The sequence below is a fragment of the Coregonus clupeaformis genome, chromosome 29 (assembly GCF_020615455.1).
Source record: "Coregonus clupeaformis isolate EN_2021a chromosome 29, ASM2061545v1, whole genome shotgun sequence".
NCBI classification, from domain to species: domain Eukaryota; kingdom Metazoa; phylum Chordata; class Actinopteri; order Salmoniformes; family Salmonidae; genus Coregonus; species Coregonus clupeaformis.
Window position 1 is genome coordinate 31541116 of NC_059220.1, and position 72089 is coordinate 31613204.

General features: G+C 44.8%; 1 protein-coding gene and 1 long non-coding RNA gene across 2 annotated transcripts; both read left to right on the forward strand.

Moving 5' to 3' along the window:
* Positions 1–14916: 14916 nt before the first annotated feature.
* LOC121544397 (cytospin-A-like) lies at positions 14917–41222 on the forward strand. Its single transcript, XM_041854340.2, has 10 exons — positions 14917–15037; positions 16009–16566; positions 16755–16828; positions 38564–39138; positions 39574–39670; positions 39909–39975; positions 40099–40271; positions 40443–40559; positions 40654–40713; positions 40830–41222. Exons 1-10 carry the CDS (start codon positions 14998–15000, stop codon positions 40917–40919), a joined length of 1851 nt encoding a protein of 616 aa, XP_041710274.2. The 5' UTR covers positions 14917–14997; the 3' UTR covers positions 40920–41222.
* A 1567-nt stretch (positions 41223–42789) lies between these two features.
* LOC121544399 lies at positions 42790–44346 on the forward strand. Its single transcript, XR_005996095.2, has 4 exons — positions 42790–42943; positions 43269–43426; positions 43817–43996; positions 44117–44346. It is a non-coding gene; the product is annotated as an uncharacterized LOC121544399 (long non-coding RNA).
* The last annotated feature ends 27743 nt before the right edge of the window (positions 44347–72089 follow it).

A 72089-nucleotide genomic window follows, 5' to 3' on the forward strand; every position in this document is an offset into this window, starting at 1 on the left:
TACTAACGCTTATAATAAATACTACAGTTCTACAAAGGGAATACTTGCATATGGTGTGTTTGGGTGGTACAGTGAGGTGTTCGGAGTCCCTTTGGTACAAGGGCAGATTGTTCTTATGGGACCTTTCACATCTCTTCTTGAAAGTCATCAACTACTTTGTATCCAAGCGGTATTGTCTGAGAGAAAGACGAAAACGCTATTAGACATTCATGGGCAATCGTTGTGTGCTGTCTGTATTCCTACTGTAGCAGCATGTTGTAGAATATGAGACATCCCACAGACACACGTTAGCTAGCTAGCTACAGTACCTTCAGAAAGTATTTTTCTTGTGTTACAGCCTGAATTTTAAAATGATTTAAAAAAAAAAATTGCACCCATCTACACACAATACCCCATGATGACAAAGTGAAAACATGTTTTTAGAAATGTTTGTAAATTTATTGAAAGTGAAATACAGAAATATCTAATTTACAGAAGTATTCACACCCAAGTTAATACTTTGTAGAAGCACCTTTGGCAGCGATTACAGCATTGAGTCTCTAAGAGCTTTCTCCACCTGGATTGTGCAACATTTGCCCATTATACTTTTCAAAATTATTCAAGCTCTGTCAAATTGGTTGTTGATCATTGCTAGACAACCATTTTCAGGTCTTGCCATAGATTTAAGTCAAAACCGTACCTTGGCCTCTTAGAAACATTCATTGTCTTCTTGGTAAGCAACTCCGGTGTAGATTTGGCATGTGTTTTAGGTTATTGACGTGCTGAAAGGTGAATCCATCTCCCAGTGTCTGGTGGAAAGCAGACTGAACCAGGTTTTCCTCTAGGATTTTGCCTGTGCTTAGCTCCATTCCGTTTATTTTTTATCCTGAAAAACTCCCCAGTCCTTAAAGATTACAAGCATACACATAACATGATGCAGCCACCACTATGCTTGAAAATATGGAGAGTGGTCCTCACTAATGTGTTGTATTGGATTCGCCCCAAACATACAGAGGGGAAAAAAAGTATTTAGTCAGCCACCAATTGTGCAAGTTCTCCCACTTAAAAAGATGAGAGAGGCCTGTAATTTTCATCATAGGTACACGTCAACTATGACAGACAAAATTAGAAAAAAAAATCCAGAAAATCACATTGTAGGATTTTTAATGAATTTATTTGCAAATTATGGTGGAAAATAAGTATTTGGTCAATAACAAAAGTTTCTCAATACTTTGTTATATACCCTTTGTTGGCAATGACACAGGTCAAACGTTTTCTGTAAGTCTTCACAAGGTTTTCATACACTGTTGCTGGTATTTTGGCCCATTCCTCCATGCAGATCTCCTCTAGAGCAGTGATGTTTTGGGGCTGTCGCTGGGCAACACAGACTTTCAACTCCCTCCAAAGATTTTCTATGGGGTTGAGATCTGGAGACTGCCTAGGCCACTCCAGGACCTTGAAATGCTTCTTACGAAGCCACTCTTTCGTTGCCCGGGCGGTGTGTTTGGGATCATTGTCATGCTGAAAGACCCAGCCACGTTTCATCTTCAATGCCCTTGCTGATTGAAGGAGGTTTTCACTCAAAATCTCACGATACATGGCCCCATTCATTCTTTCCTTTACACGGATCAGTCGTCCTGGTCCCGTTGCAGAAAAACAGCCCCAAAGCATGATGTTTCCACCCCCATGTTTCACAGTAGGTAAGGTGTTCTTTGGATGCAACTCAGCATTATTTGTCCTCCAAACACGACGAGTTGAGTTTTTACCAAAAAGTTATATTTTGGTTTCATCTGACCATATGACATTCTCCCAATCCTCTTCTGGATCATCCAAATGCACTCTAGCAAACTTCAGACGGGCCTGGACATGTACTAGCTTAAGCAGGGGGACACGTCTGGCACTGCAGGATTTGAGTCCCTGGCGGCGTAGTGTGTTACTGATGGTAGGCTTTGTTACTTTGGTCCCAGCTCTCTGCAGGTCATTCACTAGGTCCCCCTGTGTGGTTCTGGGATTTTTGCTCACCGTTCTTGTGATCATTTTGACCCCACGGGGTGAGATCTTGCGTGGAGCCCCAGATCGAGGGAGATTATCAGTGGTCTTGTATGTCTTCCATTTCCTAATAATTGCTCCCACAGTTGATTTCTTCAAACCAAGCTGCTTATCTATTGCAGATTCAGTCTTCCCAGCCTGGTGCAGGTCTACAATTTTGTTTCTGGTGTCCTTTGACAGCTCTTTGGTCTTGGCCATAGTGGAGTTTGGAGTGTGACTGTTTGAGGTTGTGGACAGGTGTCTTTTATACTGATAACAAGTTCAAACAGGTGCCATTAATACAGGTAACGAGTGGAGGACAGAGGAGCCTCTTAAAGAAGTTGTTACAGGTCTGTGAGTGCCAGAAATGTTGCTTGTTTGTAGGTGACCAAATACTTATTTTCCACCATAATTTGCAAATAAATTCATTAAAAATCCTACAATGTGATTTTCTGGATTTCTTTCCTCACTTTTTCACTTTGTATTCAGGACAAAAAGTTAATTGCTTTGCCACATTTTCTTCAGTATTACTTTAGTGCCTTGTTGCAAACAGGATGCATGTTTTGGAATATTTGTATTATGTACAGGCTTCCTTCTTTTCACTCCGTCAATTAGGTTAGTATTGTGGAGTAACTTTTCTCCTATCATACCCATTAAACTCTTTAACTGTTTAGAAGTTACCATTGGTCTCATGGTGAAATCCCTGAGTGGTTTCCTTTTTCTCCGGCAACTGAATTAGGAAGGATGCCTGTATCTTTGTAGTGACTGCGTGTATTGATACGTCATCCAAAGTGTAATTAACAACTTCACCATGCTCAAAGGGATATTCAATGTCTACTTTTTAAAATTTGTACCCATCTACCAATAGGAGCCCTTCTTTGCGAGGCATTGGAAAACCTCCCAGGTCTTTATGTTTGGAATTTACTGGTCGACTGAGGGACCTTACAGATAATTGTATACAGTGCCTTGCAAAAGTATTCATCCTCCTTTGGGTTTTTCCTACTTTTTTGGATTACAATCTGTAATTTAAATTGATTTTTATTTGGATTTCATGTAATGGACATACACAAAATAGTCCAAATTGGTGAAGTGAAATGAAATAAATAACTTGTTTCAAAATATTCTAAAAAATAAATAATGGAAAAGAGGTGTGTGCATATGTACAGTGAGGGAAAAAAGTATTTGATCCCCTGCTGATTTTCTACATTTTCCCACTGACAAATAAATTATCAGTCTATAATTTTAATGGTATGTTTATTTTAACAGTGAGAGACAGAATAACAACAACAAAATCCAGAAAAAACGCACATCAAAAATGTTATAAATTCATTTGCATTTTAATGAGGGAAATAAGTATTTGACCCCCTCTCAATCAGAAAGATTTCTGGCTCCCAGGTGCCTTTTATACAGCTAACGTGCTGAGATTAGGAGCACACTCTTAAAGGGAGTGCTCCTAATCTCAGTTTGTTACTTGTATAAAAGACACCTGTCCACAGAAGCAATCAATCAATCAGATTCCAAACTCTCCACCATGGCCAAGACCAAAGAGCTCTCCAAAGATGTCAGGGACAAGATTGTAGACCTACACAAGGCTGGAATGGGCTACAAGACCATCGCCAAGCAGCTTGGTGAGAAGGTGACAACAGTTGGTGCGATTATTCGCAAATGGAAGAAACAGAAAATAACTGTCAATCTCCCTCGGCCTGGGGCTCCATGCAAGATCTCACCTCGTGGAGTTGCAATGATCATGAGAACGGTGAGGAATCAGCCCAGAACTAGACGGGAGGATCTTGTCAATGATCTCAAGGCAGCTGGAACCAGTCACCAAGAAAACAATTGGTAACACACTACGCCGTGAAGGACTGAAATCCTGCAGCGCCCGCAAGGTCCCCTTGCTCAAGAAAGCACATATACAGGGCTGTCTGAAGTTTGCCAATGAACACCTGAATGATTCAGAGGAGAACTGGGTGAAAGTGTTGTGGTCAGATGAGACCAAAATCGAGCTATTTGGCATCAACTCAACTCAACGTGTTTGGAGGAAGAGGAATGCTGCTTGTGACCCCAAGAATACCATCCCCACCGTCAAACATGGAGGTGGAAACATTATGCTCTGGGGGTGTTTTTCTGCTAAGGGAACAGGACAAGTTCACTGCATCAAAGGGACGATGGACGGGGCCATGTACCGTCAAATCTTGGGTGAGAACCTCCTTCCCTCAGCCAGGGCATTGAAAATGGGTCGTGGATGGGTATTCCAGCATGACAATGACCCAAAACACACAGCCAAGGCAACAAAGGAGTGGCTCAAGAAGAAGCACATTAAGGTCCTGGAGTGGCCTAGCCAGTCTCCAGACCTTAATCCCATAGAAAATCTGTGGAGGGAGCTGAAGGTTTGAGTTGCCAAACGTCAGCCTCGAAACCTTAATGACTTGGAGAAGATCTGCAAAGAGGAGTGGGACAAAATCCCTCCTGAGATGTGTGCAAACCTGGTGGCCAACTACAAGAAACGTCTGACCTCTGTGATTGCCAACAAGGGTTTTGCCACCAAGTACTAAGTCATGTTTTGCAGAGGGGTCAAATACATATTTCCCTCATTAAAATGCAAATAAATTTATAAAATTTTTGATATGCGTTTGTCTGGATTTGTTTGTTGTTATTCTGTCTCTCACTGTTCAAATAAACCTACCATAAAAATTATAGACTGATCATGTCTTTGTCAGTGGGCAAACGTACAAAATCAGCAGGGGATCAAATAATTTTTTCCCTCACTGTATTCACCCCCTTTGCTATGAAGCCCCTAAATAAGATCTGGTGCAACCAATTACCTTCAGAAGTCACATAATTAGTTAGATAAAGTCCACCTGTGTGCAATCTAAGTGTCACATGATCTCAGTATATATACACCTGTTCTGAAAGGCCCCAGTGTCTGCAACACCACTACGCAAGGGGCACCACCAAGCAAGCAGCACCATGAAGACCAAGGAGCTCTCCAAACAGGTCAGGGACAAAGTTGTGGAGACGTACAGATCAGGGTTGGGTTATAAAAAAAATATGCACAACTTTGAACATCCCACGGAGCACCATTAAATCCATTATTAAAATATTTAAAGAATATGGCACCACAACAAGCCTGCCAAGAGAGGGCCGCCCACCAAAACTCACGGACCAGGCAAGGAGGGCATTAATCAGAGAGGCAACAAAGAGATCAAAGATAACCCTGAAGGAGCTGCAAAGCTCCACAGCGGAGATTGGAGTATCTGTCCATAGGACCACTTTAAGCCATACACTCCACAGAGCTGGGCTTTACGGAAGAGTGGTCAGAAAAAAGCCATTGCTTAAAGAAAAAAATAAGCAAACATGTTTGGTGTTCGCCAAAAGGCATGTGGGAGACTCCCCAAACATATGGAAGAAAGTACTCTGGTCAGATGAAACTAAAATGTAGCTTTTTGGCCATCAATGAAATTATATATCTGACGCAAACCCAACACCTCTCATCACCCCGAGAACACCATGTTTTTCCATCGGCAGGGACTGGGAAACTGGTCATAATTGAAGGTCCTGTGTAGCTCAGTTGGTAGAGCATGGCGTTTGCAACGCCAGGGTTGTGGGTTCGATTCCCACAGGGGGCCAGTATGAAAAATGTATGCACTCACTAACTGTAAGTCGCTCGGGATAAAAGCGTCTGCTAAATGACAAAAATGTAAATGTAAAATGATGGATGGCGCTAAATACAGGGACATTCTTGAGGGAAACCTGTTTCAGTCTTCCAGAGATTTGAGACTGGGATGGAGATTCACCTTCCAGCAGGACAATGATCCTAAGTATACTGCTAAAGCAACACTCGAGTGGTTTAAGGGGAAACATTAAAATGTCTTGGAATGGCCTAGTCAAAGCCCAGACCTCAATCCAATTGAGAATCTGTGGTATGACTTAAAGATTGCTGTACACCAGTGGAACCCATCCAACTTGAAGGAGCTGGAGCAGTTTTACCTTGTGGCTAGATGTGCCAAGATTATAGAGTCATACCCCAAAATACTTGCAGCTGTAATTGCTACAAAAGGGGGGGTAAATAGTTATGCATGCTCAAGTTCTGTTTCACAAAAAAATATATTTTACATCTTCAAAGTGGTAGGCATGTTGTGTAAATGAAATGATACAAACCCCCAAAAAATCCATTTTAATTCCAGGTTGTAAGGCAACTGTCACGGTTTCGGCTGAGGCTGCCTCTCTCCCTTGTTCGGGCAGGCTTCGGCGTTCGTTGTCTCCGGAGTACTAGCTGCCACCGTTGTATGTTTCATGTTCGTTTGCTTTTGTCTGAGTGTTGTCACACCTGTTTTCAGTTAGTGTCATTAGTGTCCTATTTAGTTCCCGTTGTGTGTGTCAGGTGTTGTGTATTATTGTTTTGTGTCAGACGTGTTTTCGCTCGGTTGAGCTTCTCTCCACTGCGCTGGAGTTTTCGCACATGTTTGTGCGCTGTTTTGTTTCCATTTCGCCTTCGTGCGTATTTCGCCTTCGGGCAAGTGTTGTCCGTTTGCCGTGTTTCGGCTCAATACAAGTTTATTGGATTATCCGTCTGCGTCCTGCATTTGATTCCGCCACTGCACCTACAGCACGCCTTGACAGAATAATACACCACCTATGGAATCAGCAGGAGCCGCAGCAGCCCAGGCGACTCTGGAGGACAGGGTCCGGGAGCAAGGGGGACCAGATCCTGCAGATGGGGACCGCACTGCAGGAGGTGATCACCACCATCCGAGGCTGGGGGACGCCTCCACCGCCACCCTCCGTGCCAGCACCATCGGCCAGTCAGCCTAGTCCCGCACCAGAACCCCGAGGAGTCCGACTCTCGCTCCCGAGGGCTTACGAGGGGACCGCGGCCGGGTGCCAGGGGTTCCTTCTCCAGGTGGAGCTGTACCTGGCCACCGTGCATCCGGCGCCCTCGGGACATTAGAGCGTGTCCGCCCTGATCTCCTGCCTGTCCGGGAAGGCGTTGGAATGGGCCAACGCGGAGTGGAGGAGGATCGACGCGGACACCATCACGTACAACGAGTTCTCCCGCCGCTTCAAGGCGGTGTTTGACTCATCCCCGGAGGGGAAAGCGGCGGGGGAGCGTCTGGTCTTTCTCCGGCAGGGGAGGAGGAGTGCTCAGGAGTTCGCCCTCGAATTCCGTACTCTAGCGGCAGATGCAGGGTGGAATGATCGGGCCCTCGTCGATCACTACAGGTGTAGTCTACGAGAGGACGTCCGTCGGGAGCTGGCCTGTAGGGACACCAGTCTCACGTTCGACCAGTTGGTCGACATGTCCATCAGGCTGGATAACCTGCTAGCTACCCGCGGGCGTTCCGAGGGGGTCCGTCCATTTCACCCTCCAGCGCTTCCAAGCCGTGCCCCATGGAGCTCGGGGCGCTGGCGCTAGAGAGAGGAGGGGTCGGCTTACTAGGGGGTCCATCCCTTGCACCAACTGTGGTCGGGGAGGACACACCGCGGCTAGGTGCTGGGGATGGCCTCTAGGGGAGAGGACGACAGGTCCCGCACTGGGGGATTCCCTCCAGGTGAGTAGGCGCCCACTCACCCAGAGCTCTCTGTTGCACATTTTTGTATGCCTGTGCGTTTTCCACAGGTAGCACCTCATTCCCAGCATAAGGCGCTGGTAGATTCAGGCGCGGCTGGGAATTTTATTGATAAAAAGTTTTGTTTAGCGTTAGGGATTCCCCTTCTTCCTGTTGATGTTCCTTTCCCCGTTCATGCCTTAGATAGCCGTCCGTTGGGTACGGGCTTGATCAGGGAGGTCACGGCGCCACTTAGGATGTGTGCGCAGGGGGGTCATCAGGAGATGATTCAGCTATTCCTGATTGACTCTCCTGCGTATCCGGTGGTGCTGGGCATGCCCTGGTTGAGTACCCATAACCCATCCATTTCGTGGCAGGAGAGGGCTCTGATGGAGTGGTCTGCTCAGTGTGTGGGTAGATGTTTGGGGCGTTTCCGTAGGGGCTACCTCGGTGGAGAGTCCAAACCAGGTGCCCGCATTGCACGTTCCCCCTGAGTATGGGGATTTGGCTATTGCGTTTAGTAAGGCGAGGGCGACGCAGTTGCCGCCCCATAGGCAGGGAGATTGTGCGATAGACCTCCAGGCAGGAGCTGCGCTCCCACGGAGCCATGTGTATCCTCTGTCTCAAGAGGAGAAGAAAGCTATGGAGACTTACATAGACGAATCTCTGAGACAAGGATACATACGGCCTTCCACTTCCCCTGCGTCCTCGAGTTTCTTTTTGTGAAGAAAAAGGATGGTGGTTTGCGCCCGTGCATCGATTACCGTGGTCTCAATCAGATTACGGTGAAGTACAGTTATCCACTCCCGCTGATTGCGACCATGACTGAGTCGTTGCATGGGGCGCGTTTCTTCACTAAATTAGATCTCAGGAGCGCGTACAACTTGGTGCGCATCAGGGAGAGGGCGATGAATGGGAGACAGCCTTTAGTACCACCTCGGGCCATTACGAGTATCTGGTCATGCCATACGGGTTGATGAACGCTCCGTCAGTTTTCCAATCATTCGTGGATGAGATCTTCAGGGACATGCAGGGGCAGGGGGTGGTTGTGTACATTGATGACATTCTCGTGTACTCGCCTACCCGTGTCGAGCATGTGGCCCTGGTGCGTAGAGTGTTGCGGAGGCTGGTGGAGCACGACCTGTATGTGAAGGCAGAGAAGTGTCTGTTTTTCCAGGAGTCGGTCTCCTTTTTGGGGGTATCAGTTGTCTGCGTCAGGGGTGAAGATGGAGGTAGACCGGGTGTCGGCCGTGCGTAATTGGCAAACACCAACCACTGTGAAGGAGGTGCAGCAGTTTTTGGGGTTTGCGAATTACTACCGGAGGTTTATCCGGGGTTTTGGACAGGTGGCAGCTCCCATCACGTCTCTTTTGAAGGGGGGTCGGTGCGTCTGCAGTGGTCGGCCGAGGCGGACAGGGCGTTTGGGAGGCTGAAGGACCTGTTTACCTCGGCCCCGGTGCTGGCGCATCCGGATCCCTCTTTGCCGTTCCAGGTAGAGGTGGACGCGTCAGAGGCCGGTCTAGGAGCCGTGCTTTCACAACGGTCTGGCGCGCCACCTAAACTCCGCCCCTGTGCTTTTTATTCTAAGAAGCTCAGTCCGGCGGAGCGGAACTATGACGTAGGGGACAGGGAGCTGTTAGCCGTGGTACAGGCTCTAAAGGTGTGGAGGCACTGGCTTGAGGGGGCTCAACACCCTTTCCTCATTTTGACGGACCACCGTAACCTGGAGTACATCCGGGCGGCGAGGAGGCTGAACCCTCGCCAGGCAAGATGGAATATGTTCTTGACCAGGTTTACTTTTAAGATCACGTACATCCCTGGGTCACAGAATGGTAAGGCAGATGCGCTGTCTCGGCGGTATGACACGGAGGAGAGGTCCGTGGAGCCCACTCCCATACTGCCGGAGTCGTGTCTGGTGGCACCGGTAGTGTGGGAGGTCGATGCTGAACTCGAGCGGGCGTTACGCACCCGACCCTAGTCCACCACAGTGCCCGGAGGGTCGGAAGTACGTTCCGCTCGAGGTTCGGGATCGATTGATCTATTGGGCTCACACGTCACCCTCCTCTGGACATCCGGGTATCGGCCGGACAGTGCACTGTCTTAGTACCAAGTACTGGTGGCCCACGTTGGCAAGGGATGTGAGGGTTTATGTTTCCTCCTGCTCGGTGTGCGCCCAGTGTAAGGCGCCTAGACATCTGCCTAGGGGTAAGTTACTACCCCTGCCCGTGCCACAACGACCATGGTCCCACCTCTCGGTGGATTTCCTTACTGACCTTCCTCCGTCACAGGGGAATACCACTATACTGGTCGTTGTGGACCGGTTTTCTAAGGCCTGTCGTTTGCTCCCCATGCCGGGCCTTCCTACCGCCCCTGCAAACTGCCGAAGCCCTATTCACCCATGTGTTCCGGCACTACGGGGTACCCGAGATATTGTGTCTGATCGGGGTCCCCAATTTACCTCCAGAGTCTGGAGGGCCTTTATGGAGCGGTTGGGGGTCTCGGTGAGCCTCACCTCGGGTTACCACCCGGAGAGTAATGGGCAGGTGGAACGTGTAAACCAGGATGTGGGCAGGTTTCTTAGAACATACTGCCAGGACCGGCCGGAGGAGTGGGCAAGGTACGTTCCCTGGGCCGAAATGGCCCAGAATTCCCTACGCCATTCCTCCACTAACCTAACCCCTTTCCAATGTGTGTTAGGTTACCAGCCGGTTCTGGCACCCTGGCAGCAGAGCCAGATCGAGGCTCCCTGCGGTGGATGAGTGGGCGAGGCGCTCGGAGGAGACATGGAACGCTGCACACGTCCACCTGCAGCGGGCCCTCCGACGTCATAAGGCGAGCGCTGATCTCCACCGCAGTGAGGGACCGGTGTACGCACCTGGTGATCGAGTCTGGCTCTCTACCAGGAACCTGCCCCTCCGCCTGCCCTGTCGGAAACTGGGTCGGCGGTTTGTAGGGCCATTTAAAGTCCTGGGAAGGTTGAACGAGGTGTGTTATAAATTACAGCTACCTGTTGAATATAAAAGTATTAACCCCTCGTTCCATGTGTCCCTTCTCAGGCCGGTGGTAGCTGGCCCACTCCAAGACAGTGAGATCAGGGAGACTCCTCCGCCCCCATTGGACATCGAGGGGGCACCGGCGTACTCCGTGAGGTCCATCTTGGATTCGAGACGTCGGATGGGGGTCTCCAGTATCTAGTGGAGTGGGAGGTACGGTCCGGAGGAGCGGTGCTGGGTGCCGAGGGGAGACATTTTGGACCCGTCTCTCCTGACGGAATTCCATCGTGAGCACCCGACGCGCCCGGCTCCGCGTCCTCCGGGTCGTCCCCGAGGCCGGAGTCAGCGCACGTCTGGAGCCGCGCGTCAAGGGGGGGGTACTGTCACGGTTTCGGCCGAGGCTGCCTCTCTCCCTTGTTCGGGCAGGCTTCGGCGTTCGTTGTCTCCGGAGTACTAGCTGCCACCGTTGTATGTTTCATGTTCGTTTGCTTTTGTCTGAGTGTTGTCACACCTGTTTTCAGTTAGTGTCATTAGTGTCCTATTTAGTTCCCGTTGTGTGTGTCAGGTGTTGTGTATTATTGTTTTGTGTCAGACGTGTTTTCGCTCGGTTGAGCTTCTCTCCACTGCGCTGGAGTTTTCGCACATGTTTGTGCGCTGTTTTGTTTCCATTTCGCCTTCGTGCGTATTTCGCCTTCGGGCAAGTGTTGTCCGTTTGCCGTGTTTCGGCTCAATACAAGTTTATTGGATTATCCGTCTGCGTCCTGCATTTGATTCCGCCACTGCACCTACAGCACGCCTTGACAGCAACAAAATAGGAAAAATGCCAAGTGGGGTGAATACTTTCACAAGCCACTGTATGTGAGGTACAGAGATGAGGTAGTCATTCAAAAATCTTAAACACTATTATTGCACACAGTGAGTCCATGCAACTTATTATGTGACTTGTTAAGCAAATGTTTACTCCTGAACTTATTTAGGCTTGCCATAAGAAAGGGGTTGAATACTAATTGACTCAAGACATTTCAGCTTTTAATTTCTATTTAATTTGTAAACATTTCAGGGGGGAAAAATCCACTTTGACATGATGGGGTATTGTGTGTAGGCCAGTGACAAAAAATCTCAATTTAAATCAAATTTAAATTCAGGCTGTAACACAACAAAATGTGGAAAACGTCAAGGGGTGTGAATACTTTCTGAAGACTAATATGAGTCATAAAGCCAAAGTCATTCCTTTACTCTCCGCTATATTCATCAAAACATTTATCCAGTTAAGCTAACTAGCTATAACATTACATTACAGTACATTTTAGGTATAGCAAACACAGCTAGCTAAACTTGGCTAGCTTGGCTTGTGGTGGTACTAGCAAGTCCCGTTATGGCCAAATTGATCACCAAATTGTACTGTATTGAACAACTCTGCCTCGTATAAAAAGAGAGGTAATATTGCTAGTTAGCTACCGACAGCAAAACAACTTACTAGTTTGTCATTTGCCCACCTGAGTCCTGGACCAGCTTGTCTAGGCTGCTGCCGCTGCTTGCTGGTCTCGCAATTATTTTTCTCACTGTCTCAACTCCTTTTCAGTGTATTCCGGCTCAAATAAATAGGGCTGTATGTTCCCATGTAAAAAAACATTAAAAAAATTATAATGTCGTCCAGCTCTTCTTGGAAAGAGGAATGATCAAAAGCAGCCATTGTAGCTAATTATTTAGCAGTCTTGGCAAGACAGTGCACGTTAACATAGCTCCAGTGAACCTGTAAACTAGTACCACCCCCGTTTTTAAAAGGTGACTTTTATCAATATATTCACCTGAATTTACCTGCAAAAAATGAAATGCTGATTACCACGGTGATCTGGACGAGACTGCCGAATCAAGGCAAAGGTAAGAATCTCTGGATGAACTATCTAATGTTAGCTAAATGTAGTAATGAATAAATTGGCAACATTTCCTTAAATTGACAATTCTGTGAACTGTCTTGTTCAAGTTTTAAATTGACACAATACCTGTTTAGCAAAGGTTTCAGATGACATGATATTTATTTATTATTACATGCAGGAGCTTGCAGGGATTTGTAGTCTTGCATGATATCTACTTTGATGCTAATTAGTATTTTCGAATATGAGAGTAAATAGAGCCGATATATATTGATAAAAGTCACCTTGTACGAGAGAGATTTATATGGTTATCAAAACGTCACACCAAGGTAAGCATACATTAAACACAGCCCTTATTTTAAGTGTTTCTAAAATCCCCTATGGGAAAAATGAATGGTGTAAAAACGATTGGAACCATTTCCCTGTTTGACCGCTAGGTTTTATGGGTATTATGACTCATACTGTGGTACTCTATGGCTCTATTGAACAAGGACAACCATATCTACTCTCTGCTAGCATGATAGTGCAATCAGCAAAACACAAAGACCACAATAATTGCTACAAAACATGATCATTCAGTTTTAGATCAGACAGCAGGCTCAATCAACCAATGACGTCATTGGTTGAACACAGCTTTAGTGCATAATTATGTCTGAAATACACTCTCATCAATCAGAATTATGCAGGGACTGGTAAAACATCCCAAATAGTGTCTAGCAGTGAAGTTTCCCTTTAAAAATCAACCTAGAACCATTAAAAAATTTGTACATCTTTAATGTTAAGCCCAAAAGGTAGGCTACCATTATGTCAGAACGTGTAATGCGTTTTCAAATACCATTTTACCTGGACAAATTATTTGATGGCCTGCAAAAAATAGGAACTACATTTTTTATGCACAAAAAATCAGCGTGGACCAGATTAACAGCTTGCTGTCCCCACTATTTATTGTCTGCAGTGAGGATTCACTTTCTTTAGATCATTATTTTGTAACTTATCTGAAGAAAAACGTTGTTTTGAGCTCAAAAAGCAGTAGTAGCAGTATGCAAATCAGGGAGCCAAATGAACGGCTCATTCACCGATGCTATTAGTTTCCCTACGTTCACCAAAAAGATCCGTTCGCTAACGACCCGTCACTATAGCATGCCATAGAACAGCGCAATTATGCTCCTAGTGGCCAAGGCCAGAACTGAGAGCATATCAGAGCATAATGGATGAACGTTAGATAAAGTTGATAACGATGAAGATGCATTAAGTTCTGTTATAAAATACTTGTCACATGACATATTGGGGGTTCTCATGAGAGAAACAAGAGTTTATAGGCCTACTTCACCTTGAACAAGCGGAGTTGGTGCGTTTGGCTACTTCATCCTCGTTCGTGGTGCGCAACCTCCGCCAACCCCACCGCATTGACAAAGAGGACAGATCGGCTACAGCGGGAAGGTAGGTAAGGAGGAGATCAAACGGATTATATTTGCACGAGGAGGAAAAGAAAGGGATTAAAAATAAAACTACTACTTTAAAGTTTAAAGGGTGTGTAGGCCTACAGTTACTTTTTTCACTGAGTAAAAAGCTTGATAAATGCGTCACTGTTTGGAAAGAAATGTGTCAGCCAACTTTAAAATTTCTTTGTAACGGGTTTTGTGTTTGTAAAACAATTAAATGTTTGCTCTTCTCCTTCCTTATAAATATATACGTTAATGACTTTTAGGATGTTTGATGGGGCGACTCAATTGCGCCTGTAAATTAATTTTAGGGGAAAGGTGCGGTTCTGTAGCTCTAGGGCTACATGCATTCAACTTCGTTTGGCTATCAATCATCCAATTTAGATATTGAATAGGGCCTTCGTGTTCATTTAACATGGGAGAACAATGCAAACGCCCAAAGCCACTGAGGCTTGAGTTATCTCCGTCATTAGTCAGCTACAAATGTGGATAATTAAAGTGGAGTACTGCCAGCGCCTCAGTCATGTATTGGCAGGCTTTGGACCGATCTCACTGACAGATTAGACGATACATTTAAGATCCAGCCACTGGTTTATTATAACTACTAAAATGGAGTTGTGGGGTTCTATTGTCATCTGTTCTATCCCTCACTAAAATGTGCTTTGGTTTGTTGTAGGCTTTGTTTTGCTCCAAAGGTGGTACACAATTCAAATCAACATTCAAATGAACATGGTGCAGAACTAAGATGTCTATTGTTTAGTCTGGATGTACACTCACGTCCTTGCTCTTACTGGGCTTATGCAGGAGGGTCAAATTCAAGTGATTGGTTTCCATGTGAGACAAGTAGTCTTTTCCCATTTCACTTCTCTAATAACTTTTAATATAGATTGGTGTCACACCAATCTATATCAAGAGTGATTAGATAATTGCTGTGTGTATGATTAGAGAAGTGGGATGTTATTCAGTGGTGCATCATTTCCCATGTGGAACATTACATAATTCTGCAGTGCCATATTGGAGATGATTAATCATACTGATTTGTTGTGCTGGTCTCCTCTGTATCCTCAGCTCTGTCCTGACAGAGAGCCAATAAAGGCCAGGGCCACTGGTGTGTTGCCCACTTTCCCACTGCATCATGGGTAACTTCTCCAGCAAGGATGGCCATGGACCCACAGGTACCCTCTGCCTCCCCAAAATACCACACACACACACACACACACACACTCACTCCTTACTTAACCTGTCAACCCTCCTGTTGTGCTGAACAGCTGTCTCTGAAGTGTCTTGACTTTTCCTCCAGAGAACAAAGACAGCATACCCGGAGGGATGCTCACATACATATTTCAGCTTTTAGTCAATGGTGAAAAGACCGAAGGGGGATGGACAGAGAAAGGCATTAATAGACAGAAGGAATGAGACGAGGGAGTGAGGAGATACTAGAGATTGGAGAACACAAATGGAGAGATGGATACAGAGTGTGTGTGGGCCAGGGGGTAGGAATCTTGGCTTGGTTCCTGTGTGTGTGTTGCTTGGTGGTCATTCTCCTCGCGTCCCCTTGCGATTTGTCAGGCTTTGCTACCCATGCTGTGATGAATCTGCAGAATTCCCCAGCTCAGCACAAGGGCAACGGATTAATCATGGCAAGCCTAATGCTGGCAGACTGACGCACACACACATTATGGCTTGGAATGGGTGAATAAAAGGCAGCGGTGGAAGTGGGGAGTTACGGCCAGTCACTGAATTTGCTGTGGGTTGAGATTTACCTGATTATGATGCATCACTTTCCATAACTTGTATTGTTGAACTCTATCAGGAATGATATCCATTAAGCTTAGAGAATATCTGTTTAAACCAAGGACAAAGGAGGACTTAGGGTCAGTGGTGGTATAGATCAGCAGTGCAGAGGAATGTGTGTCTCCTGACAAGCAATGGCCCATTCATCCTGAGAATGAGAGCCTGAGTATTGTGGGGGGTTGATGGTCTGGATTAGTCATCCTGGCAGCTTTGCATGCCGTCACACTATACATGCCCAACCAGTGACCACTGCACTCACTCTCACACTCTTTTTGTCTGTCTGCCTGTCTCTCTGATGGTCTGGCTGTGTCTCTCACTCACACTTTTGCGTTGTTGCTCATATTCTCTCCAGGGCCCAACTTGGATGTGTTCCACACCCCCCCTACTTCGCCAGTGACCTCCACCCTGACTGCTCTCACGCAGCTCACACCCTCTACACCAGGCCAGCCGGTCCCAGCCACAGCTCCGGCCCCAGCTCCAGCCCCAGCCCAAAGTGGGAAGAGACTACTACCCTCCCTGCCTGTAAGCCCAGGCTACTCTGTGATTGGTCCTGGGTTTATCTCCCTGCAGGGCAAGACAGGAAGTGATGCAGCAGCACCTGAAGGGCGCGTTGTGATGGGGCTTAATGGAGGCTCCAACTGCTCTACTCCCAGGACTCCTGTATCCCAGGGGAATAGCTCAATGATTAGCCCCACCAAGAGTCCTCCATCTCTGGATAGCCCCTTGTTTTCGGCCAGCCCGGTCAGCCCCTCTGAGCATAGCTGGAAGGAAAAGGACAGTGGGCTGAGCCAGTCCATGCTGGAGGTCCATAGGACTGCAGACAACCAGGGAGAGATGGAGAGACTGGTGGAGGAGTGTAGGACAGCACTGGGTCTCAGTCCCAGTCAGTATGCTGCACTGAGCAGCGTGGGTAAGAGCAGCACATACTGTACATACCGTACATGGACATTAAAACACCCTCTTTCTAGCAATGCCTAAAATAATCCCACAATATCATATTTCTGATCTCATACCTCTGAACAAACACATATTTTTCTCTTCTCTTCTCCCCTCTCTCACTTTCTTTTTCTCTCCTTTTCTCTCTCCCCCGTCTGTCAGATGTGTTGAAGCTTCTGCTGGTGGAACGTCAGGAGTTGACCGTAGAGGTCCAAAGTCTGAGGGAGACCATGCAGGTGAGAAACATTAACAAGACATCCCAATAAACTGACCTCAGGACAAGAGCTGTCCTGTTTCCAAATCCAGAAACAGATTCTACGTACTGTAACCCTTCAGCTTTAGCCTAGTCCCAGATCAAATTGTGCTTTAGCCAACTCTTTTAACTATTGTTGTCATGCCATGCAGTACATTTGGCATGATAACAAAGGAACACTGCAGAGAAGAGTTGACTAAAGCACAAACAATGTGGCGTGAGGGTCATCATTGCTACAAACTCAGACAATAGAACATGACAGATTCCCTTCCTTTAATCTAAGTATTAAGCCCAGGTGTGTTTTTAGGATGGAAAACTTTGTTTTAGGTGTTGCTACTATTCTTTATTTAGCATTTGTCTAAGTATACTAAACAAAAATATAAACGCAACATGCAACAATTTCATTGATGTTACTGAGTTACAGTTCATGTGAGAATCTGTCAATTGAAATAAATTGATTAGGCCCTAATCTATGGATTTCACATGGCTGGGAATATACAGTGAGGGGAAAAAAGTATTTGATCCCCTACTGATTTTGTACGTTTGCCCACTGACAAAGAAATGATCAGTCTATAATTTTAATGGTAGGTTTATTTGAACAGTGAGAGACAGAATAACAACAACAAAATCCAGAAAAACACATGTCAAATGTTATAAATTGATTTGCATTTTAATGAGGGAAATAAGTATTTGACCCCCTCTGTCAGAAAGATTTCTGGCTCCCAGGTGTCTTTTATACAGGTAACGAGCTGAGATTAGGAGCACAATCTTAAAGGGAGTGCTCCTAATCTCAGTTTGTTACCTGTATAAAATAAACGTGTCCACAGAAGCAATCAGTCAATCAGATTTCAAACTCTCCACCATGGCCAAGACCAAAGAGCTCTCCAAGGATGTCAGGGACAAGATTGTAGACCTACACAAGGCTGGAATGGGCTACAAGACCATCGCCAAGCAGCTTGGTGAGAAGGTGAAAACAGTTGGTGCGATTATTCGCAAATGGAAGAAACACAAAAAACTGTCAATCTCCCTCGGCCTGGGGCTCCATGCAAGATCTCACCTCGTGGAGTTGCAATGATCATGAGAACGGTGAGGAATCAGCCCAGAACTACACAGGAGGATCTTGTCAATGATCTCAAGGCAGCTGGGACCATAGTCACCATGAAAACAATTGGTAACACACTACGCCGTGAAGGACTGAAATCCTGCAGCGCCCACAATGTCCCCCTGCTCAAGAAAGCACATATACAGGCCCGTCTGAAGTTTGCCAATGAACATCTGAATGATTCAGAGGAGAACTGGGTGAAAGTGTTGTGGTCAGATGAGACCAAAATCGAGCTCTTTGGCATCAACTCAACTCGCCGTGTTTGGAGGAGGAGGAATGCTGCCTATGACTCCAAGAACACCATCCCCACTGTCAAACATGGAGGTGGAAACATTATGCTTTGGGTGTTTTTCTGCTAAGGGGACAGGACAACTTCACTGCATCAAAGGGACGATGGACGGGGCCATGTACCGTCACATCTTGGGTGAGAACCTCCTTCCCTCAGCCAGGGCATTGAAAATGGGTCGTGGATGGGTATTCCAGCATGACAATGACCCAAAACACACGGCCAAGGCAACAAAGGAGTGGCTCAAGAAGAAGCACATTAAGGAACGTCTGACCTCTGTGATTGCCAACAAGGGTTTTGCCACCAAGTACTAAGTCATGTTTTGCAGAGGGGTCAAATACTTATTTCCCTCATTAAAATTCAAATCAATTTATAACATTTTTGACATGCGTTTTTGACAGTTTCTTCCATTTGTGAATAATCGCACCAACTGTTGTCACCTTCTCACCAAGCTGCTTGGCGATGGTCTTGTAGCCCATTCCAGCCTTGTATAGGTCTACAATCTTGTCCCTGATATCCTTGGAGAGCTCTTTGGTCTTGGCCATGGTGGAGAGTTTGGAATGTGATTGATTGATTGCTTCTGTGGACAGGTGTCTTTTATACAAGTAACAAACTGAGATTAGGAGCACTCCCTTTAAGAGTGTGCTCCTAATCTCAGCTCGTTACCTGTATAAAAGACACCTGAGAGCCAGTAATCTTTCTGATTGAGAGGGGGTCAAATACTTATTTCCCTCATTAAAATGCAAATCAATTAATAACATTTTTGACGTGCGTTTTTCTGGATTCTTTTGTTGTTATTCTGTCTCTCACTGTTCAAATAAACCTACCATTAAAATGATAGACTAATAATTTATTTGTCAGTGGGCAAACGTACAAAATCAGCAGGGGATCAAATACTTTTTTCCCTCACTGTATATTTTTAAATAGCTATATAATATATTGAGGTGAGAGCATTGGAAATGCTTTTGGCGGTTGACCTGCTTCTGTTTTGTGGGTGCAAGCTAGTCGTCTTGACTTCTTTCTTATGTCATTCTCGTTGGCACCAAAAGTTTTAAAAGGGTTGATAGGGGACAGAATGCGGTCGGACCATCATATAATTGGCATATACATTACTCTTACTGAATTTCCACATGGGCGAGGATATTGGAAATTTAATCAAAGCCTATTGGATGATAACTTGTTTTTAACTAGGACAGAGGAATGTATAACTGATTTTTTTCCGACATAACATAGGTACAGCAAATCCCCTTATTGTATGGGACACTTTTAAATGTGCCTTTAGAGGCCATGCAATTCAGTACTCATCTCGAAAACAAAAGCAATTTAGGTCGAGTCAATACTAACAAAGGAAATAGAAGGTCTAACAGAACAGATAGCAATAAAAACTGTAACAGAGGCTCAGAATAAATTAGAGGAAAAACAAAAAGAAATGGAGAAACTTATTCAAGAAAGATCAAGTGTAATATATTATAAAAATAAAGCAAACTGGATGGAATATGGGGAAAAATGCACCAAATTATTTTTTAATCTTCAATATAGAAATGCTACCAAAAATAATTGACAAACTGGTTACAAATGACGGAGCTATGATTCACGAAATTATATTTTGAAGGAGGAAGCAAAGTACTTTAAGCATGTTTTCATTTCAGTCGCCTCCATCTCCTCTAACTGAAGCTAATTGTAGGGATTTTTTTTCTATTGATAATGTAAAATTAACAGCCATACAGAAAGACTCATGTGAAGGTGAAATTACGGAAGAGGAACTTCTGGATGCAATTAAAGACTTTAAGTCCAGGAAAACTCCAGGGTTGGATGGCATACCAGTCGAGGTATACCAAACCTTTTTTGATATACTCAGAGGACCGTTAATGGCATGTTTTTAACCACTCCCATGTACATGGTAGATTATCAGACACTCAAGAAAAAGGTCTGATTTTCATTATTACTGAAACAGGATACAAGTGGGAAATATAAAGATCCAGTCCATTAAAGAAATTGGAGGCCCCTTACACTTCAATGTTGGATGCAAAAATTCTAGCAAAATGTATAGCGCATAGAATTAAAAAGGTATTGTCGGACATTATTAATTCTAATAAGACATGTTTTTTACATGGATGATACATTGGAGATAATATAAGGCAAGTACTGGAAACAATAGAACACTATGAAAAATCTGGGAAACCAGGGCTGCTATTCATAGCAGACTTTGAAAAGGCATTTGATAAAGTATGACTGGAGTTTATATATAAATGCCTGGAGCATTTCAATTTTGGAGAATCTCTTAAAAAATGGATTTAAATAATGTATAGTAACCCTAGGTGTAAAATAGTAAATGTCTATTTCTCCTAAAGTTTTAAACTGTCAAGAGGAGTGAAACAAGGTTGTCCACTATCGGCATATCTATTTATTATGGCTATCGAAATGTTAGCTATTAAAATCAGATCCAACAGTAATATCAAGGGATTAGAAATCCAGGGCTTAAAAACAAAGGTGTCATTGTACGCTGATGATTCATGTTTTCTTTTAAATCCACAATTTGAATCCCTCCACAGCCTCATAGAGGATCTAGATACATTTTCTAACCGCTCTGGATTACAACCAAAATATGTTAAATGTAGTAAAAAGTTATTTATGTAATGAATATGAATTCGGAGGACATAAATTATTAAATATTAAAGCATTAGACCTATCACTAAAAGCTTCAGTCATACAAAAGTTATACTTAAATCCGAACTGGTTCTCTAGCAAATTAGTAAGATTGTCTCACCCCATGTTCAAGAATTGCCCTTTTCCCTTTATTCAGATTACAACCTCTGTTTCAGTTATTTGAAAAGGAAATCATCTCCCAAATATCACTATTTCTTAAACAAGCCATAGAGAAGTTGGATGCAATTTCAATTTAATCCTCCTTAAACGACAGAACAAATCATTATTTTTTGAAAAAAATGTTTTTAAAAGGTATAATCTTTGTAAATGATATCATCGGTAGGACTGGTGGAGTTATGTCGCACATGCAGCTAACAAAAACATATGGTAATGTCTGCTCTACCCAAAATTTCAACCAAATAATTGCAGCATTACCGCAAAAATGGAAGAGGAAAGTGGAAGGGGGTAAAAGTAAGGAACTTGTCTGTCGGCCCTGCATTAAAGATCATAATTGGTTATAGAAAATTGTGATAAATAAAAAAGTATACCAGTTTCAATTAAGGACCAAAGGATTGACAGCTGTCCCATATATAGATTGCAAAATAGTTGGGAAGAGATTTTTGACGTACCGATTCAATGGCATAGTGTTTATGAACTCATACGCAAAACGACGCCATATTCAAAACTTAGTATTTTTCTATTAAAATTATTATACAAAGTTCTTGCTACCAATATAATGTTATTTATATGGGGGATGCAATCTTCCCAGCTCTGCAGATTTTGCTGTGAAGAGACAGAATCATTAGATCATTTGTTTTGGTACTGTCCATTTGTAGCTTGTTTTTGGACACAGGTCCAGGAATGGCTGAAGGATTGCAATATTTACCTGGAGCTATCCCTGCAGATAGCACTACTGGGTGATCTGAAAAGTCATAGTCAATCGATCAATAATATAATAATACTTTTAGCAAACATGTTTATTTTCAATTTACAATTTGTAGAAACAATGAGAATAGAAAGGTTCAGAACTTTTGTGAAACATCACAGTACAGCTGAAAAATATATGGCAAATAGAAATCCTATATGGATGGTGTTAAGAGATAGATGGGAGGTGTTGAATAGAGCTGAAGGATGGGACTATTAACAACTAACAACGACTAATAACAAAAAGATAACTAATGGAAAGCATACTGTGTCCATAATAAGTATATAGGTTATAGGTTGAGAGCTTTTGTGAAAGAGCACAGGTAGAAGGATATGGCATATAGAAGCAAACCGGATGGACATCATGAAAATGATCGGAGAGGTTGCGGGGTAGAGGAAGTTCAGGAGTAAAAACAAACAAAATATAATTATTGTAAAATTGACTGTGTCCATAAAATGTATATAGTATGTATAAGCTGGAAGTAGAGGCCTAAACGTTGTTGTTCACTAGTTTACTCCAATTAAGGAAGGGGTGGTGGGGTTGGAAAGTAATAAAGGGAAATATATTTTTAAAAAGATATGCATGTATATGTGTGTGTGTGTGTGTGTGTGTGTGCAAGAAAAAAAAAACATGGGGGATTGGGAGTGATGCAGACAATTACATTGATGGAAATTACAATCTATCTGCAATATTAAAGCTGATCTACCCCTAAAAAAAAAAAAAAAAACTCGGTGGTGGACATTCCTGCAGTCAGCATGCCAATTGCACACTCCCTCAACTTGAGACATCTGTGGCATTGTGGTGTTTGACAAAACTGCACATTTTAGAGTGGTCTTTAATTGTCCCCAGCACAAGGTTAATCAGCTTCTTGATATGCCACACCTGCTTACTAAAAGGAATGTAAAAAATGTGCGTATTGACATTTTCTGTGATCTTTTATTTCAGCTCATGAAGGGACCAACACTTTACATGTTGCGTTTATATTTTTGTTCAGTTTACTTGGAGAGGTGTATTGGGGAGAGTTTTTGGTGGATAGATTTAGAAACGTAAACAGGAAATTACATAATCCTAGAGGCAGAGGTAGGAGCTGGGGTTCACGGCGTGTAACCTCTTAGCTCAGGAGATAACAACAAAAGACATCCTGTCATCTCCACCCAGAAATGGAACAGAGCAAGGGCCTCTGGGAGACGCAGTCCAGTTAATGGGCCTCTTCCTGTCCTAGACCCCTCCTGAGATCCTGAGAGGTCAAGGAGGAAACGATCTGAGATAATCTTGATCTCCCATTTACGCACACACACACACTGATATATACACACACACTGTACATACAGTGCCTTCGGAAAGTATTCAGACCCCTCCACATTTTGTTACGTTACAGCCTTATTCTAAAATGGATTAAATAAATAAAAATCCTCAGCGATCTACACACAATACCCAAATAATGACAAAGGGAAAACAGGTTTTTAGAAATGTTTGCAAATTGATTAAAAATGTATTCAGACCCTTTGCAATGAGACTCGAAATTGAGCTCAGGTAAATCCTGTTTCCATTGATCATCCTTGATGTTTCTACAACTTGATTGGAGTCCACCTGTGGTAAATTAAATTGATTGGACATGATTTGGAAAGGCACACACCTGTCTATATAAGGTCCCACAGTTGACAGTGCATGTCAGAGCAAAAACCAAGCCATGAGGTCGAAGGAATTGTCTGTAAAGCTCAGAGACAGGATTGTGTCGGTGCACAGATCTGGGGAAGGGTACCAAAACATTTCTGCAGCATTGAAGGTCCCCAAGAAAACAGTGGCCTCCATCATTCTTAAATGGAAGAAGTTTGGAACCAGCAAGACTTCCTAGAGCTGGCCACCCGGCCAAACTGAGCAATCGAGGGAAAAGGGTCTTGGTCAGGGAGGTGACCAACAATCCGATGGTCTGACAGAGCTCTAGAGTTCCTCTGTGGAGATGGGAGAACCTTCCAGAAGGACAACCATCTCTGCAGCACTCCACCAATCAGGCCTTTATGGTAGAGTGGCCAGATGGAAGCCACTCCTCAGTAAAAGGCACATAACAGCCGGCTTGGAGTTTGCCAAAAGGTACCTAAAGACTCTCAGACCATTGAAACAAGATTATCTTGTCTGATGAAACCAAGATTGAACTCTTTAGCCTGAATGCCAAGCATCACGTCTGGAGGAAACCTGTCACCATCCCTACGGTGAAGCATGGTGGTGGCAGAATCATGTTGCGGGGATGTTTTTCAGCGGCAGGGACTGGGAGACAACGCAGGAGTGGCTTCGGGACAAGTCCCTGAATGTCCTTGAGTGGCCCAGCCAAACCTGATCGAACATCTCTGGAGAGACCTGAAAATAGCTGTGCGGTGATGAAAAAGTCAAGGGGTCTGAATACTTTCCAAAGGCACTGTACACAGTGCCTTCAGAAAGTATTCATACCAGTTGTCTTATTCCACATTTAGTTGTGTTACAGCCTGAATTCAAAATTGATTAAACATGTTTTTAGACATTTTAGCAGATTTATTGAAAATGAAATACAGAAATATCTCATTCACGTAAGTATTCACACCCCTGAGTCAATACATTTTAGGCTCACCTTTGGCAGTGATTCCAGCTGTGAGTCTTTCTGGGAAAGTGCTTTGCACACCTGGATTGTACAATATTTGCACATTTTTGAAACATTCTTCAAGCTCTGTCAAGTCTGTAGATCATGGCTAGACAGCAATGTTCAAGTCTTGCCATAGATTTTTCAAGCCAATTTAAGTCAAAACTCTAACTAGGCCTCTCAGGAACATTCAATGTCATCATGGTAAGCAACTCCAGTGTATATTTGGCTCTTGTGTTTTAGGTCAGTGGTTCCCAAACTATTTTGGTTAATGTACCAACAAGTACATTTTGCTCTGCCCGGAGTACCCCTGAAGTACCCCCTTGTGCATTTTACCAGTAAGCCTATAGTCTCATGAGTCTTCTCAAGTACCCCCTGTTGATAAACGAAGTACCCCCAGGTTGGGAAACAAGTACACCCTTGCTGGGAAACACTGTTATTGTCCTGCTGAAAGGTGAATTTGTCTCCCAGTGTCTGTTGAAAAGCAGACTGAAGCAGGTATTCCTCTAGGATTTTGCCTGTGCTTAGCTCTATTCTGTTTATTTTTACCCCAAAAAGACTCCCTAGTCCTTCCCGATGACAAGCATACCCATAACATGATGCAGCCACAACCGTACTTGGAAATATGAAGAGTGATACACAGTGCTGTGTTGGTTTTTCCCCCAACATAACGTGTTGTATTCAGGACTTAAAGTTAATTTCTTTGCCACATATTTTTTGCAGTTTTACTTTAGTGCTTAATTCAAACAGGATGCATGTTTTGGAATATTTTTGTGTACAGACTTCCTTAATTTTACTCTGTCATTTAGGTGCGTATTGTGGTGTAACTACAATGCTGTTGATCCATCCTCAGTTTTCTCCTATCACAGCCATTAAACTCTAACTGTTTTAAAGTCACCATTGGCCTCATGGTAAAATTCCTAAGCGGTTTCCTTCCTTTCCGGCAACTGAGTTCGGAAGGACGCCTGTATCTTTGTAGTGATTGGGTGTATTGATACACCAACCAAATTGTAATTAATAACTTCACCATGCTCAAAGGGATATGCTATAGGTGCTTTTCTTTGCGAGGCATTGGAAAACCTCCCTGGTCTTTGTGGTTTGAAATTCACTGGTCAACTGAAGGACCTTACAGACAATTGCTCTCTCTCTCTCCCTCCCGTGTCGCTCTCTCTCTCCCTCCCGTGCCGCTCTCTCCCTCCCGTGCCGCGCTCTCTCTCTCCCTCCTGTGCCGCTCTCTCTCTCTCCCTCCCGCGCCGCTCTCTCTCTCCCACCCGTGCCGCTCTCTCTCTCTCTCCCTCCCGTGCCGCTCTCTCTCTCTCCCTCCCGTGCCGCTCTCTCTCTCCCTCCCGTGCCGCTCTCTCTCTCTCCCTCCCGTGCCGCTCTCTCTCTCTCCCTCATGTGCCGCTCTCTCTCTCTCCCTCATGTGCCGCTGTCTCTCTCCCCCATCCCGTGCCGCTGTCTCTCTCCCCCATCCCGTGCCGCTCTCTCTCTCCCCCCATCCCGTGCCGCTCTCTCTCCCTCCCGTGCCGCTCTCTCTCTCCCTCCCGTGCCCCTCTCTCTCTCCCCCCATCCCGTCCGCTGTCTCTCTCCCCATCCCGTGCCGCTGTCTCTCTCCCCCATCCCGTGCCGCTGTCTCTCTCCCCCATCCCGTGCCGCTGTCTCTCTCCCCCATCCCGTGCCGCTGTCTCTCTCCCCCCATCCCCGTGCCGCTGTCTCTCCCTCCCGTGCCTCTCTCTCTCCCTCCCGTGCCCCTCTCTCTCTCCCCCATCCCGTGCCGCTGTCTCTCTCCCCCATCCCGTGCCGCTGTCTCTCTCTCCCTCCCGTGCCGCTCTCTCTCTCCCTCCCGTGCCGCTCTCTCTCTCCCTCCCGTGCCGCGCGCTCTCTCCCTCCCGTGCCGCTCTCTCTCTCCCCCCATCCCGTGCCGCTCTCTCTCCCCCCCATCCCGTGCCGCTCTCTCTCTCTCCCCATCCCGTGCCGCTCTCTCTCTCCCCATCCCGTGCCGCTCTCTCTCTCCCCATCCCGTGCCGCTCTCTCTCTCTCCCCATCCCGTGCCGCTCTCTCTCTCCCCATCCCGTGCCGCTCTCTCTCTCTCCTCATCCCGTGCCGCTCTCTCTCCCCCTCCCGTGCCGTTCTCTCTCTCGCAAGGCATTGGAAAACCTCCCTGGTCTTTGTGGTTTGAAATTCACTGCTCAACTGAAGGACCTTACAGACAATTGCGCTCTCTCTCTCCCTCCCGTCCCGTGCCGCTCTCTCTCCCTCCCGTCCCGTGCCGCTCTCTCTCCCTCCCGTCCCGTGCCGCTCTCTCTCTCCCTCCCGTGCCGCTCTCTCTCTCTCCCTCCCGTGCCGCTCTCTCTCTCTCCCCTCCCGTGCCGCTCTCTCTCTCCCGCCCGTGCCGCTCTCTCTCTCCCTCCCGTGCCGCTCTCTCTCTCTCCCTCCCGTGCCGCTCTCTCTCTCTCCCTCCCGTGCCGCTCTCTCCCTCCCGTGCCGCTCTCTCCCCCCTCCCGTGCCGCTCTCTCTCCCCCCCTCCCGTGCCGCTGTCTCTCTCCCCCCCTCCCGTGCCGCTGTCTCTCTCCCCCCCTCCCGTGCCGCTGTCTCGCTCCCCCTCCCGTGCCGCTGTCTCGCTCCCCCTCCCGTGCCGCTCTCTCTCTCCCCCATCCCGTGCCGCTGTCTCTCTCCCCCATCCCGTGCCGCTGTCTCTCTCCCCCATCCCGTGCCGCTGTCTCTCTCCCCCATCCCGTGCCGCTGTCTCTCTCCCCCATCCCGTGCCGCTGTCTCTCTCCCCCCATCCCGTGCCGCTGTCTCTCTCCCCCATCCCGTGCCGCTGTCTCTCTCCCCCCATCCCGTGCCGCTGTCTCTCCCTCCCGTGCCGCTCTCTCTCTCCCCTCCCGTGCCTCTCTCTCCCCCATCCCGTGCCGCTGTCTCTCTCCCCATCCCGTGCCGCTGTCTCTCTCCCCCATCCCGTGCCGCTGTCTCTCTCCCCCATCCCGTGCCGCTGTCTCTCCTCCCCCATCCCGTGCCGCTGTCTCTCCCCCCATCCCGTGCCGCTGTCTCTCCCTCCCGTGCCGCTGTCTCTCCCTCCCGTGCCGCTGTCTTTCCCTCCCGTGCCGCTCTCTCTCTCCCTCCCGTGCCTCTCTCTCTCCCCCTCCCGTGCCCCCCTCTCTCTCCCCCATCCCGTGCCGCTGTCTCTCTCCCCATCCCGTGCCGCTGTCTCTCTCTCCCTCCCGTGCCGCTCTCTCTCTCCCTCCCGTGCCGCGCGCTCTCTCCCTTCCGTGCCGCTCTCTCTCTCCCCCATCCCGTGCCGCTCTCTCTCTCCCCCATCCCGTGCCGCTCTCTCTCTCTCGCCATCCTGTGCCGCTCTCTCTCCCATCCCGTGCCGCTCTCTCTCTCTCCCATCCCGTGCCGCTCTCTCTCTCTCCCCATCCCGTGCCGCTCTCTCTCTCTCCCCATCCCGTGCCGCGCTCTCTCTCTCCCCCTCCCGTGCCGCTCTCTCTCCCCCTCCCGTGCCGTTCTCTCTCTCGCAAGGCATTGGAAAACCTCCCTGGTCTTTGTGGTTTGAAATTCACTGCTCAACTGAAGGACCTTACAGACAATTGCGCTCTCTCTCTCTCTCCCTCCCGTCCCGTGCCGCTCTCTCTCCCTCCCGTCCCGTGCTGCTCTCTCTCCCTCCCGTGCCGCTCTCTCTCCCTCCCGTGCCGCTCTCTCTCTCTCTCTCCCGTGCCGCTCTCTCTCTCTCCCTCCCGTGCCGCTCTCTCTCTCTCCCTCCCGTGCCGCTCTCTCTCTTTCCCTCCCGTGCCTCTCTCTCTCTCACTCCCATGCCGCTCTCTCTCTCCCTCCCGTGCCGCTCTCTCTCCCTCCCGTGCCGCTCTCTCCCCCCTCCCGTGCCGCTCTCTCTCCCCCCGTGCCGCTGTCTCTCTCCCCCCTCCCGTGCCGCTGTCTCTCTCCCCCTCCCGTGCCGCTGTCTCTCTCCCCCTCCCGTGCCGCTGTCTCGCTCCCCCCTCCCGTGCCGCGCTCTCTCCCCCTCCCGTGCCGCGCTCTCGCCCTCCCGTGCCGCGCCCTCTCGCCCTCACCATTGGCCTCATGGTAAAATTCCTAAGCGGTTTCCTTCCTTTCCGGCAACTGAGTTCGGAAGGACGCCTGTATCTTTGTAGTGATTGGGTGTATTGATACACCATCCAAATTGTAATTAATAACTTCACCATGCTCAAAAGGATATGCTATAGGTGCTTTTCTTTGCGAGGCATTGGAAAACCTCCCAGGTCTTTGTGGTTTGAAATTCACTGCTCAACTGAAGGACCTTATAGACAATTGCTCTCTCTCTCCCTCCCGTGTTGCTCGCTCTCTCCCCCTCCCGTGCCGCGCTCTCGCTCTCTCCCCCTCCCGTGCCGCGCTCTCGCTCTCTCCCCCTCCCGTGCCGCGCTCTCGCCTCTCCTCCCGTGCCGCGCTCTCGCTCTCTCCCCCTCCCGTGCCGCGCTCTCGCTCTCTCCCCTCCGTGCCGCGCTCTCGCTCTCTCCCCCTCCGTGCCGCGCTCTCGCTCTCTCCCCCTCCCGTGCCGCGCTCTCGCTCTCTCCCCCTCCCGTGCCGCGCTCTCGCTCTCTCCCCCTCCCGTGCCGCGCTCTCGCTCTCTCCCCCTCCCGCGCCGCGCGCTCTCGCTCTCTCCCCCTCCCGCGCCGCGCGCTCTCGCTCTTCCGTGCTGCTCTCTCCCCTCAGCATAGAAACTCAAACAATGACCTCATAACTGTTGCTCCCTCCTGATCCCACTTCTGCCCTTCCTCTTCCCTGTCTAACCCCTCCTTCCTGTCCTTTCTGTCCACCTCTCCTCCTCTCCAACCCCTCTCCGTCCATCCACCCAGTCTCTTTCCCTATCTATTGCCTATCTATCCACCCCCCCCAAGGATTTAATAGCTCTCAGATCTGCTCTGGGATCAGTTCCAGTTGGACAGTGCTGCAGATTTCCAGGAATGAGCTCTTTGGTTGCTGCTCTGGAAACTGAGATTGAATATGTTTACATGCCAAATGAAGGTTGTATGTCAAATTTGCAATGCAGAATAAATGGTTGCGGCTGGGAAGAAGTTAGATATCTTCTGTGTGTGGGAGTGTGGGCTTGTCAGGTGGTCTTGTGTGAGTGCTTCTACTCCTCATACACAATCTTTGATCTAGATGTGTGTATTGTGGGTGAGTGTATCCACAGGCCTTGTAGGGACTGCTGTGGAAGAACTGAGCCGGTCTCTTAATGAGTGTCAGTGTATGGGAACTGGTTGTTCACACACCCAAGTGAGTGTGGAAAGCTGCAGAAAACCCACGGCAGAGTGAGTCTGTTTCCCCAAGTATGCATTTGGGAGTCTGGGTGTGGAAGTGAACTGAGGCGTGGGGACAGATGGATGGTTCTCTCTGTCTGTCTCTTTGTCTCTGTCTCTCTCACACACACACCAGCTGAGATATACACACATCTGGAATAACCACAACCCTCCTGAAGAGACTTTGCATGCGGCATGTGTCGGTGCATACGAGTCTGTGCCTGTGGTGGGTCACTAGGTCAGGGATACCGAGAGGGAGAATGGTGTAGATATGTGTGTGTCTAAGGGAGAATCAACAGTGTTATCTCTGTGTGTGAGGAGGAGTGCCCCATCCTGTTTCCCGTCTAAGACGTGCCTTATTTGGACACACTGACAGTTAGTTAGCTGTACAGACAGGATTCAGAACATAGGCTACTAAAGAATGGTTTCGCATGTTGTCCTTTTCTCCCATCTGGCATTAGGAGTTGCATCATGTGTACTAATAAACAACACTTTGTCTCTGCTGCCATAAGGCAGTTTAAACTCTGAGGCTGTGTGTGCGAGAATGTGTGTGTTTGTGGCTTTGAATCAAAGAATGTAAGAACGGGTTGTTCAGTGTGTGTGGTTGTACATGCTCTAAAGTTTACTGTGTTAGAGAGAGGGGTGAACTTCACTTTGTGGTTGTGATGAAAGGGAAAAGACTGAGGAGAGGTGTGTGTGTGTGTGTGTGTGTGTGTGTGAGAGAGGGGGCAGAAGAGAATATGCTCTGTGTGTGTGACTCCAATGACGACATAATAGACCCCAGCTGTGGTCTTGAGTCGCTGGTCAGATGAGGAAACGAGTTGGCGCCAGTTTCTCCTCCTCCGCGTCTCTATCCATTCTTCATTTAATTACTAAACAAGCCAACTCCTCCACACTCCCACATTTCTCTGCGGGTCTCATTGCAATGCTCACACACCCATTCTGCTCTTGATTCCATCTGCATGTTACCTTATGTGCCTCTGCATGCTTTGTAACTGGATAGTGCTGTATTTCGGCTGCTCTCAACAGCTTTTCGCAATACTCAGTATCGTTTACCTTTTGGCTCAGCAGCTCTGTTTTGAGAGCCTCTACCTTTTATCCACAGGGCAGTGTTTGTGCATGTCCAGAGCTAGGGCATGCTCTCACGGTGTACGTATCTCAATAGTCTAAAGTGGTGTTCTCACCTGGTCTCCTCTCCTGCATCTTCACTCATTTGAAAAGTATATGTGAAGAAAACATGGCGATTGTTTATTGGGACATTACGTTGGTGCAGTTCTTTTAATATCAGTGCAAGTGAGGTAACATGCTGACCCATTTTGGAGTAAGAGCTGTTAACAACTCACACATTCCAGTTTAGTGGATCTGAGTCAGTGAACCTGAATGGGGCCAGGGCTGTTTAGAGCAACTCATTGGCACAGGTCTCGATGTGGCTCATTTGATTCGCTAGATCCACTCCTCTGAACTTGCTAAGGCTTGCCTCAGTCTCATCCCGTACAACTGTTGTCAGTTTATGAAGGCCAAATGGATATTTAATCATTAAATCACTTCTAGTCTCTAGCGGTGCAGTGCTGTGTATGATGTGATGCTGGCAGACAGGGCCGGATTAAGAAATCATAGGCCCGGGGCGTTGGTTTTTTCATAGCCCCCCCCTTCACGGCACACCCTAATTTTCTGTAAATGAATCTGTGCACCAAGATGCAATTCGATGCGTGGTAAATTTACTGTTGAAGAAAAAGCCCTTTATAATAAAGCCATAATAACGTTTGAAGTGTGGCATAGGCTACAGTTGAGCAGAGGCGTTTTTAGGATTTCCGCACAATTGTTTTTTACAGGGTCTTAGAAAAAATCTGCCTTTTTAAAAATGCATTTCATGCAATTCTACGTCATTTACATGACAGCTTTTTTTAATAACACCGAAATGAGTGGCTACTCTGACTAACAAACTGAGATCAATCTGGTCTTGAATTCAAACAAACATTAGCCCAGGCCAATGAAGCACCACACATATTGTACAATATTAGGTGTATATATACACACACACACACACACGTATATCATACAGTGCCTTGCAAAAGTATTCATCCCTTTGGCGTTTTTCCTATTTTGTTGCATTGCAACCTGTAATTTAAATGGATTTTTATCTGGATTTCATGTAATGGACATACACAAAATAGTCCAAATTGGTGAAGTGAAATGAAAAAAATTGTTTCAAAAAATTCTATAAAATAAATAACAGAAAAGTGGTGCGTGCATATGTATTCACCCCCTTTGCTATGAAGCCCCTTAATAAGATCTGGTGCAACCAATTACCTTCAGAAGTCACATAATTATTTAGATTGCACACAGGTGGACTTTATTTAAGTGTCACATGCTCTGTCACATGATCTCAGTGTATATATACACCTGTTCTGAAAGGTCCCAGAATTTGCAACACCACTAAGCAAGGGGCACCACCAAGCAAGCGGCACCATGAAGACCAAGGAGCTCTCCAAACAGGTCAGGGACAAAGTTGTGGAGAAGTACAGATCAGGGTTGGGTTATAAAAATATATACGAAACTTTTAATTTTCCACGGAGCACCATTAAATCCATTATAAAAAATGGAAAGAATATGGTACCACAACAAACCTGCCAAGAGAGGGCCGCCCACCAAAACTCACGGACCAGGCAAGGAGGGCATTAATCAGAGAGGCAACAAAGAGACCAAAGATAACCCTGAAGGAGCTGCAAAGCTCCACAGCGGAGATTGGCGTATCTGTCCATAGGACCACTTTAAGCCATACACTCCACAGAGCTGGGCTTTACGGAAGAGTGGAAAAAAATAAGCAAACATGTTTGGTGTTCACCAAAAGGCATGTGGGAGACTCCCAAAACATATGGAAGAAGGTACTCTGGTCAGATGAGACTAAAATTGAGCTTTTTGGCCATCAAGGAAAACACTATGTCTGTCGCAAACCCAACACCTCTCATCACCCCGAGAACACCATCCCCACAGTGAAGCATAGTGGTGGCAGCATCATGTTGTGGGAATGTTTTTCATCGGCAGGGACTGGGAAACTGGTCAGAATTGAAGGAATGATGGATGCCGCTAAATACAGGGACATTCTTGAGGGAAACCTGTTTGTCTTCCAGAGATTTGGGACGGAGGTTCACCTTCCAGCAGGACAGTGACCCTAAGCACACTGCTAAAGCAACACTTGAGTGGTTTAAGGGGAAACATTGAAAAGTCTTGGAATGGCCTAGTCAAAGCCCAGACCTCAATCCAATTGAGAATCTGTGGTATGACTTAAAGATTGCTGTACACCAGCGGAACCCATCCAACTTGAAGGAGCTGGAGCAGTTTTGCCTTGAAGAATGGGCAAAAATCCCAGTGGCTAAATGTGCCAAGTTTATAGAGACATACTCCAAGAGACTTGCAGCTGTAATTGCTGCAAAAGGTGGCTCTACAAAGTATTGACTTTGGGGGGTGAATAGTTATGCACGCTCAAGTTTTCAGTTTTTTAGTCTTATTTCTTGTTTGTTTCACACAAAAAAATATTTTGCATCTTCGAAGTGGTAGGCATGTTGTGTAAATCAAATAATACAACCCCCCCCAAAAAATCTGTTTTAATTCCAGGTTGTAAGGCAACAAAATAGGAAAAATGCCAAGGGGGGTGAATACTTTCGCAAGCCACTGTACAAAGTATATCTTATGGTGTAGGGTGCATAGAATCTATGCAAAGGCGCATTCAAGCAGTTCTGGCAGCTCGTGATGGCCCAACACCCTTTTATGAAACTTTATGTTGGCGTTTCTTTTATTTTGGCAGATACCTGTATGTGCTTGCGATAAAAATTTAACCACACCTATTTTCTTTAATAAACTATTGATCCTCTGAGGCTAAATTATGCTCTCTGGTGTATTTTGTACATTGAGTGGGCTCCTGTGGTTAGATAAAAAATATATAATAAAATACATGTATTTCTTCCCTCTTGGGCCCCCTACGGGTTTGGGCCCCTTACTCACACAATTGACCATTCACATTTTATTTATTATGCAGTATTTTTGTTGTTGTATTAATCAGTTACCCAATCAAGGCAGGGCCCCCCAGTTACCCATGTGGGCCCCCTACCTCCTCTCCCCATCTGATGATTAGCAGAGCGGCAGCAGCAGGCTGTGTACACTCATTGAGAGCGGGCTCCTAAGTTGTCCTGTGGTTGACGGTTGCAGTAAAAAATACAAAATATATCCTATATATCAGTGGTGGTCAGTGCCGTTTAAGATGAGGGAGGAGGATTATTTTTTTTATGAGTATGGCCTTATTTCTATTACAGCATATTGGATGACTGTCATTCATATTCAATTTCCTCAACCCAATGGAACATTGATAGGTTTAGGCTACTACATGATACTCAATTTCCCTGTAGCCAGGGGCGCAACTTTCACTGGGGATGGGGGGACACTGGGGACTGGGGGGGATTTTTGTTTATCCCCCCCCAGTCTTATCATTGGAATGTGATACAAAACGAGGCAACGGTGTGCTTTAGGACCATGCGGACGCCTCTGAGCGGTCGAGTAGGCTGTTTGGAGTGTTTATATATAGAATAATAAAAAATATATAGAATTATGCCCCCCCCCCCCACCCCCACACTTCTAAAACCAAAGTTGCTCCCCTGCCTGTACCCATCATGAGGTTGCGACAACTGAGCCTACGAATGAGCGTTTACAACGTAGGTGCACAGGTCGAGATAATTGAGTAATCAAGGTGACAGTGACACATTAAATACCTCTTTGCACACTCTTGCCTGCATTTAGCTGATATAGGGTGTCATAATTATTTAAACACTTGCAAATTAGAGTTTCTTTTGGACAAATTCAGGCATGTTTATCCCCGTTCCTTTGCTTCCGTTGAAGAAATGTTTTTCAACAGAATCAGCGGAATGAATACACCCCTGATCACACGCAAGCAGTTCACTTTCATAGCAGCCACATAAAAACAGCATGATCACTTTGCTCGTTGTATATGTAATTCCTTCTCGCAACTATCTACGCACTCGCCTCCTCTCACCTTTTCACTTCGCTTGTTGACTTTAGTGCAGAACACAACAGCTGTCTGTGACCAGGCAAAAAAAACTTTACAATCCAAACTTTCATATCATGACTGCTAACCTCTACATACAGCTTACATAGTTGTCACATCATAGTCAACAAGAACTACTAGAATTAACACGTTAGGAATCATGTAGTACAGTGTACAGTCAGAAGCAGTTACACCGGCAGGCCTGTTGGCAATAAATTACCTTGACTTGGAAGACTTCCAGTGTTGGATGGCCATAGCCAGCTAGCTAACATAGCATCCCTCTCTGTTTGAGCCGGGTGTTTGAGTAGGCTAAACTAACTAGCTGCATTTGCAAGCTAAGTGAAAGTAAAAATATTACAACCAAATAGAGCTCTCGCTCTCTCTCGCTTCTTCTGAATTTTGGAAGAAATTAATTAGTTTGAAACTGTTCAACCATTGTCTTGCTCTCTTTGAGTCAACTACTCACCACATTTTATGCACTGCAGTGCTAGCTAGCTTTAGCTTATGCTTTTAGTACTAGATTCATTCTCTGATCCTTTGATTGGGTGGACAACATGTCAGTTCACGCTGCAATAACTCTGATAGGTTGTAGTACGTCCTCCGGAAGTTGTCATAATTACTGTGTAAGTCTATGGAAAGGGGTGAGAACCATGAGCCTCCTAGGTTTTGTATTGAAGTCAATGAACCCAGAGGAGGACAGAAGCTAGCTGTCCTCCGGCTACACCATGGTGCTACCCTACAGAGTGCTGCTGAGGCTACTCTAGGCCTTAATTGCAAAACAGTGTGTTTTAGTCAATTATTTGGTAACATGAATATACACTGCTCAAAAAAATAAAGGGAACACTTAACAACACATCCTAGATCTGAATGAATGAAATAATCTTATTAAATCATTTTTTTCTTAACATAGTTGAATGTGCTGACAACAAAATCACACAAATATTATCAATGGACATCAAATGTATCAACCCATGGAGGTCTGGATTTGGAGTCACCCTCAAAATTAAAGTGGAAAACCACACTACAGGCTGATCCAACGTTGATGTAATGTCCTTAAAACAAGTCAAAATGAGGCTCAGTAGTGTGTGTGGCCTTCACGTGCCTGTATGACCTCCCTACAACGCCTGGGCATGCTCCTGATGAGGTGGCGGATGGTCTCCTGAGGGATCTCCTCCCAGACCTGGACTAAAGCATCCGGCAACTCCTGGACAGTCTGTGGTGCAACGTGGCGTTGGTGGATGGAGCGAGACATGATGTCCCAGATGTGCTCAATTGGATTCAGGTCTGGGGAATGGGCGGGCCAGTCCATAGCATCAATGCCTTCCTCTTGCAGGAACTGCTGACACACTCCAGCCACATGAGGTCTAGCATTGTCTTGCATTAGGAGGAACCCAGGGCCAACCGCACCAGCATATGGTCTCACAAGGGGTCTGAGGATCTCATCTCGGTATCTAATGGCAGTCAGGCTACCTCTGGCGAGCACATGGAGGGCTGTGCGGCCCCCCAAAGAAATGCCACCCCACACCATGACTGACCCACCGCCAAACCGGTCATGCTGGAGGATGTTGCAGGCAGCAGAACGTTCTCCACAGCGTCTCCAGACTCTGTCACGTCTGTCACATGTGCTCAGTGTGAACCTGCTTTCATCTGTGAAGAGCACAGGGCGCCAGTGGCGAATTTGCCAATCTTGGTGTTCTCTGGCAAATGCCAAACGACCTGCACGGTGTTGGGCTGTAAGCACAACCCCCACCTGTGGACGTCGGGTCCTCATACCACCCTCGTGGAGTCCGTTTCTGACGGTTTGAGCAGACACATGCACATTTGTGGCCTGCTGGAGGTCATTTTGCAGGGCTCTGGCAGTGCTCCTCCTTGCACAAAGGCGGAGGTAGCGGTCCTGCTGCTGGGTTGTTGCCCTCCTACGGCCTCCTCCACGTCTCCTGATGTACTGGCCTGTCTCCTGGTAGCGCCTCCATGCTCTGGACACTACGCTGACAGACACAGCAAACCTTCTTGCCACAGCTCGCATTGATGTGCCATCCTGGATGAGCTGCACTACCTGAGCCACTTGTGTGGGTTGTAGACGCCGTCTCATGCTACCACTAGAGTGAAAGCACCGCCAGCATTCAAAAGTGACCAAAACATCAGCCAGGAAGCATAGGAACTGAGAAGTGGTCTGTGGTCACCACCTGCAGAACCACTTCTTTATTGGGGGTGTCTTGCTAATTGCCTATAATTTCCACCTGTTGTCTATTCCATTTGCACAACAGCATGTGAAATTTATTGTCAATCAGTGTTGCTTCCTAAGTGGACAGTTTGATTTCACAGAAGTGTGATTGACTTGGAGTTACATTGTGTTGTTTAAGTGTTCCCTATATATTTTTTGAGCAGTATATTTAGTATAGTTTTATTTGGAAACGTTAACTTTCCTTAATGTTTCAATATTTAGATTTTAATTACATTCACTGAGGATAGTCCTCCCCTTCCTCCTCTGAGGAGCCTCCACTGCTACATATATAATAAATACTGTATATATACTGTATATATTTCCTTTATAATTTGTTATAAATAGTAATAATAGTAGTATCATTTTTGCTTCCTCTTGGGCCCCAAACAGACATGGGCCCATGTGCTTCAGCCCCAGTGCGCCCCTGCATTAATCTGGCCCAGTTGGCAGACAAATGAATATAGAAATGTTATGAGATCGAAGAGTAAAGGCTTGCCCTTTTTGGGTGTGAATACAGAAAGAAACATTAAGACCGAATTGGGCAACTCCAGGCTGTGCTGTAGAGTGTACATACACTATATATACAAAGTATGTGGACACCCCTTCAAATTAGTGGATTCTGCTGGTTCAGCCACACCCGTTGCTAACCGGTGTATAAAATCAAGTACACAGTCATGCAATCTCCATAGACGACACATTGGCAGTAGAATGACCTAACTGAAGAGCTCAGTGACTTTCAACGTGGCACCGTTATAGGATGCCACCTTTCCAACAAGTGAGTTCGTCAAATATCTGCCCTGCTAGAGCTGCCCCGGTCAACTGTAAGTGCTGTTATAGTGAAGTGGAAACATCTAGGAGCAACAACGGCTCAGCTGCGAAGTGGTAGGCCACACAAGCTCACAGAACGGACCGTTGAGTGCTGTAGCGCGTAAAAATCGTCTGTCCTCGTCCTCGGTTGCAACACTCACTACCGAGTTCCAAACTGCCTCTGGAAGCAACGTCAGCACAAGAACTGTTTGTCAGGAGCTTCATGAAATGGGTTTCCATGGCCGAGCAGCCGCACACAAGCCTAAGATCACCATAAGCAATGCCAAGTGTCGTCTGGAGTGGTGTAAAGCTCGCCGCCATTGGACAATAGTTTGGGGAAGGCCCTTTCCTGTTTCAGCATGACAATGCCCCGGTGCACAAAGAGGGGTCCTTACAGAAATGTTTTTTTGAGATAGGTGTGGAAGAACTTGACTGGCCTGCACAGAGCCCTGACCTCAACCCCATCAAACACCTTTGGGATGAATTGGAACGCCAACTGTGGGCCTAATCGCCCAACATCAGTGCCCGACCTCACTAATGCTCTTGTGGGTGAATGGAATCATGTCCCCACAGCAATGTTCCAACAAGATTGGAGGCTGTTAGAGCAGCAAATGGGGGACCAACTCCATATTAATGCCCATGATTTTGGAATAAGTTGTTCGAAGAGCAGGTGTCCACATATGTATGTTTGTTCCAGCACTAACACACTCAATTCAACCTCTGGATTGTTGTTCATAGGAGAACTGTCACTGTCTTCCTTTCTTCAGACTGAGCGAGGGGAGTGGCAGCAGTTCCAGTGTGACCTGCAGGTGGCAGTAGCAGTGGCCGACCGGCTGAGGGCCGAGGCCGAGGAGGAACTGGGCGTGTTCAGAACGGCTCAAAAGGATACAGAGCGGGAGCTGGCGGTTGCCCAGCAGCGAAGGAAAGAGACTGATGGGCAGCTGGTCATCTTGAGAGGAGAGTTGAGGGAGAGCAGGCAGAGACTGGCCGACCTCACCCAGAACCAGGGGCCAGGACAGGCCAAGACCCAGAGCCAGGAAAAGACCCGGGGCAAGGAGAGGATGATTGGGGAGATCAGCACACCTGAGCCCCAGGAGGGGACCCACCGGGGAAGGGAGAGGGGGCTCAGTAGGGTGGGCCAAGGAGTAGGAAGAGGAAATGAAGAGATGGAGAAGAGGAGCCAGGAAGAAGTTACTAAGAATGTGGTTGTGGAAGAGGCTCGGATGGACACTAAGGGCGTGGCCAACCGGTACTTGATGAATGTGACCAATGAAGAGAGGAGTGGAGAGGAGGGGTGTGATGTGAGGGAGACGCGACGGATGGTCACACAGGAGAGGTCAAGGTGAGTACCTGTTTGTATGATTTCAACTATACATTAACTTAAATAAATGTAATTAAGGTTAATGTCCATGATTTATATAGCTGGCTATTCTAGCAAAATCCAGACGGATTTTGGACTGCTATAATTTGTAAATCAAAAACCGAGCATCATAATCAGGTGAATCGGTGTCAGGAGGGTTAAGCGGTCTTTGGAATGGAAGAGACATTCACAGGCAGGGCACTTGACGACATTGATTTGTAAAGAACCATTTTAAAACGGATTTTACTACTGGAACTGAAGGGGAAAGCTAACTGAGAATAAAGCGTATCAACAACGGTTAGCTTTGCTGTCATGTCTGACCCCTGATGAGCTGAACAACAAATTATTTTCTGAGCAGTGTGTCTGTGTGAGTTGAGTTCATCCAATAATATCAAAGCGCATTCCATGATTTCACAGAAGCCTTTCCAGACTACCTGTGTCTTCAGACTCCCCCACTGTACAGAATGGAACATCCCAGTCCAATACTGCCACAATTGCTGGATCTACAAACAAGGTGAGACCACTTAGAATTTTGGGTCGAACTGCTTATCTGTGTGTCATACCTCTGCAAATATAGAACCATTACTATTCCAGCAGGTTGCGTCATTACAATAGTTAGAATGTGTTTTGTGATCTACTAATGTCTTCACATGTTTTTGAAATATTGAGGAACATTCAATAACATTTAAGGAATGTATGGTACAGTATGTAATAGCATATGAATAGAACATTTTTATGTTCTCTCATTTCAGAACCAAAGCCAAACCAGAGGAAGAAGAGGGTTGGAAAGGCAAGACAGCTGGTCCAGCACTCACACAGGTGTGTGTGTGTGTTCCCCAATCAACCACGTTTCAGTGCATTCATCCTACCATGACCATCTGACCCTGTGATCAGTAATGTAGCAGGTAAAATACATTATACTATCATTTGTGTGTTTTACAGGGAAACAGGAGGAAGCATTGAACCAGTACAACTCTGCCCTGACAGACCTGCCCCCTAACAAGACTTCTAAGACCAGGTCTCAGGATGGCTTCAGTCTGCTGCTACGCCGGCATGGCGGCTCCAAGAGGAACTCTCTGCTGCGCTGGTGTCAGAACCGTACTCAGGGCTACAAGGTACTGTAATGCTGTGTGTGTGTGTGTGTGTGTGTGTTGAACAGGGTCAGGAGAAAGGACGCTTGGAGACTCTGATGTAAAGAGAATGTTGAGCATTCCATATGTAATCAGTAAACACTCATTAGGATGGTTTCTTGACCCTTTTTCTGCCCCCGCTCACTCTATTGACAGAATATTGACATCACTAACTTCAGCAGTAGCTGGGCGGATGGTCTGGCCTTCTGTGCTGTGTACCACAGCTACCTCCCCTCACACATCCCCTACTGCACACTTAGCCCTGACAGCAAGGTGGGTAACACAGACATGCATACACACTTGCATTCATTGCACACACACCTATTGATTTGCCTGTCAAACATGGTGCTGATTCTTTTATCCATAGAGGGAGAACCTCAGCCTGGCATTTAAGATTGGAGAGAATGTTGGAATCACAACATCACTGGTGAGTCGAGTCTCCTTTAATCAGAAGCTGTGTTAGTGTCAAGATTGTTGTATGCTTGTATCAAAACTCAATAGTGAATGAGATGCTGCCGTATTGAAGTCCTCTGTGTTTTACAGACCATGGAGGAGATGCTGAGGGCTGGAGGACCAGACTGGCAAAGGGTTCTGGGATATGTGGAGAGCATGTACCGTCACTTTGAGATGTAAAGCCCACGTCTGTGTATGAGGGAAGCCTCGAAGGGAGGTACAGTTCACTGCTACTGGTTGAAGGATAGGGAGTGTGACTCACCATTCTACTAGCTGACATGGTCATTAACCAGATTTCCATCCAACCATTTCATGTGGATGAGTTACCTGATGCATGTAAACGACTGGGTTGATGGAAACAGGAAATGTCAGTACAACACGGTGGGATAGTTTTGTGTGGGTAACATGAATTATGGTGGTGGAAACGCCTTTGTGCTCAAATACTGATATAATAACCATCAATCATATCGAAGTAAACTTGGTTACGAAATGATATGTTGTGTGGTCCTCCCACTACGACTCGGGAAAGCATGCAGTTTATTAGGCTACAGATGAAATAAGTTATTATGAACTTCACAGGGTGGTGAAAGTGCACTGTGATAAGCTTGATGCTCCTTTCCAATACATATCAAGGGTCTTATTCTGGTGACATGATGATCGATGCTTGGCTGCCGTTTGACAAATACAAATAATCTCGATCTTACCCATAATAATCTGATCATGTAGGCCGAGGCTAGCCTATACCCGCACTGTATCTGCCAGCTGTTATTTAGAGCCACGTGCCAAAACCAGAGTGGGCTATATAACGCAACAGTTTTTGGACAAAACCATCTGTAGAATTGAAAATGCAATTGTAACCCATTAAACTTTTTTTATTCGGTACGTGGGAATTAAAGCGCAAAACTTATTTTTATGTGTACTAGGTCATCACGCACAGCATGTAATCCGCAACAAGTCAGTTTGATGGAAACACATCTGTGGTGAGAAAATGTGCATATTGTTTTCATACGGATTTTAGAATATTCACATGAAAATCTGTCGCCAATTGGATGGAAACCTAGCTAGTGATTGGCATGTAGTGAAAGTTAGGCTTTGTTGGCACAACAGAGCCCCCTTGTGGTCAGGAGTGCAGGTGCCTGTTGTGTTAAACGTCTCCACATTGGGACATCAGAAAGGTACTGCGTGACCTCTCATACCAAACATTTGCTTAACTCCCAAACTTTTTCTCAGCAGTACCATCTTAAACTGCTGATTTGTGTGCAGTGCCTTTTAATATCAGTCTTCCATTACAAAGATTTTCATGTTTTCTATCTGTTTTTAGCACTCTGTAAATATGCACTTTTATAAGCACTTTGATGATTGTAATTTAAAAGGAATGGAATGCATGTAGACAGTCTGTCTAGCAATCCGTGGATGCTTATATGTAACTAAAATGTGAACGCTGGCTATGTTGCCAAAGATGCAGAATAAATAAAATTGTCAATATAAAGCTAACATTGTTCATTCTGTACGGTGCTGTCCACGGAGACTGAATTGCTTTATCAGAGTGATTTGACTTGGGATATCTAAATATATCTAATTATTGCAGGTTTGTCCTAATCACAAAGGTGAGGCCTTGTTTGTTATTACCTTTGTCTCCATCTAGTGGTGTCTTCAAAGCTGACACAAGTTATATCCATTGTGTTTATTACTGACTAATCATAGTCACACACACACACACACACACACACACACACAATGACCTACTAAGACAATGTCACACCCAGCCACTGCCCTCTTGTCTTCTGTATTCATCTGTCCCCAAATGGTAATGGAAAGATCACGTCCATTAATTACCTATTTGAATTAATCATGAAAACCTGAGACCACTGAATAATATTACTCAATAAGCCATCCACAATAGCTCTTGGCTTGGGAGTTGTTTTGCGACAAACTAACGTTTGTTCCCAGTGGGTGATCCTGAAAAAGACACAAAGGTTGATTTTAATGTGTGTAATAAAATATTCTAGGATCAAATTTTTACAAGCCTATCAGGTTTTGCCGTTATGGGTGGGGTTGGTACAGGACAATAGAGCAGGTTAGAGCCACAACGACTGGTGTTAGTTTGGACTTCAGCACAGCAGAGAATTCTTGGAGAAGATTTGGCTCCTCGGCGTTTGTGTGGCACTGGCTTTCATTTCTACTTCTGCTCATGTCTCCTCCAGGTAATGAACCTTGAATTTGAGCTGATTGAAATGAGACATTTCTGATTTGAAATATTTTGCCATGTCTGTAAATTGAATCTCTAAGGATGACAGAGTTTGAACAGATTTCTCGGTCAGGTAGTCTAGTCATTTATTATAGGTACTCATTTCTGATAGTCATAACTTATAGGAGCCAAGAAGCAAACATGTTTGAATTGTTTCAATTGCAATCAGTTTTTTTCTATTTTGACATTTTACTGATAGCTTGAACACTGTGTGTGTATATCCCTGCTGAGGTAGAAGTGTCTCTCTCTTCTCTCTCGCTCTTTATCTTTCTCTTTCCCAGTATGAGTGCTACGTACCTGATCTCAGCCCCCAGTGTGTTGCGTCCGGGGACCCCTACCTCCCTGGCTGTCACCATCCTCACGAACGACCCAGTCAGGGTCACAGCAGAGCTGACCAACGGCAACACCAGCCTGGCCCAGGCAGAGAGTTCTTTCAGAGGTGGTGACATTGACTTATATTACTCTCTTTAACATCTTACAAAGTTATCTTGAACGTTTTCTTTGTTAAGCAACTTAAACATGGTTGCTGTTTTTTTCAAAGGCGTGTTCTGGATCTTCCTCCTGTGAGTTTTTTCTGTAGTAATATATTGAGGTAATATCTGGAAAAGGACCATTGATGACATAAAGTATACATGTTAGGCCAAGTATGACATTCATTTAGGTTATTACTAAGTTATTACAGCCTAATTACACAGAAATAAGATGGACTCAATGACGCATGATACTTAGTTTATTTTCAATTTTCCACATGTTCTGAAGCCATCTTTACACTTTTCAACACGTGAGTGTAAATATCTATAGGCTTGGACCTCTTGTCATTGACTTCCAGGTGACGTCCGTGGGTCAGGTGGTGGCTGCAGGGACAGCAACCTCTCCCTCCTTCTCTCGAACCCCTGCAGTGTCCTGGTCACCAGAGGCCTGTATCTCTGTGTACTGTGTACTACCTGATGGAGAGGTCATCAGTGACCTGCACATCTTCATCAAGCCCCATGTAGTCCTGCAAAACAAGGTAACTAACTCGTATCACTAATAATGCTAATCTTTCTTATTTATGAAATTACTGAGTGCATTCAGTGATAGTATACTTAATGAATTATTGCAGTGTGATGAAATGTGTTCTGTTCTCCAGGTATCTCTGAGCTGGAGCCATGCCAAGGCAAGGCCAGGTGATGAGGTGTTCTTCAGTCAGTGTGCTTGAACCTGGCTCTCTGGTCAGAATAATGGTGGTGGCGTGGAGGACAAAGAAACTGTACTGTACATCTAGATACACCCTGCCACATGAAATATAGTCTACTGTAAACAACGCCTAAGATGTACCACTGTACTGTCTTTATTGTCTGTAAAGCAATCCGACATTTATTCTGTGAAATTCATACTTCTGTGAAGCATTTAAAGGTCAATCGGACAAAGAGGAGGTTTCAGATAATGCCAGCGATAGTTTTATTTATCTTTGTGGGCTAACCCTTTTGATTAAAATGGCTGCAATCACAATGAGCTCTTCAAGTGGTTCATTTCGTGATTGTAACAGTTTTTGGGTCATCAGCTCAGCAGTCAGGCTCTGTCTGTATCAATGGCGACGTGGTGAACATCTGCGGCATCAGAACTGGCCCAACCGGCTGTAATGTAGCTAGTTGTATTGTTGTGGGGTTGTTTTGTTGTTTCTAAGAGGTAGTGGTAGCTCTAGTGTTGTGGGTGGGGGTGTGCTCAGGTGCTGGCGGAGATAATTCTTCACCACAGTGGAATGACTGGAGGGAAAGACTTCCCACTCTCCATTTTCACGGTACTGATGCCGCACATTGTGTCTTGCTGAATAGACTACACTGAGTCTGGAATAACCCTAGGTCTCACCTCACTGTGTTCCTGGGTTGATGTTACGTTACATCATGACTGTGACCTGACCCACTTCTTCATAGATGATATTTGACAGTGATGGAGGAGCCTGTAGGGATACTGTATCATTTTGGCTATGATACAAGTGTTGTATTACTATTGTATTAATATTGACTTTTGAACACAATGCAGATACAATTCCATAATGCTAAACACAAATAGGCCTAAAGTGTTTGTATACAATGTTGCGAAAACATTTGCTTTTTGCTTTTCAAATCTTAGGCTTGCAACCTTGTGGTATTAACATATACCAGTTTACATAAAACAGACTGAATTGGGTATGAAAACAATTACACACACCACCATGCTTGGATAAATTAAAATGTAAACAAAACTCTTGAACAAGCACATATATTGTGAGATCTTCTTTCTGTTATGAAATTAAGGGGTCCCTCTTGTGGAGATGTGGCATACTACATAAAGACTAAATTTAGGGGCAGTTTAGCAGATACAGATTAAGCTGAGTCTGAGACTAAATTGCACTTTTAAACTAGACTGACTGAAATTGCATTTCTCAGACATGGTTTAAAATAGTCTCAAACTTGCCCTAGTCTAGATTGAAAAAGTATGCTTTCCAGAAGGACGATTAGAGTTAATTTAGATCTAAGTGAAGGCTTAAATTAAACCTGGCCAGAGTCAGGTGTAACTTCAGATTAATGGGTGTTGGCCCCCAGGTTGACCTTGGCAATGGAGGAAAATTGATTACCTGGACTATTTCAGTGATGATCAAAGAGCACCACCAAGGCCAGAAAGAAGGGCGATTTATAGGCAGGAGTAACCCACTGAATGATTTTGATTAAATCAATTTCTGTGACCTTTTTCATATGTACAAAGAAAATGCAGCAGACAATAATTTGCTTGAGCCAAGGCTTTCATCTGACTCTCTTCGGGGAAGGCCCATCCCTCCTTCCCTAAAAGTACTGATCACCTTGAGGTTTTTGGCATCTGGAACCTTCCATCGTGAGCAGAAGATTTGTGTGGTGTAAGTGAACCAACTGTATGCAGAATAGTCCACAGTCTGCAATACTATATGTGAACTGAAAGACAATTACATCAAGTTCCCTGATGCTTCTGCCCAAGCCAACTACAAGGTAGAGTTAGCGTTAGGGTCCTGAGCAACAACGGTACAACCAAACTCATATCCGCAGCAGAGGTGTAGTGGAGCGTATGTTTGGTGTATGGAAGAGTCATTTCCAGTGTCTCAAACACACTGCGCTTTCAACCAAGAAGATGCTGCATTGTCATAATTGCAACAGAAGTGTTTCACAATTACCTCAAACAGCATGGCTGCCCAGATCCTCGCATTGAATATGAGGATGACCCAGATGTTCCCATGGTTGAGACAGACAATGACATAAATGTACAAGCCTGCAGATATGCTTTTGCTATGCAGCACTTCTCACAACAAAGGTAGCTCAAGTGATTGAAGCAAACAATAGCCATAATTCACAAATTGAAAAATCGGCACCGTGAACTGGTGCTGGTTCGAGAAGAACATTGGTACTGCTGCTGCTTCATGTTTCCTCCTTTATAGCTCATGAAATTCCATGGCCAGTTTTTCATGCATGCTCAGCCTCTTTGTCTTTGTCCTCCGGTCCGGGTTAGTGACACAATCTTCACTCCTGGCTGCTGCAGATGTAGTGGGCTGACCTTCATCCTGTTAAGACAAGGCCCCTCCTAAAAATGATTACATTGTTGCATTAGAGAACATTATTTCTTCAAGAGTTGAGTTCATTATTATGGGAGTGCAAGAGATGACTGACAACATTCCATATTCCCTGCAGTTTGGGGATGGGACATGTTGAATGAATGTGTCCTACCAAATGAGGTATGGAACGGTTCCCTATCTGAACTGTCCAATTTGTCATCATCGGGGATACCTTCCGGGGGTTGCTGGCTATCAATTATCCCGGTCAACAAGTCCCCGAGCTCATCTGTCTCTGGTCTTACCAATCTTGAAACACTCCCTATGAGCAACAGCATTTGTCTTTTAAGTAGATTTTTATGTTTTTTGACAGGACCTTAGAAAAACAAGAAGATATAGAAATGATATTAGTAATTATGTATGATATTGTTTGTGTTTACATTTCTGTCACACAAATACATTTCGGCCAAACTGTGTTGTTACACAAGAAAAATAACATTTCAAAGTGACTCTGATTTGTAAAAGTGAGCCAACAATAAATCCAGTATCTGACTTGAAGTTGTTGTAGCGTCCTTTTTGTTTACTTTCTCATTTGAGGTGAATTCATTACAAATGGTAGTAGAGGCATTCGTTTGTTTTTGATAATTGGGTGATTTGACACAATTCTTTTTTTCCGAAAGTCACTGAAATTCTTTATACATTTTATTTTACTGCCGTCCATTGTTTGGTTTAGATGACTTGCTCCAATTCCACACAATGCTTATGCATTAGTGTCCCATCCCTGGTTTTTGAAGCATCCTCAGGTCAACACCAAATGCACATCTTTAATCTAATCAGACTCCCTAGTCGAGAACTAATTAATCTGAAGTTAAGCAACATCTCAGAAAGCAATTTTTAAAATCTGGATTCATTTAATTAGAATGTGCCTAGTCCTGACTTAAATGAAACTCTGTGACAGAGGCTTACATAGTTCTGATTGCCTGTTGTTTATCAGATCATGAAGAGGAGGCGCTGATGAGAGAGGAGCACTTGGAGTGGAGGCCCTCCATGGGACATGATTTCTCTGAGACTTGGCTGTAACATCAGGTGAACTTTAGGAGAAGCACAAAAACAGTTTAGGCTGGAAAACACTTGAGGATACAGTCTACTTTCTCCACTATTGAAAACGTCAGGGTTCTTGGGATTTAATGTTGAAGTACTCTATTCCCTCATGTCTGTATCAGTGAGTCAACAACAACTAGTCTCTGTGTGGTGTTCCAGACAGCATAACCTCCTGGAGCGCTATGGTGTTTGTGTTGTCAGATAACCTGGGCTTGGGCCTCCCCTTCAAACCGCAGAAGGTATGTGTAGACCTATCCACTGCCACCACAGTTACAAAGTCTGCACAGCTACTGTATGGCTCTGTGATTATACTACATCTCAATGGGATTACCATAAATTAACAATTGATAAAGACTGTTGTTTCATTGCATGTCATTGTATATCATTTCACCATAATGTTTCATTGCATGTGGTGCCGATATTTTTGTAGAGAACTAGATGCTGAGGGTAGAGTCTGATTTGGTGAGTGTCTCCCACAGCTGACAGTGTCCAAGGACTTCTCCCTGTCTCTGGATCCCCCAGAATGCATCACCAGAGGAGAGCAGCTCGTCCTAGAGGTCAACCTCTTCAACCATCTAGAACAGGACATGGTCAGTGGACTGTGCTGAACGGGCCAGGAGGTTTTACCTCTCCTCACATGCTTAAGTCTCACCGTGTATGGTGGTTTCTTCAAATAATACTTTGTGTGACTCTAACGTTGAACCAAAAACCAGGTTGTTAAAGTAACTTGTAAAAGTTTATATTGTGTTAACTCATACCCAAATAATCAGTGGTGGAAAAAGTACCCAATTGTCATACTTGAGTAAAAGTAAAGATACCTTAATAGAAAATGAATCACCCAGTAAAATACAAATCAGACAGCACCATTCTATTTTTTAATTTTTTATTTACAGATAGCCAGGGGCACACTCCAACACTCAGACGTAATTTACAAATGAAGCATTTGTGTTTAGTGAGTCCGCTAGATCAGAGGCAGTAGTGATGAGCAGGGATGTTCTCTTGATACAGTGGCTTGCGAAAGTATTCACCACCCTTGGCATTTTTCCCATTTTGTTGCCTTACAACCTGGAAATAAAATGAATTTGGGGGGGGGGTTGTATCATTTGATTTACACAACATGCCTACCACTTTGAAGATGGAAAATATTTGTTATTGTGAAACAAACAAGATATAAGACAAAAAAACAGAACTTGAGCATGCATAACTATTCACCCCCCCAAAGTCAATACTTTTTAGAGCCACCTTTTGCAGCAATTACAACTGCAAGTCTCTTGGTATGTCTCTATAAGCTTGGCACATCTAGCCACTGGGATTTTTGCCCATTCTTCAAGGCAAAACTGCTCCAGCTCCTTCAGTTGGATGGGTTCCGCTGGTGTACAGCAAACTTTAAATCATACCACAGATTCTCATTTGGATTGAGGTCTGGGCTTTGACTAGGCCATTCCAAGATATTTAAATGTTTCCCCTTAAACCAATCGAGTGTTGCTTTAGAAGTATGCTTAGGGTCATTGTCCTGCTGGAAGGTGAACCTCCGTCCCAGTCTCAAATCTCTGGAAGACTGAAACAGGTTTCCCTCAAGAATTTCCCTGTATTTAGCGCCATCCATCATTCCTTCAATTCTGACCAGTTTCCCAGTCCCTGCCGATGAAAAAACATCCCCACAGCATGATGCTGCCACCACCATGCTTCACTGTGGGGATAGTGTTCTCAGGGTGATGAGAGGTGTTGGGTTTGCGCCAGACATAGCGTTTTCCTTGATGGCCAAAAAGCTCAATTTTAGTCTCATCTGACCAGAGTACCTTCTTCCATATGTTTGGGGAGTCTCCCACATGCCTTTTGGCGAACACCAAACGTGTTTGCTTATTTCTTTCTTTAAGCAAAGGCTTTTTTCTGGCACTCTTCCGTAAAGCCCATCTCTGTGGAGTGTACGGCTTAAAGTGGTCCTATGGACAGATACTCCAATCTCCGCTGTGGAGCTTTGCAGCTCCTTCAGGGTTATCTTTGGACTCTTTGTTGCCTCTGATTTAATGCCCTCCTTGCCTGGTCCGTGGGTTTTGGTGGGCGGCCCTCTCTTGGCAGGTTTGTTGTGGTGCCATATTCTTTCAATTTTTTAAATAATGGATTTAATGGTGCTCTGTGGGATGTTCAAAGTTTTGAATATTTTTTATAACCCAACCCTGATCTGTACTTCTCCACAACCTTGTCCCTGACCTGTTTGGAGAGCTCCTTGGTCTTCATGGTGCCGCTTGCTTGGTGGTGCCCCTTGCTTATTGGTGTTGCAGACTCTGGGGCCTTTCAGAACAGGTGTGTGTGTGTGTGTGTGTGTGTGTGTATGTATGTATGTATGTATGTATGTATGTATGTATGTATGTATGTATATGTATGTATGTATATATATATATATATATATATATATATATATATATATATATTTATATATCTGAGATCATGTGACAGATCATGTGACACTTAGATTGCACACAGGTGGACTTTATTTAACTAATTATGTGACTTCTGAAGGTAATTTGTCACCAGGTCTTATTTAGGGGCTTCATAGCAAAAGGGGTGAATACATACAGTGGGGAAAAAATGTATTTAGTCAGCCACCAATTGTGCAAGTTCTCCCACTTAAAAAGATGAGAGAGGCCTGTAATTTTCATCATAGGTACACGTCAACTATTACAGACAAATTGAGAAAAAATAATCCAGAAAATCACATTGTAGGATTTTTTATGAATTTATTTGCAAATGATGGTGGAAAATAAGTATTTGGTCACCTACAAACAAGCAAGATTTCTGGCTCTCACAGACCTGTAACTTCTTCTTTAAGAGGCTCCTCTGTCCTCCACTCGTTACCTGTATTAATGGCACCTGTTTGAACTTGTTATCAGTATAAAATACACCTGTCCACAACCTCAAACAGTCACACTCCAAACTCCACTATGGCCAAGACCAAAGAGCTGTCAAAGGACACCAGAAACAAAATTGTAGACCTGCACCAGGCTGGGAAGACTGAATCTGCAATAGGTAAGCAGCTTGGTTTGAAGAAATCAACTGTGGGAGCAATTATTAGGAAATGGAAGACATACAAGACCACTGATAATCTCCCTCGATCTGGGGCTCCACGCAAGATCTCACCCTGTGGGGTCAAAATGATCACAAGAACGGTGAGCAAAAAATCCCAGAACCACACGGGGGGACCTAGTGAATGACCTGCAGAGAGCTGGGACCAAAGTAACAAAGCCTACCATCAGTAACACACTACGCCGCCAGGGACTCAAATCCTGCAGTGCCAGACGTGTCCCCCTGCTTAAGCCAGTACATGTCCAGGCCCGTCTGAAGTTTGCTAGAGTGCATTTGGATGATTCAGAAGAGGATTGGGAGAATGTCATATGGTCAGATGAAACCAAAATATAACTTTTTGGTAAAAACTCAACTCGTCGTGTTTGGAGGACAAAGAATGCTGAGTTGCATCCAAAGAACACCATACCTACTGTGAAGCATGGGGGTGGAAACATCATGCTTTGGGGCTGTTTTTCTGCAGACCAGGAAGACTGATCCATGTAAAGGAAAGAATGAATGGGGCCATGTATCGTGAGATTTTGAGTGAAAACCTCCTTCCATCAGCAAGGGCATTGAAGATTAAACGTGGCTGGGTCTTTCAGCATGACAATGATCCCAAACACACCGCCCGGGCAACGAAGGAGTGGCTTCGTAAGAAGCATTTCAAGGTCCAGGAGTGGCCTAGCCAGTCTCCAGATCTCAACCCCATAGAAAATCTTTGGAGGGAGTTGAAAGTCTGTGTTGCCCAGCGACAGCCCCAAAACATCACTGCTCTAGAGGAGATCTGCATGGAGGAATGGGCCAAAATACCAGCAACAGTGTGTGAAAACCTTGTGAAGACTTACAGAAAACGTTTGACCTGTGTCATTGCCAACAAAGGGTATATAACAAAGTATTGAGAAACTTTTGTTATTGACCAAATACTTATTTTCCACCATAATTTGCAAATAAATTCATAAAAAATCCTACAATGTCATTTTCTGGATTTTTCTTCTCTCATTTTGTCTGTCATAGTTGACGTGTACCTATGATGAAAATGACAGGCCTCTCTCATCTTTTTAAGTGGGAGAACTTGCACAATTGGTGGCTGACTAAATAATTTTTTCCCCCACTGTATGCACGCACCACTTTTCCGTTATTAATTTTTTAGAATTTTTAGAAACAAGTTATTTTTTTCATTTCACTTCATCAATTTGGACTATTTTGTGTATGTCCATTACATGAAATCCAAATAAAAATCCATTCAAATTACAGGTTGTAATGCAACAAAATAGGAAAAATGCCAAGGGGGATGAATACTCTTGCAAGGCACTGTAAGTGCGTGAATTGCACAATTTTTCTGTCCTGCTAAGCATTCAAAAAGTACTTTTGAGTGTCAGGGAAAATTTATGGAGTAAAAAGTCAATTATTTTCTTTGGAACTGTAGTAAAGTAAAAGTTGTCAAAAATATAAGTAGTAAAGTACAGATACCCCAAAAAACTACTTAGATAGTACTTCAAAGTATTTTTACTTAAGTACTTTACACCACTGCAAATGATGTTGATGACTCATCCTATACTCGTATTTGTGGCCAAAGCATAAACACTTCAGTAACCCCACCTCAAACTTTCAAAAATGCTTGCCATTTCCTCATAGAGGAGGATGAGCTAGCCAATCAGCGGTCTACTCGCTTGAATATTTTTAATGATCTGTATACACCCACACCACTCTGTTGTTGGGGTAAGCTCACACCATTCCGACACAGATAATCTTATTTTTAACATATTTAACAATTGAAATTGGAAGGAAAACGATTTCAATCATATTGTAATTAATTATAGGTCATATTTCATAGAAATCTGGAAATACTGGACAGTTACTTTAAACGCTGTTGTGAAAACCTCTTAGAAAATGTCTTAGATCATTAAATCATTAACTGTCTTCATTATACAGTCGAAGTCGGAAGTTTACAGTGAGGGAAAAAAGTATTTGATCCTCTGCTGATTTTGTACGTTTGCCCACTGACAAAGAAATGATCAGTCTATAATTTTAATGGTAGGTTTATTTTAACAGTGAGAGACAGAATAACAACAACAAAATCCAGAAAAACCCATGTCAAAAATGTTATACATTGATTTGCATTTTAATGAGGGAAATAAGTATTTGACCCCCTCTCAATCAGAAAGACTTCTGGCTCCCAGGTGTCTTTTATACAGGTAACGAGCTGAGATTAGGAGCACACTCTTAAAGGGAGTGCTCCTAATCTCAGCTTGTTACTTGTATAAAAGACACCTGTCCACAGAAGCAATCAATCAATCAGATTCCAAACTCTCCACCATGGCCAAGACCAAAGAGCTCTCCAAGGATGTCAGGGACAAGATTGTAGACCTACACAAGGCTGGAATGGGCTACAAGACCATCGCCAAGCAGCTGGGTGAGAAGGTGACAACAGTTGATGCGATTATTAACAAATGGAAGAAACACAAAATAACTGTCAATCTCCCTCGGCCTGGGGCTCCATGCAAGATCTCACCTCGTGGAGTTGCAATGATCATGAGAACGGTGAGGAATCAGCCCAGAACTACACGGGAGGATCTTGTCAATGATCTCAAGGCAGCTGGGACCATAGTCACCAAGAAAACAATTGGTAACACACTACGCCGTGAAGGACTGAAATCCTGCAGCGCCCGCAAGTTCCCCCTGCTCAAGAAAGCACATATACAGGCCCGTCTGAAGTTTGCCAATGAACATCTGAATGATTCAGAGGAGAACTGGGTGAAAGTGTTGTGGTCAGATGAGACCAAAATGGAGCTCTTTGGCATCAACTCAACTCGCCGTGTTTGGAGGAGGAGGAATGCTGCCTATGATCCCAAGAACACCATCCCCACCGTCAAACATGGAGGTGGAAACATTATGCTTTGGGGGTTTTCTGCTAAGGGGACAGGACAACTTCACCGCATCAAAGGGACGATGGACGGGGCCATGTACCGTCAAATCTTGGGTGAGAACCTCCTTCCCTCAGCCAGGGCATTGAAAATAGGTCATGGATGGGTATTCCAGCATGACAATGACCGAAAACACACGGCCAAGGCAACAAAGGAGTGGCTCAAGAAGAAGCACATTAAGGTCCTGGAGTGGCCTAGCCAGTCTCCAGACCTTAATCCCATAGAAAATCTGTGGAGGGAGCTGAAGGTTCGAGTTGCCAAACGTCAGGCTCGAAACCTTAATGACTTGGAGAAGATCTGCAAAGAGGAGTGGGATAAGTCACTCCTGAGATGTGTGCAAACCTGGTGGCCAACTACAAGAAACGTCTGACCTCTGTGATTGCCAACAAGGGTTTTGCCTAAGTCATGTTTTGCAGAGGGGTCAAATACTTATTTCCCTCATTAAAATGCAAATCAATTTATAACATTTTTGACATGCATTTTTCTGGATTTTGTTGTTGTTATTCTGTCTCTCACTGTTCAAATAAACCTACCATTAAAATTATAGACTGATCATGTCTTTGTCAGTGGGCAAACGTACAAAATCAGCAGGGGATCAAATACTTTTTTCCCTCACTGTACATACACCTTAGCTAAATACATTTAAACTCAGTTTTTCACAATTCCTGACATTTAATCCTAGTAAAAATTCCCTGTCTTAGGTCAGTTAGGATCACCACTTTATTTTAAGAATGTGAAATGTCAGAATAATAGTAGAGATTTATTTCAGCTTTTATTTCTTTCATCACATTCCCAGTGGGTCAGAAGTTTACATACACTCAATTAGTATTTGGTAGCATTGCCTTTAAATTGTTTAACTTGGGTCAAACGTTTCGGGTAGCCTTCCACAAGCTTCCCACAATAAGTTGGCGGAGATTTGGCCCATTCCTCCTGACAGAGCTGGTGTAACTGAGTGAGGTTTGTAGGCCTCCTTGCTTGCACACAATTTTTCAGTTCGGTCCACACATTTTCTATAGGATTGAGGTCAGGGCTTTGTGATGGCCACTCCAATACCTTGACTTTGTTGTCCTTAAGCCATTTTGCCACAACTTTGGAAGTATGCTTGGGGTCGTTGTCCATTTGGAAGACCCATTTGCGACCAAGCTTTAACTTCCTGACTGATGTCTTGAGATGTTGCTTCAATATATCCACATAATTTTCCTTCCTCATGATACCATCTATTTTGTGAAGTGCACCAGTCCCTCCTGCAGCAAAGCACTCCCACAGCATGATGCTGCCACCCCCGTGCTTCACGGTTGGGATGGTGTTCTTCGGCTTGCAAGCACCCTCTTTTTCCTCCAAACATAATGATAGTGATTATGGCCAAACAGTTCTGTTTTTGTTTCATCAGACCAGAGGACATTTCTCCAAAAAGTACGATCTTTGTCCCCATGTGCTGTTGCAAACCATAGTCTGGCTTTTTTATGGTGGTTTTGGAGCAGTGGCTTCTTCCTTGCTGAGCGGCTTTTCAGGTTATGTCGATATAGGACTTGTTTTACTGTGGGTATAGATACTTTTGTACCTGTTTCCTCCAGCATCTTCACAAGGTCCTTTGCTGTTGTTCTGGTTTTGATTTGCACTTTTCGCATCAAAGTACGTTCATCTCTACGAGACAGAACGCGTCTCCTTCCTGAGCGGTATGACGGCTGCGTGGTCCCATGGTGTTTATACTTGCGTACTATTGTTTGTACAGATGAACGTGGTACCTTCAGGCGTTTGGAAATTGCTCCCAAGGATGAACCAGACTTGTGGAGGTCTACCATTTTTCTTCTGAGGGCTTGTCTGATTTCTTTTGATTTTCCCATGATGTCAAGCAAAGAGGCACTGAGTTTGAAGGTAGGCCTTGAAATACATCCACAGGTACACCTCCAATTGACTTAAATTATGTCAATTAGCCTATCAGAAGCTTCTAATGCCATGACATAATTTCCTGGAATTTTCCAAGCTGTTTATAGGCACAGTCAACTTCTCACCCACTTGAATTGTGATACATTGAAATCTGTAAAGAATTATTGGAAAAATTACATGTCATGCACAAAGTAGATGTCCTAACCGACTTGCTAAAACGATCGTTTGTTAACAAGAAATTTGTGGAGTGGTTGAAGAAGGAGTTTTAATGACTCCAACCTAAGTGTATGTAAACTTCCGACTTCAACTGTACCTCTTCCTATAGTCTTTGCATCTCCCACATCAAACAGCTTCCTGTATGTAAGTGATCCATCCTTAATTGTTTTCCCATTCCTCTTGTTCTCCACAGGTCATCTTGGTGGTTGCTGAGAGCCAGCGCTTTGTTTGTTCTGGCAGACCTTGTTTCTATGGTGAACGCACGTACAGTGACAGTAGGGAGCCATGGCGGAGCTGCTGCTCTCTCTCCCATCAGGCGCCTGGTTCTTGGAGAGATAACAATGTCTGTGAAAGCAAAGACTGGACTGAGAAAATTGTTCGCAAAGATGCTTGTGAAGGTACAATGTGGCTGAATAACTTCATAATAAAGTTTGGTTTCTAAGTTACAAAATGGATTGTTGATGGACATAAAATAATAAACTGTCAGTCTTTTGATACACCCCTCATGGTACCCCTCTCCCCTCAGAACACCCAGACCATGACTAATTAACACTATATTGTCTCTTGGTACTCATCCCGTAACCTCTGTCTGTCTGTATTCTCTCAGCCCCGAGGGCAAAGAACAGTCCTTCTCTGAGACAGTGTTTTTGGAGCTGGCTCCATCAGAGTGTAACCTGTCCCGACAGCTTCACTTCTCCTTCCCTCCAGATGTGGTGCCAGGCAGCGAGAGGGCTCACTTCGCACTGGTTGGTATGTACCATTCAATACTGTATACCATCCATCTTTTGTTATCACCAACACAGCTCTGTTTAGGTTTACATGTCATTAACTCAACTGCAGCGTACACCCATGTTTCATTTTGTGTTTAGACAATGGGCATGATGCAGGCACATGGTTGTCCAGTAAAGATCTGTCATTTTGTGTTGGGTGTTAGATGATGGAAACGGAAATGAGGGCTATCAAAACAATATTTGTGGCAAGCTGACTCGGAGCAGCTGCTGAGGTGTTTATGTTCACCAATCAGATCCAGGGATTTGTCATGGTAGAATACAAACCTAGCAACTTTTGTTGTTCAAGGACAAACCGTGTGGTCTATGCGTGTTATGTACATTATACAGGGGATATTTTCTAAACACCAAGAGCGTTCCTGTCTCTTCCTCGCTGTTCTTTTGTCTCTCAGACATATTTTATTTTCCCTCCCTCTCTTCAATCTATCCATCTCTCTCTCCCTCTGCTCTCACATTCTCCTCTCGTGGTCCAGGGTGCTTGGTCTAAAACGATTCATCTGTCTACCATCTCAAATCCAATCCTTCTGTATTACCACCACAATGTTTGATTGTGTAACGTCTAAATGGTTCCTCCCTTCCCTTCCTGTTTGTGTGGTGTGGTATTACAGGTGATATCTCTGGCCTGTCCATAACCGGGTCCGCTAGTTCAGATGCCTCACGGCTGTGGAGAGCAGAACATTATCAACTTCACTCCCAACATCTATGTCCTGCAGTACCTGAGCAATCTTACCAGCCCTACAAGGAGATACCCAGCAGGGCTCTGTCATACATGATGACTCCGTGCCCTATAGCTCAGTATGATAGCTCAGTATGATCTAATCCATGCCCCATAGTGGTGAGGAGAACAAGATTAAGTTAAAATGTTGTTGTATCCGGGCCTCCCGAGTGGCGCAGTGGTCTATGGCACTGCATTGCAGTGCTAGAGGCGTCACTACAGACCCAGGTTCGATCCCGGGCTGTATCACAACCTGCCGTTATCGGGAGTCCCTTAGGGCGGCGCACAATTGGCCCAGCATCGTCCGGGTTAGGGGTGGGTTTGGTTGGGGGGTCTTTACTTGGCTCATCGCGCTCTACAGACTCCTTGTGGCGGGCCGGGCGCCTGCAGGCTGACCTCGGTCATCAGTTGAACGGTGTTTCCTCCAACACATTGGTGTGGCTGGCTTCCGGGTTAAGCGGGCGGGTGTTAAGAAGCGCAGTTTGGCAGGTCATATTTCGGAGGAAGCATGACTCGACCTTCGCCTCCCGAGCCCGTTGGTGAGTTGCAGCGATGAGACAAGACTGAAATTGGGAAGAAAAAAGGGGGTAAAAATAAAATGTTGTATCAGAAGTGTGTTGTAACTACCACATTCTCACATTCCTCTCTTCAGGATATCAGAGAGAGAACTGTCCTTCCAGAGAGATGACGGCTCCTTCCGGGCCTTTGGAGCCAGCGACGCTTCTGGTAGTACCTGGTAGGTCATTATATAAAAATGTAAATGTCACTTTGTCTCTGTTCGAACTCTTTTCTCCCTTGTCCAGGCTGACAGCGTTTGTACTGAGGTGTTTCCTACAGACCTGGTCCTTCGTGCAGATTGACCAGAGCATTCTCTCCAGGGCCATGGGCTGGCTGGTTCAGCAGCAGGGATCCCAGGGAGAGTTCATCGAAGTGGGCAGGGTCATCCACACTGCGCTGCAGGGAGGCCTGGATGGACCCGTCTCTCTCAATGCCTACGTGCTGATGACACTGCTGGAGGATCAGACCTACTGTATGTGGTGAAGAGAAACAAGTCTGAGGGGCATGAATGTAGTCGTGCACTAATACAAAATCTGCTTACCCCACTGCATGTGGGTAGGAAAAGTTGAGCGTGGGACGTTTCAGTGAAAGCAGAGAACCTTTCGTTACTCCTGAAGTATTGCTTTTCTAACACTAAGTGTGCTCATTGTACACATCGAAAATAGTGCCTATTAAATCATAGTTAGTCTTAATCTGATTGTCTAGAGTAGGGATGGGCAACTGGCCCCCCTTTTGAAGGCCCTCGGCTCAATCCCCCCCCAAATAAAAAGGTGCAATTTCGAAATTTGGTTGTGCATCAACAGTTTTTCTCTAATGTCAGTCACTGATAGTCACTCAATTAGCCCATGTCAGCTAATATTTTTTTGATTTGTAAGTTAGTCTAGCGGCCAGCTATCTAAACTTGTAGCAATCAAGGTTGAATTAGAGCCCTGGGGCCCCTCATTGAGTTTGTTAGTCAGTCTCACTCAATGTCATATTAAAAACTGCAAACACTTCTCTCCACCCTGGGGTTCCCAAACGTTTTCACTCAGGGCCCCCTTCCAGCATTGGGGAACATCCCACGCGCACACATGCGCCAAGTCTATTTCTATGGGCACAAGCACTGTTCATGACACAAACTGTTCACACCACTCTTGTTGGTGTAGAAAATGTTGCAGTTTTAAAGCTAATTTTCTTGCAATTCTATACATTTTGCCATGTCTAATGTGTATTCATGTGATATTTAAGTGACTAAAAATAATATCTATGGGCTAAAAAACCGAAATAAAAAACGTTAGCTGACATGGGCTAGTTAGTCTGGACATTTCTGACCAGTTATAAATAGCTTTTGAAGGTATGCAATGACTAACATGATGAGGAACTGATAATGCACTCACTAACTGTAAGTCGCTCTGGATAAGAGCGTCTGCTAAATGACTAAAATGTAAATGTAATAATGCACTACCCAATTTCGAAATTGCACCTTGTGCATTCTACTATTACAACTTTCAACAGTAAGTTTAAAGCCAGACTGAGTTCCTTTAAAAAACAGAAAATAAACCTTTTTTGGGGGGGGGGGTCAAAGTGTCCACCTCAGTCTCACCTAGTGTCCGACTTCAACATCAACTCCACTAACTACCTGGTACATCAGACCAAAGAGGTAACATAGTCTTTGTCTGTTTCAAGTTGTAATATATGATACAGTATTTCAATGATGTACAGTGGCTTGCGAAAGTATTCGCCCCCCTTGGCATTTTTCCTATTTTGTTGCCGTACAACCTGGAATTAAAATTAATTTTGGGGGGGGGTTTGTATCATTTGATCTACACAACATGCCTACCACTTTGAAGATGCAAAATATTTTTTTGTGTGAAACAAACAAGAAAAAATACAAAAAAACAGAACTTGAGCGTGCATAACTATTCACCCCCCAAAGTCAAAATACTATATAGAGCCACCTTTTGCAGCAATTACAGCTGCAAGTCTCTTGGGGTATGTCTCTATAAGCGTGGCACGTCTAGCCACTGGGATTTTGCCCATTCTTCAAGGCAAAACTGTTCCAGCTCCTTCAAGTTGGATGGGTTCTGCTGGTGTACAGCAATCTTTAAGTCATACCACAGATTCTCAATTGGATTGAGGTCTGGGCTTTGACTAGGCCATTCCAAGACATTTAAATGTTTCCCCTTAAACCACTCAAGTGTTGCTGTAGCAGTATGCTTAGGGTCATTGTCCTGCTGGAAGGTGAACCTCCGTCCCAGTCTCAAATCTCTGGAAGACTGAAACAGGTTTCCCTCAAGAATTTCCCTGTATTTAGCGCCATCCATCATTCCTTCAATTCTGACCAGTTTCCCAGTCCCTGCCGATGAAAAACATCCCCACAACATGATGCTGCCACCACCATGCTTCACTGTGGGGATGGTGTTCTCGGGGTGATGAGAGGTGTTGGGTTTGCGCCAGACATAGCGTTTTCCTTGATGGCCAAAAAGCTCAATTTTAGTCTCATCTGACCAGAGTACCTTCTTCCATATGTTTGGGGAGTCTCCCACATGCCTTTTGGTGAACACCAAACGTGTTTGCTTATTTTTTTCTTTAAGCAATGGCTTTTTTCTGGCCACTCTTCCATAAAGCCCATCTCTGTGGAGTGTACGGCTTAAAGTGGTCCTATGGACAGATACTCCAATCTCCGCTGTGGAGCTTTGCAGCTCCTTCAGGGTTATCTTTGGTCTCTTTGTTGCCTCTCTGATTAATGCCCTCCTTGCCTGGTCCATGAGTTTTGGTGGGCAGCCCTCCCTTGGCAAGTTTGTTGTGGTGCCATATTCTTTCCATTTTTTATAATGGATTTAATGGTGCTCCGTGGGATGTTAAAAGTTTCTGATATTTTTTTATAACCCAACCCTGATCTGTACTTCTCCACAACTTTGTCACTGACCTATTTGGAGAGCTCCTTGGTCTTCATGGTGCCGTTTGCTTGGTGGTGCCCCTTGCTTAGTGGTGTTGCAGACTCTGGGACCTTTCAGAACAGGTGTATATATACTGAGATCATGTGACAGATCATGTGACACTTAGATTGCACACAGGTGGACTTTATTTAACTAATTATGTGACTTCTGAAGGTAATTGGTTGCACCAGATCTTATTTAGGGGCTTCATAGCAAAGGGGCTGAATACATATGCACGCACCAGTTTTCCGTTATTTATTTTTTAGAATTTTTTGAAACAAGTTATATTTTTCATTTCACTTCACCAATTTGGACTATTTTGTGTATGTCCATTACATGAAATCCAAATAAAAATCAATTTAAATTACAGGTTGTAATGCAACAAAATAGGGAAAACGTCAAGGGGGATGAATACTTTTGCAAGGCCCTGTATCACCTGACAGCATGCATTATAGGCAAACAGCCACCATAATGTACAGTTCAAAGGCAATACAGTATTAACAGAGATTTTGTATTTTTCCAGATAGACGCTGAACAAGATTTACTCATCGATGTATTAATGGAGGGAAGAGGATTTGCCTTATTTCAGGTATTCAGGTCACTTATCACTGGATGTCTAGTTAAGTCATAGCTATGAACACAATGTTCAATTTGTACAGACATTTATGATTTAACTATGTCATAGAAGAAGGTGACGTATAGGTATGCTCCTACAGGCAATGGAGGGGCCCTGTGTTTCAGGTACCATTAAGTCCTACACTTCAGATTTAATGGCCATACATTATCATGGTTGTCTCCTCACTTGCTTTCAATGTAATCCCAGAACCATGTCCAGTGTGAATGAAGGCAATAGCTGTGAATGATAGCTCTGACCCCACAATGCAGCATGAAAACTGTGTTGAGATGCAAAAACGTGGTAATTGACCACATTCATTCAGCAATTACCATCTGGAACACATAGCGTCTGGTCCATGTTAAATCTGCTTAGATTGTATCGCAGAGAGGATATGATGGAAGGTTCTGCTTCCAACTGCCTTCAATTTAGTCCTCTGTCCTCTGTTACAGACCCCCTCTAAACATCTTGCTTTCAGTCTCCTCGCCTGCCCCGGGTAGCCATTATCTGCTATATTACATTTTAGAATCAGTAGAAATCCAGAGTACAATGCAAATAGTCTGGGTAGCCATGATTAGCTGTTCAGGAGTCTTATGGCTTTGGGGTAGAAGCTGTTAAGAAGCCTTTTGGACCTAGACTTGGCGCTCCGGTACCGCTTGCCATGCGGTAGCAGAGAGAACAGTCTATGACTAGGGTGTCTGGAGTCTTTGATCATTTTTAGGGCCTTCCTCTGACACCACCTGGTATAGAGGTCCTGGATGGCAGGAAGCTTGGCCCCAGTGATGTACTGGGCCGCACGCACTACCCTCTGTAGTGCCTTGCGGTCGGAGGCAGAGCAGTTGCCATACCAGGCGGTGATGCAACCAGTCAGGATGCTCTCAATGGTGCAGCTGGATAACTTTTGGAGGATCTGAGGACACATGCCAAATCCTAGGCTTTGTCGTGCCCTCTTCACGACTGTCTTGGTGTGTTTGGACCATGATAGTTTGTTGGTGATGTGGACACCAAGCAACTTGAAGCTCTCAACCTGTTCCACTACAGCCCCGTCGATGAGAATGGGGGTGTGCTCAGTCCTCTTTTTTTTCCTGTAGTCCACAATCATCTCCTTTGTCTTGATCACGTTGAGGGAGAGGTTGTTATCCTGGCACCACACGGCCAGGTCTCTGACCTCCTCCCTATAGGCTGTCTCATCATTGTCGGTGATCAGGCCTACCACTGTTGTGTCATCGGCAAACTTAATGATGGTGTTGGTGTCGTGCCTGGCCATGCAGACATGGGTGAACAGGGAGTACAGGAGGGGACTGACCATGCACCCCTGAGGGGCCCCCATGTTGAGGATCAGCGTGGCAGATGTGTTGTTACCTACCCTTACCACCTGGGGGCGGCCCGTCAGGAAGTCCAGGATCCAGTTGCAGAGGGAGGTGTTTAGTCCCAGGGTCCTTAGCTTAGTGATGAGCTTTGAGAGCACTATGGTGTTGAACGCTGAGCTGTAGTCGATGAATAGCATTCTCACATAGGTGTTCCTCTTGTCCAGGTGGGAAAAGGCAGTGTGGAGTGCAAAAGAGATTGCATCATCTGTGGATCTGTTGGGGCGGTATGCAAATTGGAGTGGGTCTAGGGTTTCTGGGATAATGGTGTTGATGTGAGCCATGACCAGCCTTTCAAAGCACTTCATGGCTAAAGACTTGGGTCGGTAGTCATTTAGGCAGGTTATCTTAGTGTTCTTGGGCACAGGGACTATGGTGGTCTGCTTAAAACATGTTGGTATTGCAGACTCAGTCAGGGACATGTTGAAAATGTCAGTGAAGACACTTGCCAGTTGGTCAGCGCATGCTCGGAGTACACATCCTGGTAATCCGTCTGGCCCTGCAGCCTTGTGAATGTTGACCTGTTTAAAGGTCTTACTCACATTGGCTACAGAGAGCTTGATCACATAGTCATCCGGAACAGCTGATGCTGTCATGCATGCTTAAGTGTTGCTTGCCTCGAAGCGAGCATAGAAGTGATTTAGCTCGTCTGGTAGGCTTGGTACGCGTCTCTGTGTGTGGAGTAAAGGTGGTCTAGAGTTTTTTCCCTCTGGTTGCACATTTAACATGCTGGTAGAAATTAGGTAGAATGGATTTGTTTCCCTGCATTAACGTCCCCGGCCACTAGGAGCGCTGCCTCTGGATGAGCGTTTTTCTGTTTACTTATGGCCTTATACAGCTCATTGAGTGCAATCTTAGTGCCTGCATCGGTTTGTGGTGGTAAATAGACAGCTACGAAAAAAATATAGATGGAAAATTATCTTGGTAAATAGTGTGGTCTACAGCTTATCATGAGATACTCTACCTCAGGCGAGCAAAACCTTGAGACTTCCTTTGTATTAGATTTTATGCACCAGCTGTTGTTTACAAATATACACAGACCCCTTGTCTTACTGGAGTCAGCCGTTCTATCCTGCCGATGTAGCGTATATCCCGCCAGCTGTATGTTATCCATGTCATCGTTCAGCCACGACTCGGTGAACCAGAATGCCGCCGAAACCAGAATACAGCCCTCTAACCAATTGTACTATTATGTGTGTTTTTGCGCATTATTTGTAATTTATTCTGTACATAATGTTTATGACCAAAAAGAGCTTTTGGATATCAGGACAGCGATTACTCACCTCGTATTGGACAAATATACATATTTTTTTACGAGTCGGACGCGAAGGATATCCTACAGACACCCGACAAGGCCCAAATCACTGTCATTCGCATGAGAAAGAGATGGAGATATCGTGGACGTAGGTCGGGGTGCCTTGTAAGGATCCGACGGCGAGCGAGTAAACTGCATTTTCCATCAACCCTATTAGCCAATGTTCAATCATTTGAAAATAAATTAGATGACCTAAGATTACGGTTATCCTACCAACGGGACAGATCAGAGGGGTTGGGTTAAATGTGGAAGATACATTTCGGTTGAATGTATTCAGTTGTGCAACTGACTAGGTCCGTTTTTAATAGTAATTACTGTAGTAATTAAAATGTCACTACACGGGTATAGAGCCACTTCATGCCATACACTGACTTCTACCTCTCTTGTCAATCAGATGAACGTGCTCTACAACATGGAGGACAGAGTGCTGTCTGAGAGGAGCCAAGCTGACACTGAAGGCTTCTCTCTGGATGTTGAGGCGTTCGATGACGAGAATGACCTGGACCATACAGTATCATGTTATCCATATGCACCAGGTAACTTATCATCTCTATGGAGATGTTTGGCTCATTTGTTTTCAATCTAATTCTTTGTCTGTTGCAAGCGTCAGTATGTGTCCCTATTTTGAGCCACTATTTTCTATTTGTCTTCACAGTTGTCATAGTCATATATGCCTCCACCATGTATAATCATGCAATCAACTTCTGTCAGGCTGTTAGAGAGCCAGAGGATAGCTCAGACAGGTAAGGTGCTGGTGGATGTGGGTGTGCTCAGTGCCATCACCCTCGCTCCACAAGCTGTTGCCATTGGAGACCTGGTCAGAAAAGTTTAGGCTTCTCCTGGGAAATCTATATTTAGATTCAGTAAGTTTACTTTACATACTGAGGGCCTCGTGTTTAGATTCAAAAGCATTGATGTTTCAGAGGTTGAATTGGGAAAATAAATAATGCATTTGCTTTGTTGGAAGATGAATTTGTCATCAATTGATTGTGTAGCTAATTCACAACTATTTGATTTGCAGTTGACCACAACAGAGGTGTGCATCAGAATCCCAATGATAAGACTTCAAAGTTTCTCATGTGCAAGATGCTGTGGTTCAAGTGTACGACTACTATGAACTAAGTAAGTAACCTTTAGTGTCAAAGCAGACAATCACTCAGTGTTATACTACGTCTCTCTCGTAATCAATACAATATTTATCAATACAACATTTACCTTCTCAATATCTTATATGGCGTAGAACAGTGAGGTCCTACAACTCTGATGTGATGCAAGACACGGGCTCCTGTGCCTTCTGTGGGAGAGACTGCAGTCTGCAGGCAAGAGATCTTAATCTCTGGCTCCTCCACCACCCATACAAAGAACAGCGCCATCCACTGGTTGCAGTCACAGCTTTACTGTTATAACAATATAAACCACATATTTTAAAAGCCATTGTCAGAAGGCAAAAACTACCTGTAGAAGTATATAATTATTATTCTATTAATATATTTTATTTACTTTAGCCTGAATCAGTAAATAGGTCAAATCTGAGTAATATTTTATGAGCTATTTGATGCACTACTGGGTTGAATGTACTTTTTAAAGTTGAAAACACATCTGTCTTTTTTAATGTTGTGAGGTAACCGCATTCATTTGAACACTTTGGTATAAAAATGTAAAATAAATTGTAGGTGAATAGTAGTTACTTCTCTTATGTTAATTAATTGCCAGACTAAATAATTCATGATGTAGCTCACATTCTGGATATTTGGCAACCAAACAGATAAAAGTGATTGGCCTCCATCTCTGACCCTTTGGAAGAACAAGGCATACATGTTTAGCTGAGACAGTAAAATAGTGAATTAAGATTTATTCTGCCAGCACTGAACTTGACTCCATGCAAATGAATCACTTGCGGGTTCAATATGTTTAAACTCACAATATATTCAGAATCTATTTTAATAAAGTTGCACTGGACTCTTCTGTGAGTTTGCATAAATCTCGTCACTTTAAGCGAGATGCCACTTTAAGCTGCTCTTAGGCAAGTAGACACCATGGTTTCTATTGCTAGGGTCAGTCAACTATAAAGTCTACCACAAGGACGAAAGGAGTTTTAGAAGTGAAACTGTTTCAGGTGCTGAATGTCTAATATCACATGTGTAATGCCTCTAGACTCTAGAGTGTCTGTCATTGGGATATCTCTCATCACATCTTTGGTGGGCTGTAGCTCAAAGCTGCAGAGTGACTCGTTTGTTGAGTTCCTGCTCTCTGGCTTTCGCCCTGTAATACCTCCCTGTACTGGACAACACCACTCTATGCGAATCAGTCTTACTCAATCATCATAAACCTTCGCAGCCTTAACTCCAGCCAGCTGAATGGGGATCGTTAGTGTACTGGCTAACTAGACTTCCTCAGCTGTTTCCATTCACAGATAGATGGACAGACAGACAAACGTGGACTCAGGGAAATTCATATTATTCTGGAAGTAAATCTGTATCTCAATTTAGTATGATATATTACTTTAGGTTACATTATGAATGGAATAGTGGTCATACAATATAATACGAAATATGGGACATGTAGTATAATACGTCTTACCCGGTCATACAATAGCATACGAATTGGATGAAGCACCTTATCATACATCTTGGAGGACGTATAATATTATACATCTTTCTCTGAGACCAGGTTGCTTGTTGCGCTGCAACAACAGAGAATTATGGGTAGAATTTACGTTGGCAGTTAGGGGAACTAACGACAGGTTAGGATAATCTATTTAAAAGGTTAGGAGAACTAAAACGACAAAGGTTAGGATAATTTATGTAGCAGGTTAGGTGAAATGGGTTACGTTTAGAATAAGGGGAAGGGTTATCTAAAATGCTACAGTTGCCACCTACACGACTTGAACGTGCAACCTTTAGATTGCTACCCAGTTAGCATTGAGAAATCGGGAGGCTGGTGTCCCCCCAGAGTGGTCGCGCGCCGTGCCGGGGGTGGGGGAAATGTTTTGCTATCTGGGTTGATGGTCGCGGATTACGCCCACCCGTTTTTGTCTAAAGTAACTAGACCATTAGTAGGTATCAGACGTCTTGGAGGTGCTCAGAAATACATAAAGTATGGCTCTGAGGCCAGGTCGGACAAACTGACAGACCCCAGACCAGACAAAACAGGGCCTAGCGTGGGCAGCTGCTGCAGCAGGACTGTTCCAGGATCTATGCGCCAATACCTTCCTGTTAGAATATCACAATTCTCAGCTATTGTCATTCCCACTCTCATATAATTCCCAGGATTATTCTGAGAGTGACACACTGACAATAGCTTTGTCTAGACAAGTTCTGTCCATACATAAACATACTAAACAATTTCAAACTACAGTGCATGCAGCCCATCAATCTCTAGCCAGTTTGCTGTGTGGCCCCATATAACGGCCCCGTATCACACAACATCTATTAGAAACAGGTGTCATCACCAGAAGACATACATGTGATTGTTAGTATATACAGGAAAGACCCGATGCACAGACCCTCCTTGCTCCTCAAGAGTTGCGACCACACAGTTATCAAAGACACCCCCTTAAATACACATGTTGCTCAGTCAGCTGTGACGGCACACATCTACATCGGTGGGCCTATGGGAACGTAAACAATGCATAGGAGGAGGGAACACACACGCCTAAGCACATTTAAGCTGTTCCGGACGACTGTGTGATCACGCTTTCCTTAGCCGATGTGAGCAAGACCTTTTTAAACAGGTAAACATTCACAAAGCTGCGTGGCCAGACGAATTACCAGGACGTGTACTCAAAGCATGCGCGGACCAACTGGCAAGTGTCTTCACTGACATTTTCAACCTTTTGAAAGGGTGGTCATGGCTCACATCAACACCATTATCCCGGAAACCCTAGACCCACTCCAATTCGCATACCGCCCTAACAGATCCACAGATGACGCAATCTCAATCGCACTCCACACTGCCCTTTACCACCTGGACAAAAGGAACACCTATGTGAGAATGTTGTTCATTGACTACAGCTCAGCGTACAACAACGTAGTGCTCGAAAGCTCATCACTAAGCTAAGGATCCTGAGACTGAACACCTCCCTCTGCAACTGGATCCTGGACTTCCTGACGGGCCACCCCCAGGTGGTAAGGGTAGGCAACAACACATCTGCCACGCTGATCCTCAACACTGGGGCCCCTCAGGGGTGCGTGCTTATTCCCCTCCTGTACTCCCTGTTCACCCACGACTGCGTGGCCAAGCACCATCATTAAGCACTGTCTCTATGCACACTCACAGAGCCCTACACACACACACACACACACACACACTGTCACTCCAACAAACACACAAACACTCACTCCATCATTTTCTCACTCACATATATCCACATACATTTGTACTGACTCTATACACCCACACACCCACTCACATACAAGCTACTGCTGCTCTGTTTATCTTATATCCTGTGCCTAGTCCCCTTAACCCTATACATAGCTACCTCCATCACCCCAGTATCCCTGCACATGTAAATCTGGCAATATTTCCTGTGTATAGTATGCTTACCTACCTACTTACTTACTTACTTACTTAATTGTGTATTTCTTATTATTATTTCTCGTGGTTTTTTTCTTCTATTTATACATTTGTATTGATTATTTCATTGTTGGGTTTTGAGTTTGCAAGAAAGGCATTTCACTGTACTTGTCCATGTGACATTAACACTTGAAACTGAAACAGGCGGGAGTACCTTTTGTCTGCCAGTAGATGGCAGGCTTGTTATCATCTTGCTCTCAGTTCCAAACGTTGGGTTGTAATCTCAAGCAACGGGAAACTATGATACAATCTCACACTACAGGAAATAGTTTTGGCCTATATACATATTCATGCTTATTATGAATACTGTGTGATGACAAATGTATGTGTGAGTACTTATCATTATAAACATAATTGTGGAGGGGTCATTGTAAACCTAGCCTTAGAGGGCGCTACAGTTTCCTTTGGGGATTTCAGTTGCAGTTGGTTGACGAATGGAGATGTATATCTGTCTAAGGTACATCTGTATGATGTCCCCCCAAAAATCCTTTCGTCTAAAGACAGGTTTGCAAGGAACCACCATTGTCAAAACACTATCAGGTCATGACAAATGACTGACCAATGACACATGCCAACAAACTAGCCAGCCATGGTCATACCATGATCCTGACATCAGGTCTATGACATCTGTTATGTCACAAAGGTAACAAAGTATTGGTCTCTATGAGGGTTTGAGAAAGGTGTTATCAGCTGGAGATGAATGGCACCATGAATCTTCCCTGACAGGGTCACAGTGTCTGAGGTAATGTAGCTTTGCTATTTTGACCAGAATGCAGCCCTAAGGGAGCGGCTCTCTGTAGGTCTTCTCCCCACAAGTTATACAACTGTCCGATATGAGCACAGGAGTCTGGACAGACAGACCACTCAGTAAGTGGTTATGTGACTTTTAAAACAGCTGAGAAATTCGAACACCTTTATGCATCAAAGGAGAGATGGGGATCTGGGATGCGTCATTGTCCTAAGTGTGCTGTGAAGTAGTGAGGATGTCAATTGTCAAATACACTCAACAAAAATATAAACGCGACATGTAAAGTGTTGGTCCCATGTTTCATGAGCTGAAATAAATGATCCCAGAAATGTTCCAAATGCACAAAAAGCTTATTTCTATCATTTTGTGTACATATTTGGTTACATCCCTGTTAGTGAGCATTTCTCCTTTGCCAAGATAATCCATCCACCTGACAGGTGTGGCATATCAATAAGCTGATTTAACGGCATGATCATTACACCTTGTGCTGGCAACAATAAAAGGCCACTCTAAAATGTGCAGTTTTGTCACACAACACAATGTCACAGATGTCTCAAGTTTTGAGGGAGTGTGCAATTGGCATGCTGACTACAGCAACTTCGCACAGCCATTGAAGAGCAGTGGGACAACATTTCACAGGCCACAATCAACAGCCTGATCAACTCTATGCGAAGATGTGGCCCTGCATGATGCAAACCAGATACTGTTTTTCTTTTAAAGGTATCTGTGACCAACATATGCATATCTGTATTCCCAGTCATGTGAAATCCATAGATTAGGGCCTAATTTATGTATTTAAATTGAATGATTTCCTTGTAGGAACTGTAACTCAGTAAAATCGTTGAAATTGTTGCATGTTGCGTTTTATTTTTGTTCAGTATAGATGAGGATGATAGAATGTGCTTTTGTTTTGTGATGCCTTTTTTGGAATAGATATTCAGTACATAATGCAGAAGCAACAATGTAATTGCATTTATTCACAGGGGATGAATGATTTGTAGGCCTATGGTCAGGGAAAAGGCAATTATTTTCAATAACCAGCTGTTGAAACTTGCAATGCATCACAGAAGGAATCTCTGAATTTGGCTGGTGGTGCAGACATCTGTCGTTGTTGGTTTCAGAGTTTCTAGACAACATCATGATGTTCACATATAACATTTTACATTTTTGTCCTTTAGCAGACGCTCTTATCCAGAGCGACTTACAGTTAGTGAGTGCATACATTATTTTTAAAAAATGTCAGACTGGCCCACCATGGGAATCGAACCCACAACCCTGGCGTTGCAAACGCCATGCTCTACCAACTGAGCTACATCCCTGCCGGCCATTCCCTCCCCTACCCTGGACGACGCTGGGCCAATTGTGCGCCGCCCCATGGGTCTCCCGGTCGCGGCCGGCTACGACAGAGCCTGGATTCGAACCAGGATCTCTAGTGGCACAGCTAGCACTGCGATGCAGTGCCTTAGAGCACTGCGCCACTCGGAATAACCATAAAACATGACCATTAAGACTGGTGACATTGATTAATATTCAATAACATCGAAGTTGCTCAGAGATGATGGTTTGCGAAGATACTGTCACCATGGGGATGTAAATGAAATAAACAAAGAAAGGAGACTAACTTATGATCCCCACTCCCTAACGGAAAGCGTGGTGCGCAACTAGAACAACATGTACTGCTGTTATTGGAGATAAATCTGACACAAGGGAAGATAAATAGTATTGACTTTTATTACAAATAATCCACAGTGACTGCATGGGGATGAGTTAGATGGTTGAATTCATTCTGCATATGATTTTGCATATTAAATTGTAGGCCTATTACAGTGCTGTGGATCAAACTGGAGTACTATATTTGGTATTTTATAGAAACATTGGCATGTTTTGTTCTGGTATCAGATATTTAAATGGTTAAGGCAATAACAAAAGACAAACAAAACAAACATCACATAGCTGGTAACCTAGTAGAGTATGCTTTATGAAAGACAACGGGGTCTCCTCAATAACAAGAAGACTGATGGGGGACTTCCTAGTGATGGGCACCTACCTAGCCTCTGTGATGCCCGCCATGATGATGTGTATGTTTGACAGGCCATGCGCCAGTCATCAAGGAGAGTCATGGAAACTCATTTGAGCTTCAATCCCACCCAGAGTGTGTATTTACACAACCCAGTGAGCTGCTCTGCGCTATCTTCTCAGCGACCCTCAAAAGCCCCATACCGACAGCTCTGCTGTCATCTGCTGCTGTGGGATGATCCAACCCAGACACAGAGTGAGACACGGGATTAGAGAGAGACTGTAAGGACAAAGAAACCTGAGCTATTTGATTTAGTCATCCCAGACATATGAAACCCCAATCTCATCACAAAACCAAAATGCTTCCAGGTAGAGGTACTTAAAGAATCTAGAAAAAGCTGTGTCACCACAGACTGTGGTCAAGAATCACTGAGAATTATGGTGTGTGGGTCTGTGCATGTCTGGAACACGAGGTTGCCATTCAAGGACGATCAAATAATAATAAGAAAGTATCATAATTCAGATATATTCTCCCAGTCAAAGTCATCATGACCCCTGCTCATGAGTGTGAGTGGACCCTTCCACTCTGGCCTGCCCATGCAGAGAGAGGCGGAATCACCTCTTTTTAAGGCCCATTGGCTTTTAAAACCTACAAAATAAAGCCATCTCGGTGTGGTGAAAGGGGAAAGCATGAGGGGCTGAGACTTTGTAAACTGAAGTCTGTGTCTTTGATTTATTCAGCCTGACCCATTTTGGGGCCTTT

Coding starts and splice junctions, on each gene's coding strand:
- LOC121544397 (XM_041854340.2), top strand. CDS start 14,998: ATGGGTAACTTCTCCAGCAAGGATGGCCATGGACCCACAG. Junction 16,567..16,754: donor TGCTGCACTGAGCAGCGTGG/GTAAGAGCAGCA, acceptor CCCGTCTGTCAG/ATGTGTTGAAGCTTCTGCTG. Junction 40,560..40,653: donor CACTTAGCCCTGACAGCAAG/GTGGGTAACACA, acceptor TTTTATCCATAG/AGGGAGAACCTCAGCCTGGC.